The 72,089-nt window shown below is 37.7% G+C and overlaps 1 protein-coding gene and 1 non-coding gene across 2 annotated transcripts; one reads left to right on the forward strand and one right to left on the reverse strand.

The window, feature by feature from the left end:
- Positions 1 to 15,619: 15,619 nt before the first annotated feature.
- TRNAW-CCA (transfer RNA tryptophan (anticodon CCA)) lies at positions 15,620 to 15,692 on the reverse strand. Its single transcript has one exon. It is a non-coding gene; the product is annotated as a tRNA-Trp (tRNA).
- A 4,227-nt stretch (positions 15,693 to 19,919) lies between these two features.
- MAGEE2 (MAGE family member E2) lies at positions 19,920 to 22,052 on the forward strand. The gene has a single exon (XM_065916299.1). The coding sequence runs from the start codon at positions 20,056 to 20,058 to the stop codon at positions 21,625 to 21,627; it is 1,572 nt and encodes a 523-aa protein (XP_065772371.1). The 5' UTR covers positions 19,920 to 20,055; the 3' UTR covers positions 21,628 to 22,052.
- The last annotated feature ends 50,037 nt before the right edge of the window (positions 22,053 to 72,089 follow it).

The raw sequence follows: 72,089 nt of genomic DNA on the forward strand, positions 1-72,089 counted from the left end.
GAACCAGAAAAAGGAAGAAGAATACAATAGCATGGCAAAGGCTCAGAAAACTAAGTTATTAAAACTACAGTCCATAAACAAGGCCCAAACTTTATGCTAAACTACCTGAAGTTGGGCAAGAGGCATGGAACAGATTTTTTCTCACAGCCCTCAGAAGAAATTAATCCTGCCAATAATGTAATGTTGGTTATCTAGACACCAGGATGTCTGGCTCTAGGTGGGTGATCACACAATCGTGGTTATCTGGGTCATTAAGATCTTTTTTCTTCTGTGTATTCTTGCCATCTTTTCTTAATATCTTCTGCTTCTGTTAGATCCATACTATTTCTGTCCTTTATTGTGCCCATCTTACATGCAATGTTCCCTTGGTATCTCTAATTTTCTCGAAAAGATCCCTAGTCTTTCCCATTCTATTGTTTTCCTCTATTTCTTTGCATTGATCACTGAGGAAGACTTTCTTATCTCTCCTTGCTATTCTTTGGAATTCTGCATTCAAATGGGTATATCTTTCCTTTTCGCCTTTGCCTTTCATTTCTCTTCTTTTTATCAGGTATTTGTAAGGCATCCTCAGACAACCATTTTGCCTTTTTGTATTTCTTTTTCTTGAGGATGGTCTTGATCACTACCTCTTGTACAATGTCACGAACCTCTGTCCATAATTCTCCAGGCACTCTATCAGATCTTATCCCTTGAATCTATTTGAACTATACAAAAAATATCTTCATGATCCAGATAACCACGATGGAGTAATCACCCACGTAAAGCCAGACATCCTGGAATGCAAAGTCTAGAGGGCCTTAGGAAGCATCACTACGAACAAAGCTAGTGGACGTGATGGAATTCCAGTTGAGCTGTTTCCAATCCTAAAAGATGATGCTGTTAAAGTGTTGCACTCAATATGCCAGCAAATTTGAAAAACTCAGCAGTGGCCATAGGACTGGAAAACGTCAGTTTTCATTCGAATCATAAAGAGAGACAATGCCAAACAATGCTCAAACTACCTCACAATTGCACTCATCTCACAGGCTAGCAATGTAATGCTCAAAATTCTCTAAGTCAGGCTTTAAGAGTATGTGAACCATGAAATTTCAGATGTTCAAGCTGGATTTAGAAAAGGCAGAGGAACCAGAGATCAAATTGCCAACATCTGTCGGATCATTGAGAAAGCAAGAGTGTTTCAGAAAAGCATCTACTTCTGCTTTATTGACCATGCCAAAGCCTCTGACTGGTAGATCACAACAAACTGTGGAAAATTCTTAAAGAGATGGGAAAACCAGGCCACCTTACCTGCCTCCTGAGAAATCAGTATGCAGGTCAAGAAGCAACAGTTAGAACTGGACATGGAACAACAAACTGGTCCAAATCAGGAAAGGATCATGTCAAGGCTGTATATTGTCAGTCGACTTATTTAACTTATATGCAGAGTACATTATGCAAAATGCTGGACTGGATGAAGCACAAGCTGGAATCACGATTGCCGGGAGAAATACCCACAACCTCAGATACGCAGATGACACCACCCTTATGGCAGAAAGAGAAGAAGAACTAAAGAGCCTCTTGATGAAAGTGAAAGAAGAGAGTGAAAAATTTGGCTTCAAACTCAACATTCAGGAAACAAAGATTATGGCATCTGGTCCCATCACTGCATGGCAAATAGATGGGGAAACAATGGAAACAGTGAGAGACTTTACTTTGGGGGGCTCCAAAATCACTGCAGATAGTGATTATGCCATGAAATTAAAAGACACTTGCCCCTTGGAAGGAAAACCATGACCAACCTAGACAGCATATTAAAAAGCAGAGACATTACTTTGCCAACAAAGGTCCACCTAGTCAAAGCTATGGTCTTTCTAGTACTCATGTATGGATGTGAGAGTTGGACTATAAAGAAAGCCGAGTGCCGAAGAATTGATGCTTTTGAACTGTGGTGTTAGAGAAGACTCTTGAGAGTCCCTTCGACTGAAAGGAGATCCAACCAGTGCATCCTAAAGGAAATCAGTCCTGAATATTCTTTGGAAGGACTGATGCTGAAGCTGATGCTCCAATTCTTTGGCCACCTGATGCAAAGAACTGGCTCATTGGAAACGACCCTGATGCTGCGAAAGATTGAAGGCACGAAGAGAGGGGACGACAAAGAATAAAATGATTGGTTGGCACTCTCAACTCGATGGACATGAGTTTCAGCAAGCTCAAGGAGTTAGTAAAGAACAGGGAAGCCTGGCGTGCTGCAGTCCATGGGGTCACAAAGAGTCGGACATGACTGAACTGAACTGACAGATCTAGACACCAGAACTCTGAGATAATCAATTTCTTTTCCTTTAGCCACCCAATTCTGATACTTTATTATGGCAACCTTAAGAAACTAATTAACAACTTGAATGAGGAAAGATAACCAGCTCACTCCAATAACAGTATGTATCAGATATTTGAATGATCTGAGGATTTTTATAGACAGACTTATTGAGATATAATTCACATAACATACAATTCACCCATTTTAAGTTTGCAGTTTAATGTTTTTTAGTGTATTCATAGGATTGTGCAATCATAACCACAATCTAATTTTAGAACATTTCACACCCTACTAAAAGGAAGCCATATCTATGAGCAATCAACTGTCATCCCTATTCAACCTCAGACATAAGAATCCACGGATCAATTTTCTGTATTTATAAAGTTGCCTATTAGGACAGTTCATATCAATGAAATCATATACTATATCACTCTTTGTAATTGACTTCTTTAATTTAGCATGCATATAAGTGTCATTCATACTGTAGTGTGCATTAGTATTTTATTTCTTTTATTGATAAGCAATAGTACATTGCATGAATATGCTAATTTTTAATATATTCATCAGTTAGTGGACATTTGTTTTTTTCATTTGGGGGATATAAATAATTCCACTACATGTGCAAGTTTTTGCTAAAATGTATCCTTCTGTTTCATTTCAGTGTACACCTTAGAGTTGTGGGTCATTCAGTAATTTTATGTCTATCTTTTTGATAAACTTCTAAAATGTTTCCTGTAGTGGCCATATACATTTTCACATAAACCAGCAATGTATGAGGTTTCAAATGTTCTGAACAAGGTTTTTAAAGTAATCATCATAAATATGTTTCAATAATAAATTACAAATTCTCTAAAACAAATGAAAAGTTGGAAAGCATCATAAAAATGAAAACTATAACAGAAGACTGAATGTACATTCTAGAACAGATGAATAGAAAAAACAAAAGAACAATCTAATGATTGGCTTGATAGTAGAATGGTAATGACAGAGATGAAATCAGTAAACCTAAGGACAGAACAATAGAATTATTCAATCTGGAAAACAGAAAATTGACTGAAAAAAAAATGAACAGGCTTGCAATGCTCTGTGAGACATTAACAAAAGACCTAACATGTACATCATCAGGGTCTCAGATGAAGGGGGGAAAGTAGAGAAGTCTGAAAATGTATTAAAAAATAAATCATTCCAAATAAGGCAACTTACAGAGTAAAAAGGCTGCGTGAACCCTCAAAAGAGGTAAGCAAAAAGAAACCCATCAAAAGACATATAATAAACTTCTGAAAAGTAAATACCAAAAAAAAAAAAAAAAATCACAAAAGCAAGTAGAGAAACTATGCATTACCTGTAGGGGAAAATACCAAGGGAATAGTTCATGCAAAGATGGGCACAATAAACGACAGAAAAGGCAAGGACCTAACAGAAACATCAGAGATTAAGAAGAGGTGGCAAGAATACACAGAACTGTACAAAAAAGGTCTTAATGACCCAGATAACCACGATGATATGGTTACTCACCTAGAGCCAGAAATCCTGGAGTGTGATGTCAAGTTAGCCTTAGGAAGCATTACTACGATCAAAATTAGTGGTGATAGAATTCCAACTGAGTTATTTCAAATCCTACAAAATGATGCTGCTAAAGTGCTGCACTCAATATGCCAGCAAATTTGGAATACTCAGCAGTGGCCACAGTACTGGAAAAGGTCAGTTTTCATTCCAATCCCAAAGAAAGGCAATGCCAAAGAATGTTCAAACTATGGCAAAGTTGCACTCATTTCACATACTAGCAAGATTATGCTCAAAATCCTTCAGGCTAGGCTTCAATAGTACATTAACTGGGAACTTCCAGATGTACTAGCTGGATTTAGAAAAGGCAGAGGAACCAGAGATCAAATTGCCAACATCCACTGGATCACAGTGGAGAAGGCAATGGCAACCCACTCCAGTACTCTTGCCTGGAAAATCCCATGGATGACTCTGCTAAGAGTCAGACACGACTGAGCAATTTCACTTGAAGAATTTCCCATAGTTTATTGTGATCCACACAATGAAAAGCTTTAGTGTAGTCTAAGAAGCAGAACGAGATTATTTTTTGGAGGGTGAGGGGGTGCTTTTTCTATGATCCAGTTGCTGCTGCTGCTGCTGCTAAGTCACTTCAGTCATGTCTGACTCTGTGCGACCCCATAGACAGCAACCCACCAGGCTCCCCCATCCTTGGGATTCTCCAGGCAAGAACACTGGAGTGGGTTGCCATTTCCTTCTCCAATGCATGAAAGTGAAAAATGAAAGTGAAGTTGTACTTTATGGTGCAACTCTCACATCCATACATGAGAACTGGAGAAATCATAGCTTTGACTATATGGACATTTGTTGGCCAAGTAATGTGTCTGCTTTTTGATATGCTATCTAGGCTTGTCATTGATTTTCTTTCAAGGATCATGTGTCTTTTAATTTCATGGCCATAGTCACCATCCACAGTGATTTTGGTGCCAAGAAAATAAAATCTGTCACTGTTTCCACTTTTCCCCCATCTGTTTGCCATGAAGTGAAGGGACTGGATGCCATGATCTTCCTTTTTTGGATGCTGAGTTTCAAGCAAACTTTTTCACTCTCCTCTTTCATGTTCATCAAGTGAACACAAAATACTTAGGTGTGAATCTAACCTTTCCAAAGTACAAGACTTTGTTGCTGAAAATTGCACAATACTGATGAAAGAAATCAAAGAAGGCAAATAACATTAGAAATGTGTCATATTGCAGGATTGGAAGACTCACTATTGTATAAAGACATAGATTTTCCTCAAAATGATCTATGCTGCTGCTACTGCTAACTCACTTCAGTCGTGTCCGACTCTGTGCGACCCCTCTGTCCACCCACCAGGCTCCCTTGTCCCCAGGATTCTCCAGACAAAAACACTGGAGTGGGTTGCCATTTCCTTCTCCAATGCATGAAAGTGAAAAGTGAAAGTGAAGTTGCTCAGTCGTGTCTGACTCCTAGCGACCCCATGGACTGCATCTACCAGGCTCCTTCGTCCATGGGATTTTCCAGGTAAGAGTACCGGAGTGGGGTGCCATCGCCTTCTCCTGGATAGGTTAGTGCAATTTCAATCAAAATCTCAGTAAGTTTTTAGATAAGCTTATTTTAAAATCTTCACTATTTGCAGATTGCATGGTACATACATAGAAAACCCTAAAGATGCCACCAGAAAACCACTATGGTTCATCAATAAATTGGGTAAAGTTGTAGGATACAAAATTAATATACATAAATCTGTTGCATTTCTATACACTAACAATGAACTATCAGAATGATAAATTAAGGAAGCAATCTCATTTACCATCACATCAAAAATAATAAAATACCTAGGAATAAATGTACCAAAGGAGGTAAAGACCTGCTCTCAGAAAACTATAAGATACTGATTAAAGAAACTGAAGTCAACACAAAGAGATGGAAGGATATACAGTGTTCTTGGATTGGAAGAATTAATATTGTTAAAATGACATTTCTACCCAAGGCACTTTGCAGATTCAATGCAATCCCTATGAAAATAACAATGGCATTTTTCACAGAACTAGAACAAATAATTTAAAAATTTCTATGCAAACACAAAAGATCCCCAAATAGCCAAAACAATCTTGAGAAAGAGCAGAGTCAGAAGAATCATGCTTCCTGACTTCAGGCTATACAGGAAAACTACAGTAATCAAAACAGTATGGTACTGGCACAAAAATGGATAAATAATAGATCAGTGAAATAGAAGAGAGCCCAAAATAAACCCATGCACTTATGGTTAATTACTTTATGACAAGGGAGGCAAGGATATACAATGGAGAAAATTAGTCTCTTCAGTACATGGTAGTGGGAAAATTGAACAGCTACATACAAAAGAATGAAATTCAAACATTTTTCTAACACCGCATACAAAAATAAAAACAAAATGGATTAAAGACCTAAATGAAAGACTGGATGCTATAAAACCCTTAGAGGAAAACAGGCAAAACACTCTTTGACATAAATTATAGCAATCTTTTTGGATCCGTCTCTTAAGGCAAAGGAAATAAAAGCAAAAATAAACAAATGGGACCTAATTAAACTTGAAAGTTTTTGCACAGAAAAGGAAAACATAAACAAAATGAAAAGACAATATAATAAATGGGGGAAAATATTTGCAAACACTATGATCAATAAGGAATTAATATCCAAAATATATAATCAGCTCATACAACTCAACATAAAAAATATAACCCAATCAAAAAATGGGTAGAAGACCTGAATAGACATTTTCCCAAAGAGGTCAACAAGTAAATGAAAAGATGCTCAACATAGCTAATCACCAGGAAAATGCATAACAAAATCAATGATATAGCACCTCACACCTGTGAGAATGGCTATTATCAAAAATTGCACTATAATAAATGCTGGTGAGGATATGAAGAAAAAGGAACCTTCATACTCTATCAGTGGGAATGTAAATTGGTGTAGCCACTATGGAAAACAGTATGAATGCTCCTCAGAAAATTAAAAATTAAATTAAAAATAACCATATGATCCAGCAATTTCAGTCCTAGATATATATTCAAAAATAATGAAAACACTAATTTAAAAAGATACATGCACGCAAATGTTCATAGCAGCATTATTTACAATAGCCAAGACATGGAAGCAACCTTAGTGTCCATCAACAGATGAATGGATAAAGAAGATATGGTATATACATACAATGGAATAATAGTCAACCATAAAAAAGAATGAAATTTTGCCATTTGCAAAAACATGCATGGACTTAGAGGGTATTTTGGGCTTCCCTGGTGGCTCAGTGGTAAAGAATCTATCTACAAAACAGGAGACACAGGAGACATGGGCAGGATTCTTGGATCAGGAAGATCCCCTGAGGAGGGCATGGCAACCCACTCCAGTACTTTTGCCTGGAAAATCCCATGGACAGAAGAAACTGGCGGGCTACAGTTCATGGGGTCACAAAGAATCAGACATGACTATGCTTAGTGAAGTAAGTCCTACAGAGAAAGACACTGTATATCATTTATATGCAGAATCTAAAAACTAAAACAAACTAGTAAAAATAACAAAGAAGAAATAGACTCATGGATGTAGAGAACAAAGTAGTGGTTACCAGTGGGGTGAGGGAAGAAAGAGGAGCAATATAAGGGTAGGGAATTAAGAGGTACAAGCTATTATGTGTAAAAAAAATCTACAATCATATATTGTACAATACATGGAATACAACCAATACTTTATAATAACTATAAGTGGAATATAACCTTTAAAATTTGTGAATCACTCTATTGTACACCTTTAATGAATGCAATATTGAACATCAACTATTCAATTAAAAAATGTTTAAAATGCTAAATTTATGTCATATATATTTGACCACAATAAAAATATTGTTTTCAACTTTCAGTAGCACCAATAAGAGAATACACCATCTAAAAATAATATCTGTATATTTATTACATGCTGAAAGGATAATATTTTGGATATACTGTGCTAAATGAAATGTGTTATTAAAATTTTTTAGATAAATGAAAACAAATAAAATTCACATGTAAAACCAATTGGGAAAGTGATGTACAAATATTTATAAAAAATGAAAATACAAATGCTCTTTAACCCATAAATCCTACACTTGGAAACTTATCATATAAAAGTACCACTAAACAATAATATACATACATATATATGTGATGTTTATTAATGTGCTCGTTATAGTTGTAAAGTTTGTAAACAATCTATCAATTGAGAATTGAATCAACTGTATAATATCCATACTGTAGACTATTATGAAAATATATTTAACCATAACTTTTTAGGACAGGGAGAAATTAGTCATATCCACAGCACAAGAAGAGATATCAGCCTTTAACAAAAACAGGGACATGTCATCTTTTATAAAAGGAAAGCATATTGGTAAAGATGTCAGTAAGTTGGTAGCTTTGGGGGATGGAGGCAATGGACTTTGCATCCAATTGTGACTATTTTCTGAATGACAAGTGAAGCAAGTCATGAGTTTGCTGTGAGAGAGGGGAAAGGATGCAATAGTGGAGATTTGAGGTAGGAGAAGGATTTTGGCAATAGGAAAGCAAACAGTAGGGTAGCATATTAAGCTTATTGGGCAATGATATCTTCCCATCTGAGATTTTTTAAGTTCTTGTATATAAATGAGACCAATCACTAGGGATGTGTGGACATCTTCAGGCACAATACTAATGTTTGAGAAATTGAGAGTTTATTACGTTATAAGTTTGTGTGCACCTGTTTGTATCTATTTAAATCTTTATATTTCTCTTATGCATTAAAATCATTTTATGACCACCAACTAAAATCATCTCAAGGACCTCCATGCATTCCAAATAGAAAAACATTGCCTTAAAAAAGTTCCTACCATGTACAAATATCACCTGCTCTATGAAGCATTGCCAGACATCCAGAGACATGGTAAAGAACTCCTTCTCCTATGTCTCAGCAGAATCTTGCACTTAATCTTATTCAGCTCCTTAAAGACATGGACTGTGTCTTTAAAAAATGCATCCCCTCCTCCAACTAATAAAAAAAAATTTTTTTTAATAAATAAATAAAAAATGCATCCCCATGACCTTACAGGATCTGAAACCTGGAACATAGTGGAGCCTTGCTGATTGACTGATGGGAGAGAGCCAAGTGCTCGTCAAGGTTTTGAAACCTGAATTTTAAAAACTAAGCCTGGGTTGGGAAGATCCCCTGGAAAAGGGAAAATCTACCCACTCCAGTATTCTGGCCTGGAGAATTCCATGGACTGTATAGTCCACGGGGTCGCAAAGAGTCAGACATGACTGAGCAACTTTCACCCACTCAAGCCTCCCTTATAACATCCACCAAACACCTATCTGCAGCCATCTGAGAGACAGCTGGGCCACATTTGTCCTTAGAAAAAAAAATGTTCCCTAGAATATCACTGTGGACCTGAAATCCTTGCCTGAAGGGAATTAAAGAGATATGATTCTTTCCAGGAATACAGCAGCCATGTAATCTATTAATACCTAAACTTTAAATGTAGGAAGGCTTCATTCAATGTTGTTTTAAGTCCTTGCTTCTTCCCTTAATCTACACTTTGTTCCTGGGTGATCTTTCCTAACTTGATAGTTTTAAATGCAATCTCTAGCCCAGATATCTCCATATTCACAAGTCCCAAAGCTTACTTGACCCTGTTATTTGAATGAATAATAAGCCACATCAAATATGATATGGTCAAAATAGAACTCCTGATTTCCTCTAAGCAAACCTGTTCCTATCCCATTTGTCACTATCTTTGTAAAATTCATCCCTATATAAAGCAAATCACTTAAGCCAAAGCTTTAAAATTTACTCTGAATATTCCTCACATTTTCTTACTCCCTACATATAATACATCACCAAGTCTTAATTCTTCCTAAGAAATATTGAGAATGTACAAAATTTTCTCCTTCTCATACCACAATTAAAATCCAATCTACCATTATCGCTAACCCAGATTATTCCAATAGTCAGTAGTCTCTAATCTTGCTTTTTCTCTGTTCTACCATCCATTCACCAGAGAGTAGCCAAAATAATCTCTTCAAAACATTATGTCCAAACTATCCAAAGCCACGTATAGATTCAACACAATCCCCACCAAAATACCAATGTCATTCTTCACAGAAATAGAAAAAGCAAACCTAAAATTTACATGGAACATCAAAGAAGTCTGAATAAACAAAACAATCCTAAGGGAAAAGAACAAAGCTAGAGGTATCACACTTTCTGGTTTCAGACTCTATTACAAAGCTGTCATAATAGAAACAGTATGACACTGGCATAAAAACAGACACATGAACCAGTAGAACAGAATACAGAACCCAGAATTAAAATTCACATATATGGTCAACTAATATTTGACAATGGATCCAAGAATACCCAATAGCAAGAGAATAGTTTCTTCAACAGACGGTGTTGTAAAAACTGGGTAAACATATGCAGAACAATAAAATTGGGCCCTTGTATTACACCACTCACAAAAGTTAACTCTAAATGGATTAAATACTAATATAGGAAATGATACCATAAAACTCCTTGAAGAAAATGTAGGGAAAAAGTTCACTGACATTGGTTTTGGCAATAATTTTTTGTATGTGGCACCAAATCAAGCAACAAAACACAAAAGCAAAAATCAACAAGTGGGCTACACCAAATTTAAAAGACTCTATACAACAAAAGAAACAATTTAAAAAATTAAAAGACAACCTACAGAATGTACGAAAAAAGTTTGCAAAGCATGTATCAGCTAAGGGGTTAATATCGAAAGTATATAAAGAACTCATATAATTTAACAACAATAACAAAGAAAACTCTGTCTAATTTTTTTTTAATGGTCAAAAGAACTAAAAGGACATTTTTCCAAAGAGGACTTCAAATGTGCAGTAGGCACCTGAAAAGATGCTCAGCATCACTAATCATCAGGGAACTGGAAATCAAAATCACAAAAACCTCACACTTGTTGAAATGGCTATTAAGAAGAATACAAGAGATAACAAGTATTGGTGAGAATGTGGAGGAAAGGGAATGTAAATTAGTTCAACCACTATGAAAAACAATATGGAGGTTTCTCAAAAATCAAAAATAGATCTAACACACGATTAGCAATTCCAGTACTGAGCACATACAAAAAGGAAATGAAAACAAGATATTGAAGAAATAAAGGCACTTCCATGTTTATTACAGCATTATTCACAAGAGCAAAGGTATGGAAACAACCTAAGTGCCCATTGATGAATAAATGGATAAAGAGATATAGATAGGGAGTTCCCTGGCAGTCCCATGGTTAGGACTCAGTGCTCTCACTGTTGAGGCCCTGGGTTCAAGCCCTGGCCAGGAAACTAAAGTCCTGCAAGCTGTGCAATTGTGGACAAAAAACGATGTAGACCATCAACAGGAACATGAAAAAAAAAAAGTTCAACATCACTATCAGGGAAATACAAATCAAAATCACAGTGAGATATCACCTCATGCCCATTAGTATGACTATTATAAAGATTCAAGAAATAGCAAGCATTGGAGAGGATGTCTTAGTTTTGTTGATGGGAAGGTAAATTGGAGGAGCCACTTTGGAAAACAGTGTGACGATTTCTCAGAAACAATTTTTAAAAAGTACTACTATATGAATACAGCTAATCTACTTCTGGATATTTATCCAAAGAATATGAAAAAACTAATTCCAAAAGATATATGTACCCCTACGTTCATCTCAGTATTATTCACAATAGCAAAGAAATAGAAATAACTTAAGTGTCCATCAATGGATGAATGTTAAAGAAGATGTGAGATCCACACATACACACACACACACACACACACACACACACACACACACACACACACACACACACACACCCTGGAATACTACTACTCAGCCATTAAAAAAAGACTGAAATCCTTCCATTTGCCATAACATGGATGGACCTGGAAGGTATTATGCTAAATGAAGTCAGAGAGAGAAAAAACAAATCCCATGTAGCTTCACTCATATGTAGAATCTAACAAAAAGAAGAAAACCAATGAACAAACAAAATAAAACAAAAACAAACCCATAGATACAGAAAATGATGTAGTGGTTACCAGAAGAGAAGGGGGTTGGGGTTGGGAGAAATGGGTGAACAGGGTCAACTGTATGATAATGGACAGTGACTAAACTGGTGGTGGTGATCACTTTGTAGTGTATACAGATGCTGAAATACAATACTGTATACCTGAAACATATAATAAATAAATTCCAGATTATTTTTAGATTTAAAAATGAAAGTTAAACCATAAACAAATGGGACCTAATAAAATTTAAAAGCTTTTGCATAGCAAAGGGAACTATAAACAAGATGAAAAGACAGCCCTCAGAATGGTAGAAAATAATTGCAAATGAAACAAGTGACAAGGGATTAATCTCCAAATTACATAAGCAACTCATACAGCTGAATATCAGAAAAGTAAACAACCCAATCAAAAATTGAACAGAAGACCTAAAAAGACATTTCTCCATAGAATACATATAGATAGCCACTAAACACATGAAAATATGCTCAACATTGCTCATTATTGTGCTTAGATGTTCAGTCATGTCCTTTGTGACCTCATGGATTGTAGCCCTCCAGGTTTCTCTGTCCATGTGGTTCTCCAAGCAAGAATACTGGATTGGGGTGCCATTTCCTCCTCCTAGAGCATACTCCTGACCCAAGATTGAACCTGTGTCTCATGTCTCCTGCATTGGCAGGTACATTCTTTGTCACTAGTGCTACCTCATTATTAGAGAAATACAAATCAAAACTACAATGAGGTATCACCTCACACCAGTCAGAATGGCCATAATCATAAAATCTACAAACAATAAATGCTGAAGAGGATATGGAGAAAAGGGAACTCTTCTGCACTTTTGGTGGTAATGTAAACTGATACAACCATTATGGAAAACAGTATGAAGATTCCTTTAAAAACTAGGAATAACTCTATCATATACCCCAGCAATCCCACTACTGGGTATGTACCCTGAGAAAACAACAATTCTAAAAGACATATGTATCCCAAGTTTATTGCAGAAATATTTACAATAACCAGGACATGGAAGCAACCTAGTGTCTGTTGACAGATGAATGGATAGAGAAGATGTGGTACATATATACAATAGAATATTACTCAGCCATAAAAAGTAACAAATTTGAATCAGTTGTAGCAAGGTGGATGAACTTAGAGCCTCTTATACAGAGTGAAATAAGACAGAAAAAGAAAATTAAGTATCATATATTAATGGATATATATGGAATCTAGAAAAATGGTACTGATGAACCTAGTAGAGAATGGACTTGTGGCCACAGCAGGAAAAGGTGAGTGCGAGATGAATTGAGAAACTGGCTTTGACATAAATACACTCTCACACGTAAAACAGATAGTGAGAAGTTGCTATATAACACAGGGAACCCAGCCTGGTGCTCTGTGATGACCTAGAGGGGTGGGATGGGGAAGGGGAGGGAGACTCAAGAGGGAGGGATATACATATAATTATGACTGATTTGTGTTGTAAGGCAGAAACCAACACAATATTGTAAAGCAAATTTCCATCAATTAAAAAAATTAATCTTTTAAGCATAGAAAAATCTCACTGTGAACTTGGAGTAGGCAAAAATTTCTTAAATAGCACTAACCAGAAAGGATATTAATTGATAAATTGAACTGTATAATAACTACTAACTCCTGCTCATTGAATGAGAACATTAAGATAGTGAAAAGGCAACCTATATATTAGAGAAGATATTTGCAATATGCATATTTTACAATAAACTTGTATATATAAAATATAAAATATCTATAAAAAGACTGAGAACCTAGTAGAATGGGCAAAGCACTTGAACAGTTCATTACAAAGAAGATATACAAATGGCTAATCAATATGTGAAACGGAGCTCAATTTCCTTTGTCATCAGTGAAAAGTATATCAAAGTCACAATGCCATATCACTGCACCACCCACCAAAATATTAATAGTTATAATGGAAAAGAAAGAATGTACCAAATGTCAGTGAAGATGTGGAGAAACCAGAACACTTGTTCCTTGCTCGTGGCAGTATAAATTGGTATAGCCACTTCAGGAAACTCTTTGTCAGAAGCTGAACATATGTATAACCTGTGATCCAGCAATGGCATTCTTAGATGCTCAGTGTAAATGCATGCAAAAGTTCATTAAAAAACATATACTAGAATATTCATAACAGCACTAATTATTCTCAAAACTGGAAATAACTCAAATGCTCATCAACACTAGAATGGATTTTGAAGTTCTGATATGTTCACAAAATAAAATAATATACAGCAATGAAAATGAATGATTGACAGTTACAAGCAATAATATGAGAGAATTTCACAAATATATTGAATGAAAGAAGTTGATGTTGCTGCTGCTAAGTCACTTCAGTCATGTCTGACTCTGTGTGACCCCACAGACAGCAGCCCACCAGGCTCTGCCATCCCTGGGATTCTCCAGGCAAGAACACTGGAGTGGTTTGCCATTTCCTTCTCCAATGCATGAAAGTGAAAAGTGAAAGTGAAGTCGCTCAGTCGTGTCCGACTCTTCGCAACCCCATGGACTGCAGCCTACCAGGCTCCTCCATCCATGGGATTTTCCAGGCAAGAGTACTGGAGTGGGGTGCCATTGCATTCTCTGATGAAAGAAGCTAGACACACACAAGATTCCAATTACATAGAGTTAAAAAATAGGAAGAATGAATCTATGATGTTAATATTTAGGTGTTTACCCTTGGGGCAGAGGGTGTTGTAATGAGTGGAGCAAGGTGCAAGAGTGGGCTTCTGATTGGTTATAATATTCTGTTTGTTAACTGGTTGTTAGTTACACAAATACATCCAATTTGTGAAAATTAATTGATTTGTTTACTTTTATTTTATGAACTTTTCTATAGAGATGTTATATTTCAATAAAAAGTAGGGGGAAAAGAGAAGACTAGGAATGACATAGGCGAATCAGTTCTAATGAGATGGATGAGATGGATGAAACTTACAGAGTGAAGTAAGCCAAAAAGATAAAGAACATTACAGCATACTAACACATATATATGGAATTTAGAAAGATGGTAACAATAACCCTATATGCAAAACAGAAAAAGAGACACAGAAGTACAGAACAGACTTTTGAACTCTGTGGGAGAAGGTGAGGGTGGAATGTTTCGAAAGAACAGCATGTATATTATCTATGGTGAAACAGATCACCAGCCCAGGTGGGATACATGAGACAAGTGCTCGGGCCTGGTACACTAGGAAGACCCAAAGGAATCGGGTGGAGAGGGAGGTGGGAGGGGGATCGGGATGGGGAATACGTGTAACTCTATGGCTGATTCATATCAATGTATGACAAAACCCACTGAAATGTTATGAAGTAATTAGCCTCCAACTAATTTTAAAAAAATAAAATAAAATAAAATAAATAGGAATGACATAGGCCAAAATGCTAGCAATAAATATCTCTGGTTGGTGAAAACATGAATAATTTTTGAAAAAAATTTTATGTTTTTATATCTTCCAACTTAATAACAATAATCAGATCTTGTTATTTGACTCAATAAAAAATACAATTGTTTAAAAAATAAAGTGAGTGATCATTGCAGTTTTAGATATAAAAGAATGCATATTATTAAAAAATTAGGGTATAATTAACACAATGTTATATCCATAGAGCAATATCCAGGAATGGGATTTTTTTTCTTTTAATTTTTTTTTAACTTACTTATTTTTTGGCTGTGCTGTGCAGCATATGAGATCTTGGTTCCCTGACCAGGGATTGAACCTGGGCCCCCTACACTGGAAGCACAGAGTCTTAACCGCTAGACCACCAGGGAAGTCCCCCCTTTTAATTTTTAACTGAAGTATAGTTAGCATACAATATTATATTACTTTCAAGTGTACAACATAGTGATTCAACATTTATATACATAGCAAAGAGAGCACCACTGTGATTCTAGTTACCATCTGTCACCAGACAAATGTATTACAATATTATTGACTAAATTTGCTATGCTGTACATTACATACCTGTAACTTATTTATTTTATAGCTGGAAGTTTGTAGTTCTTAATCCCTTACACCTATTTCACTCATTCTCCTGACTCCCTTCCCCTCTGGCGAACACCAATTTGTCATGAATGAGATTTTACATATGTGAATTTTCTATATAATTATATTATTTCATTCAGGACTAGCACTTTTTAAATGTAATATATTTTCTGGGTTAATAACTCTGTAATATATATTTATTTTTTTCATAAACAGAAGTTAACTTCTCTTGATAAAGATAGGTCTTTAATAATTATAATATGCAATTAAAATTTTGAGGACAATTAGTACCTTGAGGATTTCTTGTCCTTGCACTGAGTACCCAAACAGAGTAGTATTTATGTTCTAAATTCAATTTTGAATAGTGCTTCTATATCTCTTTCCCTTTGAGTGTCTACCAACTATCACTTCTTGCTGCTGTCTTCTGACTAACTTCTAGCATCTCCTGTTTTCTTAACTTTCTGCTTTTAATGTCCATTAACCTGAGAAAACAAATGACAACTCTTGTCTGAAAAGCAGTTTTTTAAAAAAACTCAATATGAGTGAAGAGAAAAAAAACCCAAATGATAGACCATAGCACACCCACTAGAATGCCCATAGACAAGAATATAGAGCAATAAGAACTCTCATACAGTACCAGTCGAAGTGTAAATTGGTGTAACAATTTCAAAAACTCTCTGGAAATATCTGTGTGAACTGAAATCACACACATTTATCGTACAGTAATTCCTTTCATAGATTTATTTCCAATGTAAATGAATCTGTGAATCAAAAGACAGGTATAAAAAGGTTCATAGCAGCATTTTTGGTAAGAACCACAAACTGAAAAAAAGATAATGTCCACCAGCAATTGACAGGATAGATTGTGGTACAATCATTCAATGTTAAAGTATATAATAATCCAAATGAACAAATATTGTTATACAAGGATAAGATATAGTGGGATTTTATTGTTAAAAAAGAAAGAGAGAGAGAGAGAGAGCTACAAATGAGTACATGTTGTATAATTCCATTGATATACCAAACTCAGAAACCAGCAAAACTAATCTGTGATGATAGAAGTCAGAATAGGGGTTTCCTCTTGGGACAAGTATGAGGGAAGAGATGGGAGGGGTGCCATTGGAGGTTCTGAAACGCTGGTAATGTTTTGTTTCTTGATTGGTCTAATGATCATAAGGTGTGTTAAATCTGTCATAATTTATCAAACTCTGCATTCATAATTAGTATACTTTTCTCTGCATATGTTATATCTCAGTAAAGCACATAATTATAAAGTTAAAATATTGTATTAAAATTATGTGTAAGACAAATGATTGCATGGAAAGATATTCACACATTTTTTAAATGCAATAAAGATCAGAAAATATCAAAAGAATTTCAGAATGGAGAGTATAATCCCACCTTTTTACATTCACATTTAGAATGGAAAACATAGCATAGGTCACAGTCACAGGCACAGCTCCTTCATTTTTCATTTAGCAAGAACTAGAACTATTTGGAGACAGGTAAAGTAGAAATGGCTGAGACCAGGAGTGTAGTTTTGTGTGGCTAAGGAACAGATTTCATGGAAGGATGTGCTAGAGGGAATAAAGATGAAAATGGAGAGACAGGTAGGAACCAATTGGTGAAGAATTTGAATGCTGTAGAATGGGATCAGCATGTCATTTCACAGGTTAGATACTGTCACTCAATGCTATTTTTGCCTATTAGATACAGAGGTAGTAGAGAATTCAACTCACAAAAAAAAAAAAATGTGAGCTGGATTTCAGGGGGAAATTCCATTTTATTTAATGACTGCAGAATTTAAAACCCTCTCTGAACTTACCCCTGGACAGTACCTGTCTAGACAAGGAGCTTGGAGTCCTTCTGGGAAAGGGGAAAGACTAGGATGAGGGATTTCATCAGATATGACCTCAATTACACCTTTGCAACAGTTCAAAAGATGCTGCAGCTATCCACAAGATTCTCCGAATATACGATTAGCACAGAAACTGAACATTTCTACCTGGTAGAACATGCACATTCACGTCTATAAAAATTTATGTCTTTAGTCCAGCTCGCTCCTGAGCTACCTGCTTTGCTACTTTAAGAAAGCATCTGGAATGTAGAAAATGTCAGGTTTAAGTGTCTGGCCCCTCCTGTGAAGGTAGCGCCCTCTGAAGGAATTTCAGGGCACAAGATAACTGAATTCAACATTACTATCAAGAATTTTAGGAAGGATTTCAATTGTGGCTGCAGAAAAACGCAAATTTTTCTCCTTCTCAATATTCTACTGCATGCCCTGATGGTTGAGAGCTAGGATTTAGCTCAATTACTTTGGTAGCAGTTCCAGAATATAAAACAGCTGACCACTCTTCCTAGTCAAAATGTTTGAATTATGCCTCCCTAACACATGACCGGGAGAAGGCAATGGCACCCCACTCCAGCACTATTGCCTGGAAAATCCCATGGACAGAGGAGCCTGGTAGGCTGCAGTCCATGGGGTCGGACACGACTGAGCGACTTCACTTTCACACATTGGAGAAGGAAATGGCAACCCACTCCAGTGTTCTTGCCTGGAGAATCCCAGGAACAGCGGAGCCTGGTGGGCTGCCGTCTATGGTCGCACAGAGTCGGACAAGACTGAAGCGACTTAGCAGCAGCAACAGCAGCAAACACATGACCAAACACCTGAATAATCAGGTCCTATTCTGGAGTTGCTGTTCTCACCTCATGGAGCCCCAACTTCTGAATGAAGAAACAGAAAATCCAATCAGTTCTGTCTTATCACCTTCATCCTCATCTCCCTCCCCTCCTAGTGCACTTTGGCTCTAGCCACCCTGAATGACCAGTGTTATGCAAACTTATTTTGTACTTTCATACCTCTGAGCCTTTTCTGATGCTGATCCCTCAGCCTAGAAAGCCCTTATAAATCCTTCTCATCCTATTCATCACTTGGAGCTCAGTTCGTTCTTGAGGCACGGGTCCCCAATCCAAGACACTTCAGACTAAGCTGTAATTCATTGCTTGTTTCTTCTTCTGTGTTTGTACTCTATATTAACTGCCCCTCCATCAGAGCATATATTTTCAACTACTTTAATTACGAGTGCCTTAAATAAACAGGATTAATCATCTGTGACAGAGAAGGCACAGGCAACCCACTCCAGTACTCTTGCCTAGAAAATCCCATGGACGGAGGAGCCTGGTAGGCTACAGTCCATGGGGTTGCTAAGAGTCGGACACAACTGATGCGACTTAGCAGCAGCAGTCATCTGTGATGGGCAGATGGTATGAGAGAAAGTACTTTTATTGAGACTCTGGCAAACAGGTTCAAATCCTGATCTCTTCCACTTGTTTTTGCCTGACTTTGGACAGGTAAATGCACCTCTCTGACTCAGTTTCCTTGTCTGTAAAATGAGAACCATTAAGAGTAGCTACCTCATAGTTAAGATTAAGTGATTCAAAGAGATAAGTGAAAACACCAGAAATAGTCTCTGGCACACAGCAAGTGCTCCACTATTATTACCATTGTTTGATCCTACTCCAGAATGTAAGCTCTACACAGAAAGGGATAATCATTATGTTTGTACTCTGGTGTACCCCTAGTACCCAGTACTGTGCCTAGAATGTGACACATACTCAAGAAATATATGCTGAATGAGTGGATGGATTAATGAATCTGTGAAATTATTCTCATCTTCAGTATCCTCCCCTCAAAATCCTCTACTGCCTATTAGCCCTACACCTCACAGAAAAACTTTGTGGTGCTTCATTGAACATCCTTTGTCCCTTACCCTTTTGCTTTACCTCTGTTTATTACCCCCTTTCATGAATTCTCTCTAACAAGTTTGACTGTAGCAGGAACCACTCCAACAGCAGCTTGGGCCAGGCAGAAGTAGGGGGCGGGAGTGGGGGACTTAGAGCGGGGCGTGGCCAAGACATCGCAGAACCAGACTGCGCCTGCGTAGGCTGCGGCAAAACCTAGCTCTGTGAGGTTTGCGGTCATTGCTGGCTGGTGTTTGTGTAGGAAGACAGCTCCTCTCACCAGCTGTCACTTCTGACCCGCCCAGCTCCCGGGCCTCTGGCTTTGGCTTTGTGCTGAGGCGCCAACACACCTACCATCCTCTCTCTGACGGATCGCAGACCTCCCCGTTCCTGTCTCTTGGAACCATGTCTCTGGTAAGCAAGAATGCGTGCCACCGCAGCGCAGAGACCACTGCAGATTACAGCGACTTCCAAGGTGAGATGCAGGCTACTGATGTCTCTGGGCTCCCCGCCTCCATGATAGTTCCTGATGCCCCCCAGGGCCCTCAGGCGCCAGTCGACCCTCAGGTTGCCAGCGCTTCCCAGGCTGCGCAGGACCTGAAAGACCTCGATATGCTGATTGATGAGCAGTCCCGACGTTTGGGGGCGCTCAGGGTGCACGATCCTCTGGAAGACAGGTCGATTGCTTTGGTGAATTTCATGCGCATGAAAAGCCAAATTGAGGGGTCTATTCAGCAGACAGAGATGCTGGAGTTCCTCAGAGAATACTCAGATCAGTTCCCTGAGATCCTCAGACGAGCCTCAGCCCATCTGGATCGGGTCTTTGGGTTGAATCTGAGGGTTCTTGATCCCCAAGCTGGCACCTACAACCTAATCAGCAAACGGGGTCTCCAGACCAATGATCGAATAGCAGAATCCCTGGACATGCCAAAGGCAGGTCTCCTGGCCTTGGTCCTAGGTCACATTCTCCTAAATGGTAACCGAGCAAGAGAGACCTCCATTTGGGATCTGTTGCTAAAGGTTGATGTGTTAGGTGAGCCCCAGAGGATCAACATCCCCTTTGGGAACACAAGGACCCTCCTAACTACTGACTTTGTACGTATGCGATTCTTGGAGTACTGGCCAGTTTATGGGACTAATCCTCTCGAATTTGAGTTCTTGTGGGGTTCTAGAGCCCACAAAGAAATCACAAAGATGGAAGCCCTGAAGTTTGTGGCAGAGGCCCATGATGAAGAACCCTGGAGCTGGCCAGAAGTATATAATAAGGCCCTAGAAGCTGACAAGGCCAAAGAAAGAAGCCAGGCTGCTGGTTTAGAGTTCTGGTCAGAAGACATTATGAATGATAAGGCAAATGATTTGGTCCAGTTGGCCATTAATGTCACAGAGGAGTTGCTACCTATACATCAGGATGAACTATTGGCTCACACTGGCAAAGAATTTGAGGATGTGTTTCCAAATATCCTCAGTCGAGCTACTCTAATACTTGATCTGTTCTATGGGTTCTCTCTGATTGAGGTTGATACCAGTGAACACATTTACCTCCTTGTCCAGCAACCAGAATCAGAAGAAGAGCAAATGATGCTAGAGAGCCTGGGGAGACCCACTCAAGAATATGTGATGCCAATCCTGGGTTTGATCTTCCTAATGGGCAACCGTGTCAAAGAGGCCAACGTCTGGAATTTGCTTCGGAGATTTGGTGTGGATGTAGGGAGAAAGCATGCCATCACCTGCAAACTTATGAGACAGCGCTACTTGGAATGCAGGCCACTCTCCTATTCTAATCCAGTTGAATATGAGCTTCTATGGGGTCCTCGAGCTCACCTTGAAACCACCAAAATGAAAGCCCTGGAGTACATGGCCAGGCTCTACAGAAAGCAGCCACAGGACTGGCCAGAGCAATATAGGGAGGCTGCTGAAGATGAAGAAGCCAGAGCCAGATCTGAGGCAACTGCTATGTTCTTCTTTGGCCCCATGTGAAGTCTGAGGGAAGTGTGTCACTTCAGTTAGGTGGCATCAATTAAAGGGGCCTGGGGAAATGGGTACTGGGCCCACAAATCAGAAATTGGGCAGGGTTGGGGTGAAAAGTACACTTTGTGCTTGCTATTTGTGTTCCATTTCTAATAGTATTTTCTTCCTTTTAATTTACCCTGAATTAGATTCATGATCAGTGTTTAAAAATAGAATTGCTCATTTGTCATTCCTGTCTTGTTTCATTATAAAAGTTCATATGGCTGCATAAAATGTATTGGTAATACTTACATCTTTCTATGATGTGGAAGAAAATATATAGCTTTTCTTTAGCCATTTGAAATAATGAAATGGTCTCATACAGGAGTTAAGTAACAACAGTGATAATATACACACAAGAAAAACAAACACAAAATCATTGGTCTGTTGATGTTCTCCCATTGTGTCTACTGTTTTATTTTTTAAAAATTACTGGCATTTACCTGTATTTGCTTTGTGGTTCCAGAGTGTAGTGAAAAATAAAAGTTTAATGAATTAGGCTCCATGCTTAAATACTATTTTATTCAACAAACATTTATTAAGTATCTGTCATGCTGTAAGCACAGTGCTTTATGCTGGAAATATAAGGCTGAGGAAGACCCAGTTGAGCCCCAGGGCTTAAGGGGGAGGGTCTGTGAAAGTAAACCAACAATTACATTATTGCTGTGGCAAGTGGTATAATAGGGGTAAGCTCAGAGATCTATGAGAGTTTGCAGGAGTAACTCCCAACTAAACTGCAAGTTGTGGGAGAGGACAGTGAAGGGACAGGGGTGTCATACAAATGGAGGAGTGGTCAGAGGTGGTGGCAGGGGAGGATGAGGTGGTATGCAGGACTAGAGACAAGTTAAACTTTAGTGACTTCTATTGTAAGACCTGAGGTTGGGAAGAGGGAGGGAAGGAGGGCTAGTCCATAAAGTCAGGGGCAGTATGTAAAATTGCTTCGTGGGATTTACATGAAGCTCAGGAAAACAATGTTGAATTCAAGTTAAGAGCAGAGTGAAAGAGATAAGCCTATGGCAGAGATAACAAAGATTCATATTCTCAGAGAGTGGGTCTTAGAAATCAACAATGTTTCTCCTGAAGGCAGCTAGTCTTGGATTTCCGTCAGACCTAACAGTCCACGTGGAGGAACTCTGAATGGCAACCTCTGCTACGCTGTTTATTTCTGCACTCAAGCCGTTAAGGTGAGTGTTAATATTGTAGTTCTCTTCATCCAGATCCGGGATCTCGCAGCTTCTAACCCTGCTCACAGCTCTTCCCTAGAGAGCTGGCAGCAGCAGCTAACAATTCCTGTAAGGGAGCCCTGGCTTAGTAGTATATTGTACCTAAAGTCACCTCTAACGCAAGGTTGCGAGGGAAGAAGGGGACTGCCTATCAGTGGTGTAGGTTTTATGCTTCGTCTCCTCCTGGCACCCATAAGCTTTCTGCCCTTTTATCCATTTAATCACTAGAGGAGATCCTCAACTGCCACCTCCTATCAGATGGAAGAGAGGACTTTCCACACATTTTAGTCAGTCTCAAGAAGAGAACAACACAATCGTCTAACGGGGGAGAGGGGACAGGAAGAGGGGAGTTACACTCTTTCAGCCCCAAGTCCAGCAGCAGTGCAGAAGGCAAACTGGAGCTGCCTGCTTGGGGAAGTCACTGCGCAGGCTCACTCCGCGGTTGCCTGGACAATAGCGCCCCAACTAGTCTCAGAGATCTCCCCTATCGTTGCATTCCCAGGGAAACTAAAGGCTAAGCGCGGAATTTCCAGTGACAAGAAAATGTGTAACTGGAGAACTAAAGGGGTTCTTTAAAATAGGATGGAGGTGGAGTTGTGAGGCAGGAGAATATTCAATTAAAAATCTGGGACCCTGAAATAGTGTACAACTTCCAAGCTAAACTGAGAGCCCCTCATTCTTCAGCCTCCTCGGACCCTTAATTTGTACATACTTGTGGGGTGGGGGAAGGGGGCAAGCTGATAAGCCCCAAGCTTTTCTTGCTCTGATTTTTTTGGAAATTGTTAAACTCCTGGATCCTCAAAGTACATCAGTTCTTCTGGGGGCACCAGTAGAGAGAAACCTGCCAAGGGGAAGGTGTAGAATCTGGACCAACCATAATGTAAAGCTGCCAACTTTTTTAATACTAAATTTATGCCAGGCATTGTGCTGGGTTCTTCATCTCCTTTAGCTCCAATCTCACCACCAGTTCTCCAATAAGCGTTTTAATAGTCCCATTTGATACCATGGGAAACTGAGGCTTAGGTGATGTGCCCAAGGTCACACAGTCAGTCAATGAGAGCTGGGATTAGAGGCTGCCTTTGACTACAACGCATACTGTTTACAGTGCATAGCATCACAAGCCTTTGCTATGTCCTTATTCAAATTTATTGACTCTCAAAAATACAAGGAATGGCCAAATGCCAGGCTGGGAGGGGCTTAAGACAACAGCTCTCCAAAGGAGGATGAAAGTGAGGCTGAAATTTCTCCAGGCTCTTCTTTGTTCCATCACTCAGGCTCCATGAGAGCTGTAGGGGTAGAATTTGCATTTCTGTCCAGTCTCCCTACTCTGTCCTATTAGTCTTCCCCACTTCATTCTCTTCTGCAAGCTTCCAGCCTTATCTGCTGGCTTTTACCTAGAGAGCATCAAACATCACCATTTCTGAGCCTCCAGAAGTGTTGGCATTTCTTTTTTTTTTTTTTTTTTTTGGTAACCCTGAAACAACAGTGATCTGATAGAGCTCCTACCTTGCTCAGGGGAGCTAGGGATGCAAAAACAGAAGTGAAAAATAGCTTCTGTGTCACAGATGCCACATGTAGTCTCCCAGAAGTAACAAAGGTGAGGCTTGTACAGAACACATGACAATGATAAGGGAAAAGTTATAGTATCTTATTAACTACAGCCATTCCTTTGAAGGTCATGAAAGGCCTGGATATTCTCCTTTATTCAAGTAACAAATTAGAATTAGCACCCCTTAGGGGACACACTTAAAGGTAGAAATGAGTGTCAGGCAAATAATATTTACAAAAGATGTTTAAATTACTCTGAAGTATTAAACACAATCACCAAACCTTTAGAACACTGGACCAAATACCCTTCTTATCTCTGTAAATTAATTTATAAAATGGTACTGTCTGAGTTCATTTGCAGACTCTTTGGGCTATTGATACCCACCAGGTATTGAAGTTTTGGCCAAGGTGGGGCTTGCAGAATGGGTGTTGGTTAGATATGGACTCAGTATCCTATATGTACAATGCAATCCAGAGTTCCCTTTGATCCGTGATTGGGATTTGTGCTGGGGAAAAAGCATTGAGAACATATGCATGTTCAGGATTTCCTTGGTGGCTGGTAAAGAATCCACTTGGGATGCAAGAGACTACCAGCAATGCAGGAAACACAGATTCAATCCCTGGGTTGGGAAGATCCCCTGGAGAAGGAAATGGCAACCCACTCCAGTATTCTTGCCTGGGAAATCCCATGGACAGAAGAGCCTGGCAGGGTCCATAGGGTCTCAAGGAGTCAAACAGGACTGAGGGATTGAGCACACAGGAGCACCCTCTTATGGAGAGAATGGGCAGTTATGGAAGCCTTTTCCTGCCCTTGTCTTCATCAGTTTCAGTAAACTTATCACAAATAAGCATTACAATCCAAGGAAATATTGAGCTGGACTGACAAATGTGGACTTCAAGGCAATTCTCCTAGCCCCAGGATTACTGTCCCTAAACTCTCCAATACCAACAATCTATACCAACGTGAAAGTACCCTTCACATTTAGACAAGGACCCCACAGTCTTGTCCTCCCTTCTTAGAGGGTATCTCCATGCAGGGAGATTTCTCATTCAACAGTTTCTCCTCCCCTTCCATGAGTACTCAAAAATGTCTTAAGGAATTTTCTGCAGGCAGGGTTTGAGGCTAGTTGCAAATAAAGTTGGAAAAGAATTATCAGAGTAGGTCCTGCTCCCTGAGATACTTTGTTCTAGTCCCCATATGAACATTCTAAGCATAAGGAGGTGAGAGTATATCAGAATGGCTATGAACTCTGGATCTGGACAATGCTGGCTCTGTCACTTCCTAGCCATATGACCTATGCAAGTTATTCAACATCTCTTTCTAAACCATTCAAAGGTGTTTTCAAGAAATTGATAGAAAAGCACAGGTTCACACATTTATTATTTGATGACATCTGAACTATAACCCAGGTCAATTATATCTTAGTCTAGCAGTATTTACATCCTACATCAGTGATTTTAAGACTGCTAATTATCAATACCTTGGTAGTTGAGTTCAAATGAATACTCAGTTCTTAGACTTACTAGTGTTTGTTTACTTTAGTAAATATTTCAGGTGAATATTAGCCCTGGATAGTTGTGAATTACTGAGGTCTAGTTGCATTGGTAATATACTCTTTATGGGTTGGGCAGATCCCCTGGAGAAGGAAATGGCAGCCCACTCCAGTATTCTTGCCTGGAAAATTCCATGGACTGAGGATCCTTTAAGCTACATTTCATGGGGTCGCAAAGAGTCAGACATGACTGAGCGACTGCACTTCACTTCATCCATAAGACACTTTTTAGGAGCTCATGTGTAGTCTCTTTAAGTAGGCCTCAGTGACCTACAGACAATCATCTGCTTTATATACCACTCCAGGAGGCCCAAATAGTGAGGATGACTTCTCATATAAAGTGGCAGGGTTAGAAAGGGATTTGGGAGCTGAAGCCTAAAGTCTGAACAGCTTATCCCAAGCTGCCTTTCTCCTGAAAGCACTTGCTTTGGCATGGGTTGGCCAGGGTAGGGCATCTGTTCTCTGAGTGTCCACTTCCTTGAAATATAGAAGAAAATGAGAATGTAGAAAGGGAGGACACAAGAATATCATTGCTTCTGAAGCTGTCCTCTGTTTTCAAGCCTCAGCCACACCTCAGAAAAGCTTCCTTGCTGGTAAGGGCTGAAGGCTACAAGGTACCCTGGAATGGGCCCAATCTGGATTGCTCTCCTTCTGTAATACAAAGAGGATTGCTGTCCTAGAAGAAGATGTTCATTATTCCAGGGAAGCAGACCACCCTAAGATCCAGTTGTGGAGGCCAGGTATGGAAAACTGGATGCACACAGGACTGCTCTCCTTTCTCTGGATTGGAGGCAGGGTGGGGGAGAGTATAAGGACTAGGATGGAGGAAGTAAATAGGGGGAGTTTTGGCACAACTGTTAACCATTTATATGATGTTTCTTCACACATATATGGCCGTGGACATCCTCATAGTTCCTAACAGGGACATGCTGAGTGAAGACAAGTTGATCAGTAGATCTGACAGGGAACAAACTGGCCCCTGAGGTCAATGGCAGCACCAAAGTATCTTGTATAGATGAACTTCATTGCTAATCCCGGAGAAGGCAATGGCAACCCACTCCAGTACTCTTGCCTGGAAAATCCCAGGGACGGGGGAGCCTGGTGGGCTGCTGTCTATGGGGTTGCACAGAGTCGGACACGACTGAAGCGACTTAGCAGCAGCAGCAGCAGCAGCATTGCTAATCCTACCAACAAGGAGTCAAACCCAGCTCAGCTCAATCTTCAGGTACTTCCACTTAAGACTGTCTTGGTCCCTGAGACTCACCTATACTGGAGGAGCACCTGGCTTGTCCAAAACTCACCCACCTGTTTCAGTTTAACAAGAAATTGCTGAATGCCTGATATATGTGTAACATATACTGGCCTTGTTGTATTGAGACACAGGGATGATTCAGATAAGGCCCCTACCTTATCTGTGTTCCAACTATATGATCAATCTAATAAGATTTTTATTTCAATGTGTACCGTTTTCATCTCTAGAATTTCTAATTGCTCTTTCTCAAATATATCTTAAATTTTAAATTAAATTTTAAAAATTAATTCCAGTCCTCTTTTCATCTCTTTAAACATTTTAAGCAGTCTTATTTTTTTTTCAGTTCTTTGTCTATTATTGCTTATTTCTTTAGTTGTAAATTCTGCCTTTTGGGGGTTCTGCTCAGTATATAATGGCGAGTTTTTGTATGGGCATTATAGCTTGTATCTGTATGCTAATCTTTAGCTGACATTATCTTCTGAGAAGCTCTCTAAGGCTGGCTCTGCTGCCAATTTCTCCCTCCTGGGGAGGAAAGATGGAGCTATGTGCTGTCTGGTGCAGCTGTTCTACCCCTAGTCCTTCCAGCACAGACACAAAAATCTTTCTGTGCTTGTAGGCTCTCTAGAGCTCCCCTAGAGAGAATACTTCCTGCCCCATAGAAGCCTTCTCCCGTACATATATCTTTGAGATATTTATTCAAATCTCTGCTGCCCTTTATGACTCAGTGCTCTTGCAGTTTATTTCTTTTATGAATCATTAGTGTCATTTAAATGGGATTTTGGAAAGATGAGGGAAAAAACAATATAATCCCATGTTGTGACCAGAACACAATTTTTATTTTAATACATAAAAGTTGGAGTCACTGCAAGTATTTTGTTTTTTATTTATTACAGCATACTAACACATATATATGGAATTTAGAAAGATGGTAACGATAACCCTCATATGCAAAACAGAAAAAGAGACATAGAAGTACAGAACAGACTTTTGAACTCTGTGGGAGAAGGTGAGGGTGGGATGTTTCAAAAGTATTTTGGTTATACTTGTTAATATAATTAGAGTCCCTCCATTCATTGAAATGGTATAAAATATTTGGAACTGATGGAGTAGAGACTATTATTAAAGAATATAAAATTATGCTTAATATATATTGTTAAATACAAAATGCAAGTTGTGAAACAATAGAGTCAATATTATCTTGTAAAAATGTATATTTAAATAATGAAAATATATTTCTTTTCAAATTGATGAATAGTGGTGTGGTAGACAAAATAATACCTGCTCAAAGATGTCCACATCCTGATCCCTGAAACCTGTGAATACATTACTTTACATGGCAAAAGGGACTTTTCAGATTGATTGAATTAAAGATATTGAGTTAGGGAAATTATCTTGGCTTATTCAATGGACCCAAGGTTAGGACAAGAGTCTTTATAAGAGGTTGGCAGGAGAATTAGTTAGTAGTAGGGGATGTGACAAATGAAGCAAGGGTTTGAAGTAATGTGAGAAAGGGATCCTGAACCAAGAAACACTGACAGCCTCTGGAAACTGAAAAAGCAAGGAAATAGAGCCTCCCTTCAAAGCTTCAAGAAAGAACTTGTCCTACTGACATTTTGACTTGAGTCCGATGAGACTGATTATGAACTTTTGAACTTCAAAATTGTAAAATAATAAATTTTTCTTGTTTTAAGCCTCTAAATTTGTAATAATTTGTTACAGCAACAATAGGAAACTAATACAAATGCTTACTTGAAGGCAGAAAATTTTAGTGTCTACTTTTGCTTGAAAAGAAATTAACATTCAGATAAATAAGGCAAATAAAATACAGTGCTTAAAGCAGCTGAATCTGTCCATAACAATTAGACTCTGGTGTCAGCTTATGACTGTAAAAAAATTTAAATGTTGCAATACCCATATAGGAGAATACAGAAGGAAAAGTGGAAGTACTTACATGTCTCACAGAAATATAAATTGATAGTAGGTTGTATAGGACTACATCAATTACTTCAAAAATTTTAAGGAAATGCTTGTGTCCTGTACACTGCAGTTTCATTTCTAAGAATGGATTTTGAGAAAACATTCTTGGATGTGAGCTTACATTTGGTTTGAAAGTATCATCCCAGGCTTAATTTAAATGAGGGAAAACACCAACTAAAACCAACTAAAAACACCAACTAAACTTTTAATAATATTTTATTGATAAGGAAAATAAAGATTGTCTTATGCAATAGGATGACATACAGACATCAGAAGTTATGATGTTCAGGTTCTTCTCTGATGGTCCAGTTACTAAGACTTCACGCTTTCACTGCAGGGGACACAGGTTCAATTTCTGGTCAGGGAACTAAGATACTGCATGTCACATGGCACAGCCAAAAAAAAGTTGATGTTCAATAATGGTTAATAGAAAAAAAGTCTGTTTAGGAAACAATGCCAACAGTGTGACTCAATTTCTATGGAATAAAAGAGAACTATTTCTCTAGCTACATTATAATCTTATTTATCACTGGTTAGTTGATTTATAGGTGCTTTCTATTTTTTAAAAATATATTCTAATATTCATTTTCTTAATTTTTCACAGTGGAATTACATTTCTTCTAACAAACTGAAGAAAACATCAGAGGCACACTGTGATAACCTCTTTCTTTCGAAAAGTGAAGAATTCAAATATTTTGAATGAGGGTTGGGTTGAGGAGACAATCTCTGATGCTGTGGGTGGGAGCATACACATGAACAGCCCCTTTGTGAAGTGTCTTTTGGCAACAAATAACACTTTTGAAGATTTTCTCAGGAAATAATCCAGCAGAGAAACATAGATCTAGCTATATGGATAACATAGAAATATTGATGGTTCATGATAAAATTTGAAATGATTTTAAAACCAAAAATTAGTTACAGAAAATAGGATTTGTTAATTAATTTGAATGAAATTCTGTCACTGAATAGGAAATATCAGAAAAATATTTAAAGGCACATAAATTCTAAAGATTTATCATTTTGTAATAAAAAGCAAATATTTGGCATGATTATATTTCTGTAGAAATAAACATATGTACACAAAATGTATACAATGGAAAGGAATGTTCTCAAATTAAACTTTGATCACATCTCCGTGTTGCATGTAATTCTGGTGATTTTCTAACCTTCTTATCCTGATTTTTATTTGTCTACACAAAGTACTATCTCTTGTGTAATAATATTTTTAAAGTCTGTATAAAACAGTAAGGATCAGGTCATTTTAATTAATGAAATGAGCACAGACTCAATGTAATTAATGATGCCCAATGGAAGCATTCACTTGAACACTGTATCACATTACCCATGAGACCCTATATTGGAGCAACATCAATGAAAGCCACTTGGCAGCATTTCATTCAAAGCTCTGAAAGACAGAGGCACTTTCAAAGTGCCATTTAACCTTGAGAAATCTTTGCTCATAAGTAATTCTGAATATCAGCACAAATGTAAATACAAAGATGTTCTACTCACTACCACCTATTCAAATTGGGAAACCTTGAAAACTCAACAGCATTGGAGAGGGTTGAGAAAGTATGAATCAGTCATGGGAATTTAAGGTATTACAAACACTGCAAATTATGTCATGGAAGAATTTTTAAGACATGGAAAATTGAAAACTAGGGTTTTAAAACATTTTAAAATAATTACTGAAACATAGAAAGTTGCAAAGTTGGTACAGATTCTGTATACTTTTCACCCAATATTTCCCACTGATTATTACTTAAATATATATAATATAATATCAAAATCAGGAAACTGACATGGATATAAATGTTTAGTTCTATATCATTTTATCACATGTAACCATCACCACACACAAGATATAAAACTATTCCATCCAAACAAACATTTCCTTCTTGCTACCCCTTTATATTCAATACCCAGACTGATTTTTCACCAGAAACCCTGCAGGCCAGAAGGAATAACAAGATTTAAAGTGATGAAAGGGAAAAATCTAAAACCAAGATTACTCTAACAAGCAAGGATCTCATTCAGATTTGAAGGAGAAATCAAAGGTTTTACAGACAAGCAAAAGTTAAGATGATTCAGCACGACCTAACTACCTCTACAACAAATGCTAAAGGAACTTCTCTAGACAGGAAATACAAAAAGAAAAGGCCTACGAAAACAAACCCAAAATAATAAAGTGCATGCTAACAGGACCATACATATTAATAATTACCTTAAATGTAAATGTATTAAATGCTTCAATGAAAAGACACAGATTGACTGAATGGATATAAAAACAATACCCCTATACATGCTGTCTTGAAGAGACCAACTTCAGACCTAGGAACACAGATAGACAAAGTGAGGGGCTGGAAAAAGATATTCCTTGCAAATGGAAGCAAAAAGAAAGCAGTAGCAGCAATACTCATAGCAGATGAACTAGACCTTAAAATAAAGAGTTAAAGAAGACAAAGAAGGACACTACATAATGACCAAGGGATTAATCCAAGAGGAAGATATAGCAATTATAAATATATATGCACCCAGTGAAAGAACACCTCAATACATTAGGCAAATGCTAACAACTTTTAAAGGGGAAATCAACAGCAACACAATAATAGTGGGGATTCTAATAGCACACTGACACCAAAAGATAGACTATCCAGACAGAAAATCAATAAGGAAACAATACCTGTAAAAGGTGCATTGGACCAGTGGACCTAACTGATATCTAAAGGACATTTCATCCAAAAACAATAGATTTCATTTTTTTCTCAGGTTTACATGGAACATTCACCAGGATAGATCACATCTTGGGCCACAAATCAAGACTTGGTAAATTTTTTAAAAATGAAAATATTTCAAGCATTGTTTCTGACCACAAGGCTACAAGATTAGATATCAACTACAGGACAAAGAGTATAAAAATCTCAAAAACATGGAAGTTAAATGATACATTTCAGAATAACCAATATATTTCTAAATGTCAAAAAGGAAATAAAATGTGCCTAGAAATAAATAAAAATGAAAACAGAACAACTCAAAACCTTTGGGAAGTAGTAAAACCAGTGCTGAGAAGTTTATAAAAATACAAGTTTACATCAAGAAACAAGAGAGATATCAAATAAACAACGTATTTTACACCTAAATCAACTAGATAAAGAAGAATAACAACAACAACAACTACCAAAAGAAAAAAACCCAAAGGTAATAGAAGGAAAGAAAGCATGAATTTGAGAGCAGAATTAAATGAAAAAGAATGAAGATGACAATAGCCAACATACGTTGGATCATAGAAAAAGCAAGAGGATTCCAGAAAAACATCTTCTTCTGCTTCATTGACTACACTAAAGTCTTTGTGTGAATAACAACAAATTGTGGAAAATTCTTAAAGATATGGGAGTAAAGGAACACCTTACATGCCTCCAGGGAAACCTGTATGCAAGTCAAGAAGCAACAGTTAGAATTGGACATGGAAAAATGGACTGGTTCAAAACTGGGAAAGGAGTACATCAAGGCTGTATATTGTCACCTTGCTTATTTAAATTATATGCAGATTACATCCTGCAAAATGCTAGACTGGTTGAAGCACAAGCTGGAATCAAGACTGCCAGGAGAAATATAAATATCTTTATATCAAAATATCTCAGATATGCAGATGACTCTACCCTTATGGAAGAAAGTGAAGAAGAACTAAAGAGCCTCTTGATGAAGGTGAAAGAGGAAAGTGATAAAGCTGGCTTAAAAATCAATATTCAAACAACTAAGATTATGGCATCTGGTCCCACTACATCATGGAAAAATAGATGGGAAAACAATGGAAGCAGTGACAGACTTTGCTTTCTTAATCTCAAATATCACTAATGATATTAACTGCAGCCATGAAGTTAAAAGACACTTATTCCTTGGAAGAAAAAATTTATGACAAACCTAGACAGCATATTAAAAAGCAGAGACATTATTTTGCTGAAAAATGTCCGTATAGACAAAGCTACGGCTTTTCTAGTAGCCATGTATGGATGTGAGATTTGGATCATAAAGAAGGGTGAGCACTTAAGAATTGATGCTTTTGAACTGTGCTGTTGGAGAAGATTCTTGAGAGTCCCTTGGACAGAAAGGAGATCAAACCAGTCTATCCTAAAGGAGATCAGTCCTGAATATTCATTAGAAGGACTGATGCTAAAGCTCCAATACTTTGGCCACCTGATGTGAAGAGCTGACTCATTGGACAGGACCCTGATGCTGGGAAAGATTGAAGGCAGGAGGAGAAGAGAATGATAGAGGATGAGATGGTTGGATGGCATCACTGACTCAGTTGACATGAGTTTGAGCAAGTTCCAGAAGATGGTGAAGGACAGGGAAGCCTGGTGTGCTGCAGTCGATGGAGTCACAAAGAGTTGGACATTAGTCTCTGAGAGACTAATCAACAACAGCAATCATAAAAATTCTCCAGAAAGTAGGCACAGAAGGAAGATAACTCAACATAATAAAGGCCATATATAGCAAACCCACAGCAAACATTATCCTCAACGGTGTAAAACTGAATGCATTTCCCCTGAGAACAGAAACAAGAAAAGGGTGCCCACTCTTGCCAGTTTTATTCAACATAGCTTTCAAAGTTCCAGTCACAGTAATCACAGAAGAAAAACAAATAAAAGGAATCCAGATTGGAAAAGAAATAAGCCTCTCACTGTTTGAAGATGACATGATCTCCTACACAGAAAACCCAAAAGATGCCAGGAGAAAATTACTAGCACTGATCAATGAATATAGTGAAGTCTCAGGAGACAAAATTAATAATAATTATAAATAACAATAAATAAATAATAATTATAAATAAATAATAAATCCCTTGCATTCCTATACACTAATGATGAAAAATCAGAAAGAGAAATTAAGGAAACAATCCCATTCACCATTGCAACAAGAAGAACAAAATACTTTAACTAAAGGAAAAAAAAAGACACATATAGAAAGCTATAAAACACTGATGAAAATCAATGATGACAATAGGTGAAAAACATGCCATGTTCTTGAAATGGAAGAATCAATACAGTGAAAATGAGTATACTACACAAAGCAATCTATAGATTCAATGCAATCCCTATCAAACTACCAATGGTATTTTTCACAGAATTAGAACAAACAATTTTACAATTTATATAGAAACACAAAAGGCCCTAAATATCCAAAGCAATCTTGAGAAAGAAGAATGGAACTTAAGGAATCAACTTTTGGGACTTCAGACTATACTGCAAAGCTACAGCCATCAAGACAGTATGGTACTGGCACAAAGACAGAAATATAAATCAGTGGAACAACATAGAAAGCCCAAATACAATTCCAGGCATCTATGGAGACCTTTTCTTTGGACAAGGAAGCAAAAATATACAAGGGAGTAAAGACAGTCTCTCCAACAAGTGGTGCTGGGAAAACTGGTCAGTTACATGTAAAAGAATGAAACTGGAACACTTTCTAACACCATACACAAAATAAACTCAAAATGGATTAAAGATCTAAATGTAAGACCGGAAACTATAAAACCCTTAGAGGAAAACATAGGCAGAACACTTTCAGACATAAATCACAGCAAGATCCTCTATGACCCACCTCCCAGAGTAATGGAAATAAAAACAAAAATAGACAAATGGGACCTATTAAACTTAAAATCTTTTGCACCATGAAGGAAACTATAAGCAAGGTGAAAAGACAGTCCTCAGGATGGAGAAAGAACAATAGCAAACAAAGAAACTGACAAAGAATTAATCTCCAAAATATACAAGCAGCTCAAGTGCTCAATACCAGAAAAACGAACAACCCAATCAAAAAGTGGGCAGAAGACCTAAACAGACATTTCACCAAAGAATGTATCCAGATGGCTAATAAACACAGGAAAAGATGCTCAACATCACTCTTTATTGGAGAAATGCAAATCAAACTACAATGAGGTGTCTTCTCACATGGATCAGAATGGCCACCATCAAAAAGTCTACAAACAATAAATGCTGGGGAGGTGTGGAGAAAAGGGAACACTTTAATACTCTTGGTGGGAATGCAAATTTGTACAGCCACTGTGGAGAACAGTGTGGAGATTCCTTTTAAAAAAACTTGAATAGAACTGTCATGTGACTCATCAATCTCACTGCTGGGCATATACCCTGAGGAAACCAGAATTGAAAGAGACACATGTACCCCAATGTTCATTGCAGCACTGTTTACAATAGCTGAGACATGGAAGCAACCTATATTGTCTATCACCAGATGAATGGATAAGGAAGTAGTGGTACATAAACACAATGGAATATTATTCAGCTACAAAAAGGAATGCATTTGAGTCAGTTCTAATGAGGTGGATGAACCTACAGCCTATTATACAGAGTGAAGAAAGTCAGAAAGAGAAAGACAAATACTGTATATTAACACATTCAGTTCAGTTCAGTCGCTCAGGCATGTCCGACTCTTTGCAACCCCATGGACTGCAGCACACCAGGCCTCTCTGTCCATCACCAACTCCTGGAGTTTACCCAAACTCATGTCCATCAGAGATACCATGCAACCATCTCATCCATCCAACCGTCTCATCCTCTGTCGTCCCCTTCTCCTCCTGCCTTCAATCCTTCCCAGCATCACGGTCTTTTCAAATGAGTCAGCTTTTCACAACAGGTGGCCAAAGTACTGTAGTTTCAGCTTCAACATCGGTCCTTCCAATGAACACTCAACTGATCTCCTTTAGGATGGACTGGTTGGATCTCCTTGCAGTCCAACGGACTCTCAAGATTCTTCTCCAACACCACAGTTCAAAAGCATCAATTCTTCAGCGCTCAGCTTTCTTTATAGTCCAACTCTCTCATCCATACATGACTACCAGAAAAACTATAGCCTTGACTAGACGGACCTTTCTTGGCAAAGTAATGGAATTTAGAAAGATGGTACTGATGATCCTACATGCAGGGCAGCAAAAGAGACACAGACATAAAGAACGGACTTTTGGACTTAGTGGGAGAAGGTGTGGGTGGAATGATTTGACAGAATAGCATTGGAACGTATAAATGACCATATGTAAAATAGATGACAAGTGCGAGTTAGATGCATAAAGCAGGGCACCCAAAGTTGGTGCTCTGGGACAATCCAGAGGGATAGGATGAGGAGGGAGGACGGAGAGGGCTTCAGGATGGCAGAACTACATATTTATACCTGTGGCCGACTCATGTTGATATATGGCAAAAACCATCACAATATTGTAAAGTAATTATCCTCCAATTAAAATAAATTAATAACTTTTTTAAAAAAATCAAAAAATAAAAATGAAATAAAAAGTATCTGAATTGGAAAGAAAGAATTAATGCTATTTACTATTGCAGATGACACGATCCTATATGTAAAAGTTAGAAATTCTAAAGATTTTCCATATAAGAAAAACTATTATGACTAATAAATTCAGTAAAACCACAGGATGAAAAAATCAACATACAAAAATCATTAGTATTTTTATATCCTAACAATGAACAATCTGAAAAGGAAGATAAGAAAAGTGTTTGATTTGGAGTAGCATCAAAAATAATAAAATAGGGGCTGTGGTTCAAGATGGTGATATATTAAGATTCTGAACTCATCTCTTCCCACAGTAACACCAAATGAACAGCTATTATATGGAACAATTTCATCTGGGAAAAAAAAAGACTAGAACATAGTGAAGGAAATGGCAACCCACTCCAGTATTTCTGCCTGGAGAAGCCCATGGACAGAGGAGCCTGACAGGCTACAGTCCATGGGGTCACAAGAGTCAGACACGATTTAGCAACTAAAACACAATACATGCAAATGTTCTGTATCTTGATTACTATAGTAATGATGTAAATTCATGTGTTTTCCACACTAGTAGGATTATACACTAAAAAGAAGTTTTACTGTATGTAAATTATACTGGGGAGGGAGGCGGGAGGGGGGATCGGAATGGGGAACACATGTAAATCCATGGCTGATTCATGTCAATGTATGGCAAAAACCACCACAATACTGAAAAGTAATTAGCCTCCAACTAATAAAAATAAACGAAGAAAAAAAAAAAAGACTAGAACAAACTTCGAAGTCTCACATTTCCTGATTTCACAACTTACTACAAAGCCACTATCATCAAAATAGTGTGGTATAGACAGACATATAACCCCATAAAATATTATAGAGGGCCTATGAAATATTATAGAGAGCTCAGAAATAAGCCCTTTCATGAATGGTCAATAATTTTCAACAAATGCCAAAACGATTCAATTGTTTCTCCATTTAAACAAATAATGTTAGGAAAACTGGATATCCACATATAAAAGAATAAAATAGACCCTTACCACATATAAAATGTATACCATCTACAAAAATAACTCAAAATGAATCCAAAATTTAAACATAATTTCTAAAGTTATGAAACTTTTGTAATAAAACATAAGAATAAATCTACACAGGCCATGGTTTCTTTGATATGATACCAAATGCTCAGAAAACATTTTAAAAAATGAGCATCATTAAAATTAAAATGATTCTACTTCAAAGTAAACCAACAATTTGAAAATACATCCCCTAGAACTGGATAAATTTTTTGCAATCCATTTATCTTATAAGAGATTTGAATGTAGAATGCATGAAGAACTCTTACAATCCAATACTAAAATATCAAATATCCAATTAATAAATGAACAAAGGATCTGAACAGATATTTCCCTAAGGAAGATAAGCAAATGGCCAATAAGCACATGAAAGGACTCTGTATATTATTTTCCATTAAGGAAACACAAATCAAAACCACAATGAGATACCACTTAACATTTACTAGAATGTTAAAAATATTACACTATGTGAAAGAAACCAGTCACAAAAAAGTCACATATCGTATGATTTCATTTACATGAAATGTCTGGAATAAGCAAATTATTAAGTAGTAAATGTATATTAGTGTTTTCTTATGCCTGAATGAATTAAGAGAAAATGAGCAGTGACTGCTAAAAGATATATGGCTTTTTATTGAAGTGATAAAATATTCTATTGTTATGATGGTTGTACAATTCTGTGAATCATTGAATTGTGCATTTTAAACAGGTGATTTCTATGGTATGTGAATTATACTTCTCTCTATTCCCACTTAAAGGAATTGTATGAAGCTGCTACACATGGATGAGAGAAATTAAAACTTCATCTTGTATTTGCATTCCAGTTAACTCTACCCACATAATATCAAGTTAGGCACAAAAAAGATCAGAAACAGTAAAGACTTAACAGAAGCAGAAGAGATTAAGAATAGGTGGCAAGAATACACAGAACTGTACAAAAAAAATGTCTTAATGATCCAGAAAATTGCAATGGTGTGCAATTGCAATTGCAATTGCAATCTAGAGCCAGACATCCTGGAGTGTGAAGTCAAGTAGGCCATAGAAAACATTAGTATGAACAAAGCTAGTGGATGTAATGGGATTCCAGCTGATCTACTTAAAATCCTAAAAGATGATGTTGGCAAAGTGTTGCACTCAATATGTCAGCAAATTTGGAAAACTCAAAAGGACTGGAAAAGCTCAGTTTTCATTCCAATTCCAAAGAAGGGCAATGCCAAAGAATGTCTAAACTACCACACAAATACACTCAATTCACATGCTAGCAAAGTAATGCTCAAAATCATTCAAGCTAGGCTTCAACAGCTTGTGAACCAAGAACTTCCAGATATACAACCTGGATATTGAAGAGGCAGAGGAACCAGACATCAAATTTTAAGTATTCATTGAATCATGGAGAAAGCAAAGGAGTTCCCAAAAATACACATCTACTTCTGCTTCATTGACTACGTTAAAGCCTTTGACTATGTAGATCACAACAAGCTGTGGAAAAATTCTTTAAAAGATGGGAATGCCAGACCACCTTACCTGTCTCCTAAGAAATCTGTATGTAGGTCAAGAAGCAACAGTTAAAACTGGACATAGAACAACTGACTGGTTCCAAATCAGGAAAGGAGTACCTCAGGGCTGTATATTGTCACCCTGCTTATTTAACTTACATGCAGAGTGCATCATGTGAAACCCTGGGCTGCATGAATCACAAGCTGGATTCACACTTGCTGAGAGAAGTATCAACAATCTCAGATATGCAGATGATACCATTGTAATCGCAAAAAGTGAAGAGGAACTAAAGAATCTCTTGAGGAAAGTGAAAGAGGAAAGAGCTGACTTGAAATTCAACATTTAAAAAAGCTAAGATCATGGCATCCAGTCCCATTACTTCATGGCAAATAGAAGGGGGAAATGTGGGAATAGTGACAGATTTTATTTTGGGGGGCTCCAAAATCACTCCGTGGACAAAGACTCTAGACATGAAATTCAAAGATGCTTGCTCCTTGGAAGGAAATTAATGACAAACCTAGACAGAGTATTAAAAAGCTATGGTTTTTCCAATAGTCATGTACGGATGTAAAAGTTGGACCATAAAGAAGGCTGAGTGCCAAATAATTGATGTTTTTCAACCATGGTGCAAGGAGATCAAACCAGTCAATGCTAAAGGAAATCCACTCTGCATATTCATTGCAAAGACTGACACTGAACCTGAAGCTCCAATGCTTTAACCACCTGATGCAAAGAGCTGACTTATTGGACAAAACCTGATGCTGGAAAAAAATTGAAGGCAAATAGACAAGGGGAAGGCAGAGAATGAGATGGTTAGATAGCATCACTGACTCAATGGACATGCATTTGAGCAAACTCTGGGGTATAGTGGAGGAGCCAGTCTATGAGGTGGCAAAGAGTTGGACACGACTTAGCTACAACCCAATATCATATTTCTATAGTCTCCTAGTTTCACTCACTTATCCTAAATTGTTTAACTTAATTAGGGCCCAGCATTTTGTCAAAAAATATGGATTTTGGCGAGTTAAAAAGGACCATGAGAGAGCGTGGTCTTCATTTACAGGATCTTAGAATCTTAGGCTATTCAGTCAGGACTGTAAAGGTTTTACATTGTAAATAACAGGAAATTAAATCATAGGGTGGGTAAAACCAAGTCTTAGATCATAAGCTTTGTTACCGATAGAGTTATGAGTCAATCTCAGGGTTCAGTTGATTATATCAGGCTCCATCTAGTAGGATTGCCAGTCAGCAGTTACGAGCACTTACTGTGAGTCAGACATTTCTCTAGGCACTGGGCATGCGTGCCTCCATGCTCAGTCATTCAGTCGTGTCTGACTCTTTTCGACCCTATGGACTGCAACCCACCAGGTTTCTCCGTCCATGGGATTCTCCAGTCAAGCATACTGGAGTGTGTTGCCATGCCCTCCTTCAGGGGATCTTCCCCACCCAGGGATGGAACCCTCATTTCCTGCATCTCCTGCATTGCAGACCGATTCTTTTACCCACTGTTCAGTTCAGGTTCAGTTCAGTTACTCAGTCGTGTCTGACTCTTTGCAACCCCATGGACTGCAGCACACCAGGCTTCCCTGTCCATCACCAACTCCCAGAGCTTACTCAAACTCGTATCCATCGAGTCGGTGATGCCATCCAACCATCTCATCCTCTGTCGGCCCCTTCTTCTCATGCCTTCAATCTTTCTCAGCATCAGGGTCTTTTCCAATGAGTCACTTCTTCACATCAGGTGGCCAGGGTATTGGAGTTTCAGCTTCAGCATCAGTCCTTCCAATGAATATTCAGGACTAATTTCCTTTACGATGGATTATTTGGATCTCCTTGCAGTCCAAGGGACTCTCAAGAGTCTTCTCCAAAACCACAGTTCAAAAGCATCAATTCTTTGGCCCTCGGCTTTCTTTATAGTCCAACTCTCACATCCATACATGACTACTGGAAAAACGATAGCTTTGACTAGGTGGACCTTTGTTGGCAAAGTAATGTCTCTGCTTTTTAATATGCTGTCTAAGTTGGTCATAGCTTTTCTTCCAAGGAGCAAGTGTCTTTTAATTTCATGGCTGCAATCACCATCTGCAGTGATTTTGGAGCCCAAGAAAATAAATTCTCTCTCTGTTTCCATTGTTTCCCCATCTATTTGCCATGAAGTGATGGGACCAGGTGCAGGATCTTAGTTTTCTGAATGTTGAGTTTTAAGCCACATTTTTCACTCTCTTTTTTCACTTTCATCAAAAGGTTCTTTAGTTCTTCGCTTTCTGCCACAAGGGTGGTGTCATCTGTATATCTGAGGTTATCAATATTCCTCCCAGAAATCTTGATTTCACCTTGTGCTTCATTCAACCTGGCATTTCTCATGATGTAATACACATATAAGTTAAATAAGTAGGGTGACAATATACAGCCTTGATGTACTCCTTTTCCTATTTGGAACCAGTCTGTTGTCCCATGTCCAGTTCTAACTGTTGCTTCTTGACTTGCATACAGATTTCTCAGGAGGCAGGTTAAGCGGTCTGGTATTCCCATCTTTTTAAGAATTTTCCACAGTTTGTTGTGAACCACATAGTCAAAGACTTTGGTGCAGTCAATAAAGCAGAAGTAGATGTTTTTCTGGAACTCTCTTGCTTCTTCAATGATCCAGCAAATGTTGGCAATTTGATTTTTGGTTCCTCTGCCTTTTATAAATCCAGTTTGAACATCTGGAAGTTCATGGTTCACATACTTTTGAAGCCTGGCTTGGAGAATTTTGAGCATTACTTTGCAGTGTGTGAGATGAGTGTGATTGTGTGGTAGTCTGAACATTCTTTGGCATTGCTTTTCTTTGGAACTGGAATGAAAACTGACATTTTCCAGTCCTGTGGCCACTGCTGAGTTTTCCAAATTTGCTGGCATATTGAACATAGCACTTTCACAGCATCATCTTTTAAGATTTGAAATAGCTCAACTTTAATTCCATCACCTCCACTAGCTTTGCTCATAGTGATGCTTCCTAAGGCCCATTTGACTTTTCATTCCAGGATGCCTGGCTCTAGGTGAGTGACCATGCCATCATGGTTATCTGAGTCACTAAGATCTTTTTTGTATTGTTCTTCTGTGTATTCTTGCCACCTCTTCTTAATATCTTCTGCTTCGGTTAGGTCCATATCGTTTCTGTCCTTTATTGTGCCCATCTTTGTATGAAATGTTCCCTTGGTATCTCTAATTTTCTTGAAGAGATCTCTAGTCTTTCCCATTCTATTGTTTTCCTCTATTTTTTTTTTTTTTTTTTTTTTTTTGCATTGATCACTGAGGAAGGCTTTCTTATCTCTCCTTGCTATTCTTTGGAACTCTGCATTCAGATTTACCCACTGAGCCATCTGGAAATCCAGGCACTGTCCATACAGTTCTGGAAATAAGCCATTGAGAAAATATGCTCACACCTGTGTGTGAGAAGGGTAGATGGGAGAGAGGTGACCACCCCCTCCCCCACCACTGCACTTTCTTTCCCCTCCCTCTGGCCTGGCTGTTCAGGGCACATTATATGTTGTCTACAAACAAGCTGATGGATCCCATGGACTGGATGTGGGAAATGGTTTGTAGCCCCCAGCTACTCAGCTGCTTCACATCTCTCCAATTGAGTCCTACTGTCTTTTCTTTCCTGTCAGCTTCTGTCCTCCATCCAATATTCTGGGCTCTATAATCAACTCAGGTGTTTAATGACACAATTATAGCTTAATTGGCCCTTGCTGCTGGTTGCTATGGTGATGCAGCCAGACATTCTGCTCACTAAATTAAAATACGAGGGAATCTGATGTGGGAAGGGGCAACATGGAAAGATTGAGGAAGCTGAAATAATACTTTAATAATTTCTCTTGATTAAAAGTCTGTTTTAAATTTCTGTTCCCTAGTCTGTCTCTGGGAAAATAGAGACTTAATTGGGGTAAAAGCCTTTTAAAAAAATTCATTGGGGGTATAGTTGCTTTACAATGTTGTGTTAGTTTCTGCTATACATCAAAGTGAATCAGTTATACATATATCCACTCTTTCTCAGATTCGTTTCCCATTTAGATCACCACAGAGCACTGAGTAGAGTTCCTTGTGCTATACAGTAGGTTCTCATTAGTTGCAAATTTTATATAAGTAGTGTACATGTCAGGGGAAAAAAAAAGCCTTTTAATAGAGATATTTCCAAGGTAAGGACAAAGCTTCATATACTCAAGACCAATAATAACTGCAGGAAATGACTTTGGAAAAAATATCAGTAGGGATGGAAAGATCCTTATTTATAGGGTCTTAGTTTCAGACATGTCAGTCCAGACTTCAGTGGCACCTTCCAATGTACTTTTTACATATTTTATTTTTCTCTCTTTTTTGGATAAACCTTATTTATAGATCAGGTTTTTAAAAACTGAAGTATAGTTGATTTACAATATTAGTTTCAGGTGTGCAAAAAAAGTGATTCGATATTTTTATAGATTATATTCCATTTAAAGTTACAACAGATAATGGCTATATTTTCATTGTACACTATATCCTTGTTGCTTATCTATTTTATACATAGTAGTTTATAACTCTTAATCTTTTTTTTAAATTTTATTTTATTAGTTGGAGGCTAATTACTTCACAACATTTCAGTGGGTTTTGTCATACATTGACATGAATCAGCCATAGAGTGTAACTCTTAATCTTATACCCCTATCTTGCCCCTCCTCACTTCCCTCTCTTCATTGGTAACCACTTGTTTTTTTCTCTGTGTCTGTGAGTCTAAGTAATATCATACAGTATTTGTCTTTCTCTAACTTATTTCACTAAGCATAATATTCCTATGCAGATCCACATTGTTGTAAATGGGAGAATTTCTTTTTCTAGCTCAGTAATATTCCATTGTATATATATATCGTTGCTTTATCCTTTCATCTGTTGATGGACACTTAGGTTGCTTCTATATTTTGACTCTTGTAAATAATCCTGCTATGAACATTTTGGGGTGCATGTGTCTTCAAATTAGTATTTTCCTTGTCTTTGAATACATACCCAAGGGTAGAATTGTTGGATCACGTGGTAGTTTGATTTTTAATTTTTTGAGGAGCATCCATACTGTTTTCCATAGTGGCTGCACTAATATACATTCTCACCGAGAGTGTAAAAGGGTTCCACTATCTTCCTGTTTTTGTTAACATTTGTTATTTGAGATCTTTTTTACATTCTGACAGATGTAAGGTGATATCTCATTTCAACTTTGATTTGCATTTCTCTGATGAGTAGTGATGTTGAGCATCTTTTCTTGTGCCTGTTGGTTATTTCAGTGTCTTCTTTGGGAAAATATCTGTTCAGGTCCTCTGCTCATTTTTTTAATCAGGTTGTTTGGGTTTTTATGTTGAGTTATATGAATTTTTTGTATATTTTCATATTAACCTCTTGTCAGGTGTGTTGCTTACATAGGTATTATCCCATTTAGCAGTGGACTTTTAGCTTCTTTTGATAGTTTCTTTCACTGTGCTAAAGCTATTTAGTTCGATTAGTCCCATTTGCTTACTCTTGCTTTTTTGGAGCTTTGCTGGAGCTCCTCCTTTGCTGGAGGAGACATCAAAAAACATTGCTGAGATAAATGGCAAAGACCATACTGCTGTTTTTTGTTTGTTTTGTTTTTCTTCTAATTTTATAGTTTCCATTTATGTCTTTAATTGATTTTGAGTTTGTTTTTTGTGTATGTTGTTAGAGAATGTTCTAATTTTATTCTTTCCAATGTAGCTGTGCAGTTTTCCCAGAACCACTTATTGAAGAGACTGTCTTTTCTCTATCATATATTCTTTCCCCCTTTGTTGTAGATCAATTGTACCTATAAGGATGGGTTCGTTTCTGGGTTCTCTATTCCATTCCATTTATATGTGTCTCTCTATTTTTCTTTTATTCCCACATGGCATTATGATTTATTTTACTTTTTTCATCTTTCATTCTCAGAATCTTTTATCTATTTATGATGTAATTAAAGGTTTCTCAGGTGGCTCAGTCATAAAGAATCTGCTTGCCAATGTGGGATAAGCAGGAGACCCGGGTTTGATCCCTAGGTCGGGAAGATTCCCTAGAGGAGGAAATAGCAACCCACTTCAGTATTTTTGTTTGGAAAAATTCCATGAAAAGAGGAGTCTGGCCAGCTGCAGTCCATGGGGTCACAAAGAGTTGGATAGGACTAAGCACCCATGCTATGGCAATCACTATGATATAATTGACATTGAACATTATGTACATTTAAGGTATACAATGTGTTGATTGAATACATTTATATATTGCAACATGATTACTACCCCAGTGTTAGCTAACACCTCTATCACATAATCACTGTTTCTTTTTTTTGTGGTGAGGACTTTTAAGATCTAGTCTCTTAGCAAGTGTGAAGCATATAACACAGTATCATTGACTACAACCACAATGCTGTGCACTACAAGCTTGTAGTTAGAAGATGAATAAGTTCTGGAGAGCAAATAAGATGTTTTGATTCCACACAACTAGTAAGGAACCAGTTGAGACTTGAATACCATTCTCTGAACTTTTCATCTCACTCTTTCCCTTGCCTAAGACTCTGGCCACAATGACCTACATTTCTCCTTCACCTCTCCAAACTATCTTCATGTGTTAGCACTTTCGTACTTGCCCAAGTTCTGCCTGGTCTCTGGGCTCCCAAATCTTCCACTGATTGCCTTTATTTTGCCATATGACCTCTCCTAAATGTTGTCTCTTGAGAGGCATGCTATCTTAAGTACACCTTCACCCCAGCTTTCCCCATCCCTCTTACTCCTAGTTATATTTTATTCCTCATAACATTTACTACTACTGAAAAATTTGTCACCTGCTTAAATGTTTTCTCCCTGTTTTTCTCATTTAGAATATAAACTCCATGAAAATTGGACTGTTGTTCATTTTATTTACCACCAAATCCCTTGCCTTGAACATATTATGATTTATTTTTATTTTTTACAAATTTTATAGTTATTACAAAATATTGGCTATATGCCCCATGTTGTACAACACATCATTGTAACCTATCTTAAAACCAATAGTTTGTACCTCTCACTCTCTACCACCTCTACATTGTCCCTCCCCACCTCCTCACTGGTAACCAGTAGTTTGTTGTCTATATCTGTGTGTCTGCTTCTTTTTTGTTATATATTTTAGTTTGTTGTGTATTTTTGATTCCATATATAAATGGGTATTCATCTGTCTCAGTCTGACTTACTTCACATAGCATAATGCCTTCCAAGTCCATCCATGTTGCAGCAAATGGTAAAATTTCATTCTGTTTTATGGCTGATTAGTATTCAATTGTATATGTGTGTATGTGTATATAATATATATCACATCTTCTTTAGCCTGTCAACTGTTGATAGACACATAGGTTATTTCCATATGTTGGCAACTGTAAGTAGTGCTGCAACATTGAGTTGCATGTATCTTTTTGAATTACTGTCTATTTTTTTTTTCAGATATTTACCCAGGCATGGGATTGCTGAGTCATATGGTAATTATGTTTTTATCTTTTTGAGAAACCCCATACTATTTTCCACAGTGGCTGCACTGACTTATATTCCCACCAACACTGTAACAGAGTTCCCTTTTCTCGACATCCTTGCTAATATTTGTTACTTGTGTTCTTTTTGATGATAGCTGTTTGGACAGGTATGAGGTGATATCTAATTGTGGTTTAGATTTGCATTTCCCTGATGACTAGTTATTTTGAGCATCTTTTCATGTACCTATTGGCCATCTGCACTTCCTCTTTAGAAAAATGTCTATCCAGTTCTTCTGCCTATTTTTCATTAAATTGCTTGTTTGATGTTGAATTTTATGGATGTTTATATATGTTGGATATTAATTCCTTATTGGTCATATCATTTGCAAATATTTTCTTTCATTCAGTATGCTGTCTGTTTTGTTGATGATTTCCTTTGCTGTGGAAAAGCTTGTAAGTTTAATTAGACCCCACTTGTTTATTTTTCTTTTTATTTATTTTAGGAGATGAATCAAAAAAATGTTACTAGGATTTATGTCAAAGAGTGTTATGCCTGTGTTTTCCTCTAGGAGTTTTATAGTATCCAATCTTATATTTAAGTTTTCAATTCATTTTGAGTTTATTTTTGTATATGGTGTTAGAGAATGTTCTGATTTTATTCTTTAATATACAGCTTTCCAGTTTTCTCTGCACCACTTACTGAAGAGACTGTCTTTCCTCCATTGTATATTCTTGCCTCCTTTGTTGTAGATTAATTGAACATAATCGCATGAGTTTATTTCTGGGCTTTCTATCCTGTTGCATTGACTTGTGTGTCTGTTTTTGTACCAGTACAATACTGTTCGACCATAAACAAGGCTGAGAGCCAAAGAATTGATGCTTTTGAACTGTGGTATTGGAGAAGACTCTTGAGAGACCCTTGAACAGCAAGGAAACCAAATCAGTTGATCGTAAAGAAAATCAACCCTGAATATTCATTGGAAGGACTGATGCTGAAGCTGAAACTCCAATTCTTTGGCCACCCAATGTGAAGAGCTGACTCACTGGAAAAGACCCTGATGCTGGAAAATATTTAGTGCAGGAGGAGAAGGGGGTGATAGAGGATGAGATGGTTGGATGGCATCACTGACTCAATGGACATGAGTTTGAGCAAACTTCAGGAGGGAAAAAAGGACAAAGAAGCCTGGTGTGCTGCAGTCCACGGGGTCCCAAAGAGTCAGACATGACTTAGCAACCAAATAATAACAACAACAACCATACTGTTTTTATTATTGTAGCTTTGTAGTATAGTCTGAGCTCAGGGAGCATGATTCCTCCAGCTTTTGTCTTCTTTTTCAAGATTTTTTGGCTCTTTGAGGTCTTTTGTGTTTCCATACAAATTTTAGAATTATTTATTCTGATTCTATGGGAAATGCCCTTGATATTTTGATAGAGATTTTGATAGAGATTGCACTGAATCTCTATATTACCTTGAGTAATAAAGTCATTTTAACAATATTTATTTTTCTAATCCAAGAACATGGTATATCTTTCCATCTGTTTTGCCATCTTCTGTTTCTTTCATCAGTGTCTTATAGTTTTTGGAGTACAAGTCTTTAATCTCATTAGTTAGATTTGTTCCTGGGTATGTTACTGTTTTCGATGAGACTGTAAATGGGACTGTTTTTGTAATTTTTCTTTCTGATAGCAGTTTTCTTTTAAACTACTCAAGTAAAATCCTGGAAGTATGGGTAGTTAGATAAGAAATCAGAAAAAGGTATTGGTCATTATTGGTCCCTATTGGCATGTTTGGTGATGGTGATGGTGGTGGAGGCACTAAGTCATGTACAGCTCTTGTGACCCCATGGACTGTAGCCCACCAGGTTCCTCTGTCCATGGAACAGAGGCAGGAAGGAATACTGGTGTGGGACGCCATTTTCTTCTCCAGAGGATCTTCTGGACCCAGGGATTGAACCTGGGTCTCCTCCACTGCAGGCAGTCTCCTGCCATTGCAGGTGAATTCTTTACTGAATGAGCCACCAGGGAAGCGTGCATATGATCTAAATGTCATTAAACCTTTCAGGTAAAAAAAGCAAATCTGGATTTAGATTAGAAGAGACTTTATTCCAATGGGTTTGAGGAAGAGAGGGGGGAAGGGATTATTTCAATGGGGGGAAATTCTGCCCATGAAATCTATAAGTATTTCAAAGGTTAGGCATAAAACAGATTTTCTTTTATAGGAGAAAGAGACCAAAGCTAGAAAGAATTGGGCTTGGGGAGGGGGGATGAAAGAGTAGCCAGATTAAACAGTTGATCATGAAATGTTTTTACCTGAGGTCAATTGATGCCATTAAGGGGCCATGAAGAATGCTCAGACTGAGAGTAAGTCAAAGTCAAAAGACCTGAAGGAAGGAGAGACATTTAACTAAAGTTTGATCAAGTCAAGGTACCATTTATATTGTCAAGATTGGTCAGCGGTTTCAATCAGTTAATTATTTATGAGGCAAAGAATAAATATTTGGAGGGTCTTTGTTTAGCTTTGTTATATAGGTTAAAAAAAAGGTATGTATCATATGTCTTATCTAAGTTATACGAAAAAGAGTGGTTCTCTGTAGTAAGCTGTTTCTTGGAGCACAAAAGAGTGGATCATTTCTCAATTTTATCTGTTTTCTAAAAGCACAGGGCTCAGGTAAAATTCAACATCATCAATCCCTACTTTTGTTCAAGATGAATGATGTTTGTCACTAAGCAACTGAGAGGTGGTTATAAAATTCCTGAGTGGTAAGAAGCAGGTTCTCTGAGTATTTCACAAGACTCCCCTGGTGATCCAGACAACAGATTCTCCAGGGATAAATCCAGCTCATGTATGATCCGCCACAGTGATAAGTCCTTCAGGTATATTTCAAGTTGCAGGTAAGAAGATGGTGTGAAAGAATTAGACTTGACATAAAAAGATTGATTAAGGAGACTGGTTTAATAATATGGATGGAAATAATAAGAATAGCTTACTTTACTTAACACTTACTTTGTACCAGGCACAATTCTAAGCACATACCATCACTACTGCAACCTGTTCCTCTAATCATTAAGTGTAACTTCTGGATATGGGGATATTTGTAAGCAAGATCAAGAGTGTGAAGTTGATCATTAGAGAAGCTGCCTGAACCACTGAAAGTCTTTCCAGAATCTCTAAGACTGCTCTGTGAATCATGAGGTTAATTTTACTGATAGATATCCTTGGTATCACTGCTGCTCTCAGAACTGGATCCTTCTTTAACTTTTTTGAACAGTACAGAATGCTTTTAAAAAATATTTTCTTAAACATCTTTATTTATTTTTAACAGATTTAGTGAAGTGTAACTTACATATCATCAAATTCACCCACTTTGAGTGTACAATACAATAACTTTTAGCTTTGTAACTGCTGTCAAGTTTTAGAACATTTCCACTGTCCCAGAAGAATTCCTAGTGCTCATTTTCAGCCATTCCATGTTTCCATTCTCAGCCCCAAGTAAACTACTTTGTGTTTCTACTATGTCTCTGTAGATTTGCCTTTTAGGAACATCTATAATGTAAAGTGGCTTCCCTGGTGGCTCAATGGTAAAGAATCCTTCTGCCAATGCAGGATATATGGGTTTGATCCCTGGGTTGAAAAGATCCCCTGGAGGAAGAAATGGCAACCCACTCCAGTATTCTTTCCTGGGAAATCCCACAGACAGAAGAATTTGACAACGTACAGTCCACGGGGTCACAAAAGAGTCAGTCACAACTGAGTGATTAAACAAGAGCAACAACATAATGTAATAATATAACATATGGTCTTTTGTGTCTGGCTTACCAGTTGCCTTTTTGATTTAGAGCTACATCTTTCCCATTACTCACCCTCAGCATCCCAATCTTTTTCCAATTACCTACTACATATCATAAATCCCATAAAATAGTCTTCAGATAAAACATAAAAGGGAAAGGGACTTTATTCAACTTGTATTAGTCTCTGTGTGTTCTTTCCCACATATAGCCTATGAATATTCAAATATATACATAAGGGTGCATTAACCTCTCCCCTTTATTAAATGAATAGTAGAACACAAAGATCTATACATTTTCTCACTTAAAATTTATTTCCTAATATTTTATACTTTTAAAAGTCTGCAATAAATGAATTGGACACATCATTTTGAGATATATATATGGAATAAATTCCTATGAATGAAAATGATCATTAAAGAATATGTGCATTTATAATTTTGAAATGAATTGACAAATTGTCCTTCAGAGGTTATGCTAAGGTTTATCAGCAGCATAGGATGTGACCAATAATTCACAAAGGAGGAAATCACATTAATAATAAACTTGAAAAAAATCTACTAATAAATTTTAAATTAAAATTAATACAATATTAGGGTACCATTTTTTCACCTTAAAAAAGAGTAAATAGAACAAAAACAATCGTGTCCATTACTCAAGGAAAGAGCCACTTACATAAATGTAAACTACAGCGGTATTTTATAAAATGATCATAACAATTTACTCAGTAATCCACTCCTTGTGCTCTTTAATAAAAATCAGAAATGCAGATTTTTGCACTCAAAAATCTATTACAGTATATTTTCTAACAGTAGGGATATTTTAAATGTTCTATGGCAGTAGAATATTAAAGTGATTAAACAGCTGATTTAATATACAGACACTAAAATAACATTTTTAAAAAGTTTTAGTGGCATGTAATATATAGAATGAAATAATACTTATGTAAAACTGTACATTAATGAAAACTGTATATAAGCATACGATCTCAATGGAATGAAAACGTGTAACACTTGCATAGAAAAATGGTTGAGAAAATACACCAAAAGTTTAACAATAATTATCTCCAGTATGAGAGATTTTATATGATTTTTCTCATTAATTTTTTACCAAGTTTTCAACAGTGCTCAAGAATTGCTTTTTTAAATTATAAACAAGGCTTTTTAAAAAACACTTTTGCAAGAATTATTAATGTTATGGGGAATGGTCACTAAATACTTACATGAAAAAAACAGGATATAAAGCAAAATGAGGGGCTTCCCTGGTAGCTCAGTGGTAAAGAATCCCCCTGTCAAACCAGAGAGTTCAATCTCTGGTCTGGGAAGAGTCCACTTGCCCCAGGACAACTAAGCCCATGCGCCATAACTACTGATCCAATGCTCTAGAGCCCAGGAGCCACAATTACTGAAACCCACACACCCTAGAGTCCATGAACTGCAACAAGAGAAGCCATTGCAATGAGAAGCCCTCACATTATAACTAAAGAGTAGCCCCCACTCGCTGCAACTAGAGAAAAAGCCTGTGCATCAATGAACACCCAGCACAGCCAAACATAAACAAAAATAAACAAAGATAAAATAAATTAATTTTTTTAAATTAAAATGTTTAAAAAAGCAAAGTGATGTTAAATATGAAAATACAAATAACTACACAGATGGGGAAAAGCTAGTAAAAATGTATCTAAACATTAAAATTGTTGTTTCTCGTGGTGTGAAAATATGGGTGATCAGTTGCACACATCATTATTTTTCCATAGAAAAATGATTGGGAAAATACAGCAACCATTGAGAAAAATAGCAGCTATAAAACAATATCTCAATGTAAGTTTATGGTAAAAGATATGAATATCATTCAAAAAAGAAAAATTAGAAATGCTGTGAAACATAGCAATATGTTTAGCTTTCCTATTTATCAAAGAAATGCATATTAAAACAATTATGAGGTGCAAATTTTCACTTATCACATTGAGAAACAATTATTTTAAAGATTATAATCAATGGAAGCAACAATGCATAAAAGCATATCTACTTTGCTCCAAGTTTGGAGTAAGGGGAAGGGGGCAAGGGCAGAGAGGAAGTATGTAAAGTTTTATTTTATAGAGTTCTGCTGCCATCTTCAGGAGGCTAACAAAATTAATAATATCTTTTTATCAGTTGACTTCACTCACAGATTAAAAAAACCTTTGTAAAGATGTTTAACCTGATGACTGAACGTGCTGTAATTCAGGTATACTCAGGAAGAACTGGATTTTTGTTAAGTCAAGGAGATGGAGAGACCTCACTGTACAAAAGTTGAGCATGTAGAGTAATGGAGCTGAGTAGTGAAAAACGGCAGATGTGCTATGTGCTCATAAAAACTCCAAGGTAATACAGAACCACACTCACCTGGGGCAGTAGATTATGGGTAGAGAAATACAATAAACTAAATCCTGAAAGTATAAATGACGCTTATTTGTGGATGTGTCTGGTTCCCCGATAGTTCGGTTGGCAAAGAATCTGCCTGCAATGTGGGAGACCAGGGTTCGATCCCTGGGTTGGGAAGATTCCATGGACAAGGGAACAGCTACCCACTCCAGTATTCTGACCTGGAGAATTCCATGGACTGTATAGTCCATGGGGTCACAAAGAGTCAGACATGACTGAGCGACTTTCACTTTTACTTTACTTTCACTGGTGGCGAAACTAAAGTCCAATGCTCTAAAGAATAACACTGCAGAAGAACTTGGAATGTTGGGTCCATGAATCAAGGTAAATTGGACATAGTCAAGCAGGAAATGGCAAGACTGAACATCAACATCTTGCTGCTGCTACTGCTAAGTCGCTTCAGTCGTGTCCGAATCTTTGTGACCTCGTGGACTGCAGCCTACCAGGCTTCTCCGTCCACGGAATTTTCCAGGCAAGAGTACTAGAATGGGTTGCCATTGCCTTCTCTTATCAACATCTTAGGAATCAATGAAGTAAAATAGACAGAAACGGACAAATTTAATTGAGATGATGATTATATCTACTATTGTGGGAAAGAATCTCTTAGAAGAAATGGAGTAGTCCTCCTAATCACGAAAAGACTCTGAAATGCAGGATTTGGGTGCACTCTCAAAAACGACACAATGAACTCAGTTCATTTCCAAGGAAAACCATTCAACATCACACTAATCCAAATCTATGCACCAACCACTGATGCTAAAGAAGTTGAAGTTGACAGATTCTATGAAGACCTACAAGAACTTCTAGAACTAGCACCAAAAAAAAAAAAAAAAGATGTCCTTTTCATCACAGAGGACTGGAATGCAAAAGTAGAAAGTCAATAGATACCTGGAGTAACAGGCAAGTTTGACCTTGGAGGACAAAATGAAGCAGGGCAAAGGCTAACAGAGTTTTGTCAAGAGAACATGCTGGTCATAGCAAACTCAATTTCCCCAAAACCCAAGAGACTACTCTACACATAGACATCACCGGATGGTCAATACCAAAATCAGATTATGTTCTTTGCAGGCAAAGATGGAGATGCTCTATACAGTCAGTAAAAGCAAGACCTGGAGCTGACTGTGGCTCAGATCACAAGATCCTTATTGCAAAGTTCAGTTCAGTTCAGTTGCTCAATCGTGTCCCACTCTTTGAGACTCTATGGACTGCAGCATGCCAGGCCTCCCTGTCCATCACCAATTCCAGGAGTTTACTCAAAATCATGTCCGTTGTTTTTTCCTTATTGCAAAACTCAGGCTTAAATCAAAGAAAGTAAGGAAAACCACTAGATCATTCAGGTATGACCTAAATCAAATTACTTATGATTATACAATAGAGATGATAAATAGATACAAGGGACTGGATCTGGTAGACAGAGTGCCTTAAGTACTATGGATGGAGGTTCATAATGTTTTACAGGAGGCAGTGACCAAAACCATTCAAAAAGTAAGAAATGTAAAAAGGAAAATTGGTTGTCTGAGGAGGCTTAAATAGCTGAGGAAAGAAGAGAAGAGAAAAGCAAGGGGGAAAGGGAAAGATATACCTAACTGAATGTAGAGTTCCAGAGAATAGCAAGAAGAGATAAGAGGTCTTCATAAATGAGCAACACAAAGAAATAGAAGAAAATAATAGAATGGGAAAGACTAGAGATCTCTACAAGAAAATTGGAGATATCAAGGGAATGTTTCGCACAAGGATGGGCACAATAAAGAACAGATATGGTTAAGGACCTAACAGAAGCAGAAGAGATTAAGAAAACATGGCAAGAATATACAGAAGAACCACACAAGAAAAGTCTTAATGACCGAGACAACCACGATGGTGTGGTCACTCACCTAGAGCCAGATATCCTGGAGTGTGAAGACAAGTGGGCCTTAGGAAGCATTACTATGAACAAAACATTACAATGGACATGACAGAATTCCTGACTTTTTTAAAATGCTAGAAGATGATGCTGTGAAAGTGCTGCACTCAATATGTCAGCAAATTTGGAAAACTCAGCAATGGCTACAGGACAGGAAAAGGTGGTCAGTTTTCATTCCAATCCCAAAGAATATTCAAACTGCTGCACAGTTGTGCTCATTTCACATTTAGCAAGGTTATGTTCAAAATCCTTCAAGAGTTGAAACATGTATATTATCTAGGGTGAAACAGATCACCAGCCCAGGCTGGATGCATGAGACAAGTGCTCGGGCCTGGTGCACTGGGAAGACCCAGAGGAATCAGGTGGAGAGGGAGGTGGGAGGGGGGATCGGGATGGGGAATACATGTAAATCCATGGCTGATTCATGTCAATGTATGACAAAAACCACTACAATATTGTAAAGTAATTAGCCTCCAATTAATAAAAATAAATGAAAAAGAAAATCCTTCAAGCGAGGCTTCAACAGTACATGAACCAAGAACTTCCAGATGTACAACCTGGGTTTTTGAGGAGGCAGAGGACCCAGATATCAAATTGCTAACATTTGTTGAATCATGGAGAAAGCAAGGGAGTTCCAGAAAAACACCTACTTCTGCTTCATTGACTACATTAAAGCCTTTGACTATGTGAATCACAACAATTGTGGAAAATTCTTAGAGATGGGAATACCAGATTGCCTTATCTGTCTCCTAAGAAATCTGCATGTAGGTCAAGAAGCAACAGTTAGAACTGGACATAGAATAACTGACTGATTCCAAATTAGGAAAGGAGTACCATAAGGCTGTATATTATCACCCTGCTTATTTAACTTACATGCAGAGTGCATCATGTGAAATCCTGGGCTGCATGAATCACAAGCTGGATTTAAAATTGCTGGAAGAAATATCAACAATCTCAGATATGCAGATGGTACCACTGTAATGGCAGAAAGTGGAGAGGAACTAAAGAACCTCCTGATGAAAGTGAAAGAGGAGAGTGAAAGAACTGGCTTGAAACTCAACATTAAAAATCTAAGATCATGGCATCCAGTCACATTACTCATGGCAAATAGAAGGGGGGAAAGTGGGAATAGTGACATATTTTATTTTCTTAGGCTCAAATATCACTTCAGACGAGGACTATAGACATGAAATTCAAAGATGCTTGCTCCTTGGAAAGAAAGAAATGACAAACATAGAGAGCATATTAAAAAGCAGAGACATCACTTTGCCAACAAAGGTCTGTATAGTCAAAGCTATGGTTTTCCTAATAGTCATGTATGGATGTGAAAGTTGGAACATAAAGAAGGCTGGGCACCAAAGATTTGATGCTTTTGAACTGTGGTGCTGGAGAAGACTCTTGAGAATGTTGGATCTTGAGATCGCCTTGGACTGCAAGGCGATGCTAAGCGGAAAGACAAGGCTAAAGGAAATCAACACCGAATAGTCATTGGAAGGACTAATGCTGAAGCTGAGCTTCAGTGCTTTGATCAACTGATGCAAAGAGCTGACTCTTTGGACAAGACCCCGATGCTGAGAAAAACAGAAGGCAAAAGAGGAAGGGGGTAGTAGTGGATGAGATGTTTAGATAGCATCATTGCCTCAATGGACATGCATTTAAATAAACTCTAGGATATAGTGGAGGACAGAGGAGCCTGGTGTGCTTCAGGTCCATGAGGGTGCAAAGAGTCAAACATGACTTTAGCAACTGAATAACAACACAGCCTGAAAGAAAAGTTAAAGTGAAACTCTTTGCAAAATTAGGACACTCAAAAGCAACCATATATATGTAGGCATTTAGAAAGTCACATGCAGGGCACATGCTCAGAAATGAACTTAGAAAACTTTATTTTTTGCTTGGACTGAACACTTGGCTCTGAGAAAGCCCAGCTACATCTTGAAGGAGTGCTCAAGCAAGGAACCAATCTGCAACAACTTGATGAGCTCCTGGAATTCAGAAAATCTCTGTCAAGTACATTCAAAATAAAGCCCTGGGGGGAGGGGACTTTCAAAATGGTGGAGGAATAAGATGGGGAGAGCACACGGCCCACAAATACATGAAAACTTCACGTGCATGTGGAACAACTCCTACAGAACACCTTCTGAATGCTGGCAGAAGACCCCAGACTTCCAAAAAAAGCAAGCCAATCTCCTCAGAATGATGAAGGACAAAAGGTAGTTTTTAAAAAGAGAGACAAAGGATTTCAGGACAGGGAAGTGTACCCAGGGGAGGGACTCATGAAGGAGGAAAAGTTTCCACACACTCAGAAGCCTCTCACAGGCACAATCAGGTGAGAACTTCAGAACCTCAGAGGGGAACATAGCAACAGGGCTTGGAAGGAAAAGCAGAGAGAATTCACCACAAGATCATTGCTAAACAGCACTTCCCAGCCAAGAATTAGTTTACATACCCACCATTGTGAGTGGATACTGGGTGCTCAGGCTCAGGCTTTGGAGGTCAAACCTCAGGGAGAGGACTGGGGTTGGCTGCCATGAGGATACTCAGAGGGGGCTAGTACAATGCAGCTGAGGGAGTCCACAGAAAAGCCTGGGCCTGTCACAGAGGCAAGAGATCATTGCTATGAGAACGCTCCAACTCCAAGCACTCCCAGAATGCAGGACCCTGCCTTCCTGAGTGCTATAGTTGGCACAAGCTGACTGCGGACTGTGACTCCAGAGGTAGAAAAGCTGGTGAAAATGCCAAAGGCAAAACTGGATGCAATTGCAGTTTGGGATACATAACCACTTGATTGCTGCCAGGGTTGGTGTGGGTATCAGAGGTGGAGGACAGGAGGCTACTATGGTCTCAATGCTAGGAGTCACAGCTACCACCAAGCTGTGAGCGGGCACAGGTCACTGCCCACACCTTCCTGAGAGCCTGAGCAGCTTGACTCTGCTGAGGGACCAACAATCCAAGGCCAACTACTCTGGGGAAGCACACGACCTGCCTCAGACTGTCACAACTTCCCAAAAGGCTCTGCTGCAGCAGATACTCCCCACACACTCCAACTGTGGCTGCCATACCTCTCCCTCTCCCCAGCTCAACTCAGTAAGTGAGCCTCAATAAGCTGCTACTTTCACCACCTCTTATCTGGGCAGAGAACAGACACAAGAGGGAGGCCTACAAGTAGAGGCAGGGTCAAAACCAAAGCAGATCAACAGTGGGGCTGTGTGAGCAAAGGAGAGGAGGGGATATCACTTCTGCAGCCTCAAGTAGTGGAATAAGTCCTTGGAATTAGCCTGAGATTGTGAATTTATGGGCAAGTGTGGACTTTGGGAACAAGTACAAACTGGAGTAAGGCCAGATCAAAGTCTGAGCTGACCCCATACTACCCACAACAGGTCCAGAGACCTTCCTAGAAATATTGGAGAAATTTCTGAGTAGGTAGATTGACTGGAGCACATGGTGTGGAGAGGTAAATGAAGGAATTACAAATTGCAACACTGTGGACTGAAGCCCACCAGGCTACTCTGTCCATGGAATTCTCCAGGCAAGAATACTAGAGTGAGTAGCCATTACGTTCTCCAGGGAATCTTCCCGACCCAGGCATTGAACCCAGATCTCCTGCATTGCAGGCAGATTCTTTACCCTCTGAGCCACCAGGGAAGCCAATTCTTCTTACTATCACTCTCTCTATATATTTCTCTTTTTTTCCTTTTATTCTTTTTCAAATTGTTCTAACCTTTTTTCTTTATTATTCCTTTAATTTTTTATAACCTAATTTTTTCTTTTTTAAACTATCTTATTTTTAAATAAATTTATTTTCCTAGTTTTACAGTATACATTCATTATATTACATTTTCCCTTATGTTTGTGATTATGCATTTTTTCTAGTCTAGTTTTTAGTATCCATTTTCACTTACCAGTTTGTCTGTTAGCTTGATTACACTCCTCTTTTTTGACTCTTGTTTTTATTCTTTTTTTTCTGGTTTTTTTTTCTCTTCATTTCTCTTTGTGAGTCAGTTTCTTTGGCTGTTCTGGGCTGTTGAGTGTTGATTTCACCATTAGTCTTGGGGTTTTTTTCTTCTATGCTGTATGACCTGTGAAGGTTTTGTGTTACAGTAAAGGGTCAAGCTTGAACCCCTAAGGTGGGAGACCCAAGTCCAGGACTTTGAACCACCAGAGAACTCCCAACTCCATGAAATATTAATCGATAAGAGCTCTCCCAAAGGTCTCTATCTGAACAAAAAGACCAAGCTCCACTCAAAGGTTGGCAAAATCCAGTGCTGGAGGCCTCAAACCAAACCTTTAGCACAACAAGAACACAACCCAGTCAATTAGCAGACTGTCTGTCCAAAGCAATACCAAGCCTATTGACACCCCAAAACAAATTACTGGACATGGCATTGCCCTTCAGAGAGACACAATCCAACTCCATCCACAAGAACACAGGCATAAGTCCTCCCAACCAGGAAACCTTCACAAGGCACAGATACAACCCCACCCATGGTGAGCAGGCTCCACAATTAAGAGGAACTAAGACCTTCCAACCTGCAGAAAGGAGACTCCAGACCCCACCCATGGTGAGCAGGCTCCACAATTAAGAGGAACTAAGACCTTCCAACCTGCAGAAAGGAGACTCCAAATACAGTAAATTAAACAAAATGAAAAGAGAGAGAAACATACAGCAGTTGAAGGAACATGGTAAAAACCCACAAGACCAAACAAATGAAGAGGAAATAGACAGTTTGCCTGAAAAAAGAATTCAAAGTAATAATAGTAATGATGATCCAAAAGCTTGAAAATAAAACGGAGGCACAGATAGACAGGAGGCACAGATTGAGAAGATACAAGAAATGTTTAACAAGGACCTAAAAGAAGTAAAGAATTGAAAATCATCAATGAACAGCAAAATAATTGAGATTAAAAATACATTAGAGGGAAACAATAGTAGAATAGCTGAGGTAGAGCTGCAAGATAGAATGGTGAAAATAACTGAAGCAGAGCAGAATAAAGAGAGTAAAAGGAAATGAGGACAGCCTCAGAGACCTCTAGAACAACATTAAGTGCAACAACATTTGAACTATAGGGGTCAATAGTTCAATTCTTGAGTTGAGAAGATCCACTGGAAGAAGTATAGGCTACCCACTGGAAGAGGGATAGTCTACCCACTCCAGAATTTTTGGGTTTCCATGGTGGCTCATCTGGTAAAGAATCCACCTGCAATGTGGGAGACCTGGATTTGATCCCTGGGTTGGGAAGATCCCCTGAAGAAGGGAGCAGCTACCCTGAATACTCCAGTATTCTGGCCTGGAGAAATCTATAGGCAGTATAGTCTATTGGGTTACAAAGAGTTGGACATGATTAAGTGACTTCAACTTCACTAAACCAGCTTTACAACAAATACTAAAGGAATTTCTAGACAGGAAACACAAGAGAAAGAAAAGCCCTACAAAAACAAACCCAAAACGATAAAGTAAATGATAACAGAATCATCAGTTCAGTTCATTTGCTCAGTAGTGTCTGACTCTTTGCGACCCCATGAATCGCAGCACACCAGGCCTCACTGTCCATCACCAACTCCCGGAGTTTACTCAAATTCATGTCCATCGAGTCGGTGATGCCATCCAGCCATCTGATCCTCTGTTGTCCCCTTCTCCTCCTGCCCCCAATAGAATCATATATATCAATACTTATCTTAAATGCAAGTGGATTAACTGCTCCAACACAAAGATACAGATTGGCTGAATGGATACAAAAACAAGAACCCTATATATGCTGTCTACAAGAGACCCATCCCAGACCTACGGACACATACAGACTGAAAGTGAGGGGCTGGAAAAAAGTATTGCATGCAATTGGAACTCAAAATATAGCGAGAGTAGCAATACTCATATCAGAAAAAAAAAATAGACTTTAAAATAAGGAACATTACAAGAGACAACGTAGGACACTACATAATGGTGAATCCAAGATGGATAGATAACAATTAAAAATATATATGCACCCAACAAAGGAGCACCTCAAGGCAAATGCTAACAACTATTAAAGGAGAAGTCAACAGTAAGACAATAATAGTAGGGGACATTAAACCCCCCCCCACACCAATGGACAGGCCATCCAGAGAGAAAATTAATAAGGAAACACAAGTTTTAAATGACACATTGGAATAGTTGAGCTATCTACAGGGCATTTCATCCCAAAACAGTAGATTTCACTTTTTTCTCAAGTGTACATGGAACATTCTCCAGGGAAGATAATATCTGGAGTCATAAATCAAGCCTTAGTAAATTTTTAAAAGTTGCAGTCACTTCAAGCATCTTTTCTGACAACAGTGCTATAAGATTAGATATCAACTACAGGTAAAAGCAAAATATGAAAAAACACAAACACATGGAAACTAAACAATATGATTCTAAATAACCAGGAGGTCACAAGAAATTAAAAAGGAAATTAAAAAATATCTAGAAACAAGTGACAAAGGAAAAATGATAACTCAAAACCTATAAGATCAGTAAGGCCAGTGCTGAGAAGTTTGTAGCAATACAATCTTACCGCAGGAAACAAGAAAAATCTTTTTTTTCCATTTATTTTTATTAGTTGGAGGCTAATTACTTTACAATATTGTAGTGGTTTTTGTCATACATTGACATGAATCAGCCATGGATTTACATGTATTCCCCATCCCGATCCCCCCTCCCACCTCCCTCTCCACCTGATTCCTCTGGGTCTTCCCAGTGCACCAGGCCCGAGCACTTGTCTCATGCATCCAGCCTGGGCTGTTGATCTGTTTCACCCTAGATAATATACATGTTTCGACGCTGTTCTCTCAAAACATCCCACCCTCGCCTTCTCCCACAGAGCCCAAAAGTCTGTTCTGTACAGCTGTGTCTCGTTTTCTGTTTTGCATATAGGGTTATTGTTACCATCTTTCTAAATTCCATATTTAGTATACTGTATTGGTCTTTATCGTTCTGGCTTACTTCACTCTGTATAAATGGGCTCCAGTTTCATCCATCTCATTAGAACTGATTCAGATCAATTCTTTATAATGGCTGATTAATATTCCATGATGTATATGTACCACAGCTTCCTTATCCATTCATCTGCTGATGGGCATCTAGGTTGCTTCCATGTCCTGGCTATTATAAACAGTGCTGCGAAGAACATTGGGGTGCATGTGTCTCTTTCAGATCTGGTTTCCTTGGTGTGTATGCCCAGGAGTGGGATTGATGGGTCATATGGCAGTTCTAATTCCAGTTTTTAAAGAAATCTCCACACTGTTCTCCATAGCAGCTGTACTAGTTTGCATTCCCACCAACAGTGTAAGAGGGTTCCCTTTTCTCCACACCCTCTCCAGCATTTATTGCTTGTAGACTTCTGGATAGCAGCCATACTGACTGGCATGTAATGGTACCTCATTGTAGTTTTGATTTGCATTTCTCTGATAATGAGTGATGTTGAGCATATTTTCATGTGTTTGTTAGTCATCTGTATGTCTTCTTTGGAGAAATGTTTGTCTAGTTCTTTGGCCCACTTTTTGATTGGGTCATTTATTTCTCTGGAATTGAGTTGCAGGAGTTGCTTGTATATTTTTGAGATTAATCCTTTGTCTGTTGTTTCATTTGCTATTATTTTCTCCCAATCTGAGGGCTATATTTTCAGCTTGCTTATAGTTTCCTTCGTTGTGCAAAAGCTTTTAAATTTCATTAGGTCCCATTTGTTTATTTTTGCTTTTATTTCCAATATTCTTGGAGGTGGGTCATAGAGGATCCTGCTGTGATTTATGTCAGAGAGTGTTTTGCCTGTGTTCTCCTCTAGGAGTTTTGTAGTTTCTGGTCTTGCATTTAGATCTTTAATCCATTTTGAGTTTATTTTTGTGTATGGTGTTAGAAAGTGTTCCAGTTTCATTCTTTTACAAGTGGTTGACCAGTTTTCCCTTCACCACTTGTTAAAGAGGTTGTCTTTTTTCCATTGTATATCCTTGCCTCCTTTGTCAATGATAAGGTGTCCATAGGTTTGTGGACTTATCTCTGGGCTTTCTATTCTGTTCCATTGATCTATATTTCTGTCTTTGTGCCAGTACCATACTGTCTTGATGACTGTGGCTCTGTAGTATAGTCTGAAGTCAAGCAGGTTGATTCCTCCAGTTCCATTCTTCTTTTTCAAGATTACTTTGGCTATTCGAGGTTTTTTGTATTTCCATACAAATTGTGAAATTATTTGTTCTAGTTCTGTGAAAAATACCGTTGGTAGCTTGATAGGGATTGCAGTAAATCTATAGATTGCTTTGGGTAGTAGAGCCATTTTGACAATATTGATTCTTCCAATCCATGAACATGATATATTTCTCCATCTATTTGTGTCCTCTTTGATTTCTTTCATCAGTGTTTTATAGTTTTCTATGTATAGGTCTTTTGTTTCTTTAGGTAGATATACTCCTAACTAAGTATTTTATTCTTTTTGTTGCATTGGTGAATGGTATTGTTTCCTTAATTTCTCTTTCTATTTTCTCATTGTTAGTGTATAGGAATGCAAGGGATTTCTGTGAGTTAATTTTATGTCTTGCAAATTTACTATATTCGTTGATTAGCTCTAGCAATATTCTGGTAGACTCTTTAGGGTTTTCTATGTAGAGGATCATGTCATCTGCAAGCAGGGAGAGTTTCACTGCTTCTTTTCCTATCTGGGTTCCTTTTACTTCTTTTTCTGCTCTGATTGCTGTGGCCAAAACTTCCAAAACTATGTTGAATAGTAGTGGTGAGAGTGGGCACCCTTGTCTTGTTCCTGATTTCAGGGGAAATGCTTTCCATTTTTCACCATTGAGGGTGATGCTTGCTGTGGGTTTGTCATATATAGCTTTTATTATGTTGAGGTATGTTCCTTCTATTCCTGCTTTCTGGAGAGTTTTAATCATAAATGAGTGTTGAATTTTGTCAAAGGCTTTTTCTGCATCTATTGAGATAATCATATGGTTTTTATCTTTCAATTTGTTAGTGTGGTGTATTACATTGATTGATTTGTGGATATTAAAGAATCCTTGCATTCCTGGGATAAAGCCCACTTGGTCATGGTGTATGATCTTTTTAATATGTTGTTGGATTCTGCTTGCTAGAATTTTGTTAAGGATTTCTGCATCTATGTTCATCAATGATATTGGCCTGTAGTTTTCTTTTTTTGTGGCATCTTTGTCTGGTTTTGGAATTAGGGTGTTGGTGGTCTCATAGAATGAGTTTGGAAGTTTGCCTTCTTCTGCAATTTTCTGGAAGACTTTGAGTAATATAGGTGTTAGCTCTTCTCTAAATTTTTGGTAGAATTCAGCTGTGAATCCATCTGGTCCTGGGATTTTGTTTCCTGGACGATTTCTGATTACAGTTTCAATTTCCTTGCTTGTGATGGGTCTGTTAAGATCTTCTATTTCTTTCTGGCTCAGTTTTGGAAAGTTATACTTTTCTAAGAATTTTTCCATTTCTTCTAAGTTGTCCATTTTATTGGCATAGAGGTGCTGGTAGTAGTCTCTTATGATCCTTTGTATTTCAGTGTTGTCTGTCGTGATCTCCCCATTTTCATTTCTAATTTTGTTAATTTGGTTCTTCTTCCTTTGTTTCTTAATGAGTCTTGCTAATGGTTTGTCAATTTTTTTTTTTTTTTGGAAAAAAAAAAAACACGTTTTCAGCTTTGTTCATTTTTGCTATGGTCTCTTTAATTTCTTTTGCATTTATGTCTGCCCTAATTTTTAAGATTTCTTTCCTTCTACTAACCCTGTGGTTCTTCATTTCTTCCTTCTCTAGTTGCTTTAGGTGTAGAGTTATGTTATTTATTTGACTTTAGGAAACAAGAAAAATCTTAAACAACCTAACATTACACCTAAAGAACTAGGAAAAGAAGAACAAAAATTGCCAACGTTAGTATAAGGAAAGAAATGATAAATATCAGGGCAGAAGGAAGTGAGAAAGAAATAAATGAAAAAATAGCAAAGATCAATACAACTAATAGTTGGCTCTTTCACAAAATAAACAATTGACAAACAATTAGACTCATTCAGAAAAAAAGGGAGAAAACTCAAATCAATCAAATTTAAAATGAAAAAGAAGTTACAACAGACAATACAGAAATGCAAAGGATCATGAGCTTACTATGAGCAACTATCTGCTAATAAAATAGACAACTTGGAAGAAATGGAGAAATTCTTAGAAAAGTATAACTTTCCAAAACTGAACCAAGAAGAAATAGAAAAAATGAACAGACCAATCATAAGTCTGGAAATTGAAACTGTAATAAAAAATATTTCAACAAATGAAAGACCAGGACCAGATGGCTACACAGATGAATTCTACCAGAAGTTTAAAGAATAGCTAACACCTCTCCTGCTCAAACTCTTCCAGAAAATTTCACAGGAAGGAAAACTCCAAAACTCATTCTGAGTTCACCATCACCCTGATACCAAAACCAGACAAAGATGTTACAAAAAAAGAAAATACCAGGCTAATATCACTTATAAACATAGATGCAAAAATCACCAACAAAATTCTAGCAAACAGAATCAACAACATATTTTAAAAGATCATACATCCTGATCAAATGGGCTTTATCCCAGGGATGCAAGGATTCTTCAATATACCCAAATCAATCAAGGTGATACACCACATTCATAAACTGAAGGATAAAAGCCACCTGATCTTCTAAATAGATGCAGAGAAAGCTTTTGACAAAATTTAACATCCATTTATGATAAAACAACTCTCCAGAAAGTTGCTTCCACTATTATTCAACATAGTTTCGGAAGTCCAAGGCATAGCAATCAGAGAAGAAAAAGAAATAACATGAATCCAGATGGGAAAAGAAGTAAAGCTTTCACTGTTTGCAGATGACATTATTCTTTACATAGAAAACTCTAAAGATGCCACCAGAAAATTACTAGAGCTAATCGATGAATATAGTAAAGTCACAGGATATAAAATTAATACAGAGAAATCCCCTGAATTCCTATATATTAACAAAGAAAAATCAGAAAGAGAAATTAAGGAAAGTACCTCATTCACCATTGCAACAAAAAGAATAAAATACCTTGGGATAAATCTTCCTAAAGAAACAAAAGATCTGTATGCAGAAAATGATAAGATACTGATGAGAGAAATCAAAGACAACACAAGCAGATGGAGAGATATACCATGTTCTTGGTTTGGAAGAATCAATATTGTAAAAATGACTATCGTACCCAAAGCAATCTACAGATTCAATGTAATCCCTATCAAACTGCCAATCATATTTTTCACAGAACTAAAATAAGCAATTTCACAATTTTTCTGAAATTACCAAAGACCCTGAATAGGCAAAACAATCTTGAGAAAGAAAAATGGAGCTAGAGAAATCAATCTTCCTAACTTCAGACTGTACTACAAAGTTGCAGTCACCAAGACAGTATGGTACTGGTACAAAACCGTAAATATAGACCAATGGAACAAGATAGAAAGCCCAGGGATAAACACACATACCTATGAGCACCTTATCTTTGACAAAAGAGGCAAGAATATGCAATGGAGAAAAGACAGTCTCTTCAGACAGCTGGGAAAACTGGACAGTTGCATGTAAAAGAATGAAACTAGAACACTTCCTAAAACCATACACAAAAATAAACTCGAAATGAATTAAAGAATTAAATGTAAGGCCAAAAACTATCAAGCTCTTAGAAGAAAACATAAGCAGCACACCCCTTGACATAAATCACAGCAAGATCCTCTATGATCCACCTCCTAGGTTAATGGAAATAAAAACAAAAATAAACAAATGATACCTATCGAAACTTAAAAGCTTTTGCATATCAAAAGAAACTATAAACAAGGTGAAAGACACTCTCAGAATGGAAGAAAGTAGTAGGAATGAAATAACTGACAAAGGATTAATCTCCAAAATATACAAGCAGCCATACAGCTTAGCACCAGAAACACAAACAACCCAATCAAAAAGTGGGCAGAAAATGCAAACAGACATTTTTCCAAAGAAAACATATAGATGGCTAATAAATACATGAAAAGATGCTCAGCATTGCACATTATTAGAGAAATGCAAATTAAAACTACAATGAGGTATCACCTCAGTTTGGTCAGAATGGCCATTACTAAAATATCTATAAACAATAAATGCTGGAGAGGGTGTGAGTAAAATGGAACCCTCTTGTATTGTTGGTGGGAATGTAATTTGATACAGCTACTATGGAGAGCAGCATGGAGATTCCTTAAAACTCTAGGAATAAAGCTACCATATTTCCCAGCAATCCCACTACTGGACATATACCCTGAGGAAACCATAACTGAAAAAGACACATATAACTCAGTGTTCATTGCAACACTATTTACAATAGCTGGGACATGGAAAGATGAATGGGTAAAGAAGTTGTGGTACATATACACAATTTATTTTTACTCAGTGATTAAAAGGTTCACATTTGACCCATTTCTAATGAGGTGGATGAAACTAGAGCTTATTATATACAATGAAGTAAGTCAAAAAGAGAAAAAAACAAATATCATATATTAACACAAATATATGGAATCTAGAAAGATGGTACTGATGAACCTATTTGCAGGGCAGCAATGGAGACGCAGACATAGAGAACAGACTTGTGGATGCAATGGGGGAAGGAAAGTTGGGAAGAATGAGTGAGTAGCATTGGAACTTATGCATTACCACATGTAAAATAGATAGCCAGTGGGAATTTGCTCTATGATCCCAGGAGCTCAAACCTGGTGCTTTGTGACTACCTAGAGTCTAGAATGGGGTGGGAGGTGAAAAGGAGGTTCAAGATGGAAGATATATATGTATGCCTATGGTTGATTTGTGTTGATGCATGGCAGAAACCAACACAATATTGTAAAGCAATCATCCTCCTATTAAAAATAAGTAAATAAGTTTCTGGATCTCTCTCTTTTCTAGGGCAGTCCTTCATATTCAGGAGAAAATTTGCTCTCAATGCATCACCCTGTGGAGGATTGGAGCATGGGAGACCAGTGTGGTGAAGACTGCCCTGTGAATAAATAAAGTCTGCTCTTTGGCCTCCAGTCCAAGACAGAGGACTAGAAGGACATGTGCTCATCTCCTCCTATGACAGCACCAAAGTTGCAACTAGCTGTTGAACAACTATCTACAGGAGAATGCTGGAACTGACCAAAAAAAGGTACCACATGTCCAAAGGCAAAGAAGTCACAGCAAGATGGTAGGAGGGGCACAATCACAATAAAATCAAATCCCATACCTGATGGGTGGGTGATCCACAAACTGGAGAACAATAATACCAAAGAAGTTCTCCTATTGTTGTGAAGATTCTGAACCCCATGTCAGGCTTCCCAGCCTGGGGATCTGACAAAGAGACTTGGAATTCCCAGGGAATCTGACCTTGAAGGCCAGAAGGATTTAATCAAAGGAATTCCACAGGCCTGGGGGAAACATAGACTCCCAGTCTTGGAGGACAAAAACAAAATCTTGTGTGCACAAAGACCCAGAGGAAAGCAGCAGTGACTCCAAAGGAAACTGAGCCAAAACTACCTACTAGTGTTGGAGTGTCTCCAGCAGAGGCATGGGTCAGCAGGGGCTCACCACAGGGTTAGGGGCACTGACAGCAGCAATCCTGAAAGGTCCTCCTTGGCATAAGCCCTCTTGGAGATTGCCATTAAACCTACTGTAGAACCAAGAGCTGGGTCACCTCAAGTCAAACAAGGGAGGGAGCCCATCCTTACCCATCAGCAGATAATTGAATTAAAGCTTTACTGAGCAAGGCCCTGCCCACCAGAGCAAGACCCAGTTTTCCCCACAGCCAGTCCCTCCCATCAGGAAGCTTGCACAAGCCTTTTAACCTTCTTAATCAGAGGGCAGACAGAAGAAGCAAGAAGAAAAACAACTCACAGTGGCTAGAATGAAAACCACACTACCGAACATTAATCAGAATGAAAGAGCAGAGGGTCATGTCCCAAATAAAGGGACAAGACAAAACCTCAGAAAAACAACTAAATGAAGTGGATATAGGCAACCTTCCAGAAAAAGAATTCAGAAAAATGATAGTAAAAATGATCCAGGATCTTGGGGAAACAATGGAGAAGATGCAAGAAATATTTCCCAAAGTCCTACAAGAACTAAAGAACAAACAGAGATGCATAATACACTAAAAGAAATCAATAGCAGAATAACTGAGGCAGAAGAATGGATAAATAACCTTGAGGACAGAATGGTGGAGATAACTGCTGTGAAACAGAATATAGAAAAAAAAATGAAAAAATGAACACAGCCTAAGAGACCTCTGAGACAACATTAAATACATCAACATTCACATTATAGGGGTCCTAGAAAGAGAAGAGAGAGAGAAAGGACCTTAGAAAATATTTGAAGAGATAATAGCTGAAAAGTTCCCTAACATGGGAAAGGAAATAGTCAACCAAGTCTAGGAAGCACAGAGTCCAAGGCAGGATAAACCCAAGGAGGAACACACTGAGACACACAGTAAACAAACTGACAAAAATTAAAGACAAAGACAAAATATTAAAAGCAACAAGGGAAAGACAAGTAATAACATATAAGGTAACTCCCATCAGGTTATCAGCTGATTTCTCAAAAGAAACTCTACAAGCCAGAACCAAATGGCATAATATATTTGAAGTGATAAAAGGGAAGAACCTACAACCAAGAATATTTTACCAGCAAAACTCTTATTCAGAGTTGATGGAGAAATCAAAAGCTTTCCAGACAAGCAAAATTTAAGAGAATTTAGCACCACCAAACCAGTTTTACAACAAATGCTAAAGGAACTTCTCTAGGAAGGAAACACAAGACAAGGAAAAGACCTACACAAAATAAACCCAAAATAATTAAGAAAATGGTAATAGGATCATACATATCAATAATTACCTTAAAAGTAAGTGGATTAAATGCACCAACCAAAAGATATAAGTTGGCTGGGTGGATGAAAACATGTGTATGTCCACTTACCACATCACTCTTTTACCCTCCAAATTGTATGCAATTATTTTATACTGTTAGATTAATCATATTCCCAATATAGTTTGCAACTGTAATTATCTTTTGTCTGGCTATTGATTGTGAAAACTTATAAATATCTTTCACTATTGTGATTATGTAACTATTACTCCATGAAGTTAAAAGATGCTTGCTCTTTGAAAGAAAAGCTATGACAAACCTAGACAGTGTATTAAAAAGTAGAGACATTACTTTGCCGAAAAAGGTCCATATAGTCAAAGCTATGGTTTTTCCAATAGTCATGTATGGATGTGAGAGTTAGACCATAAAGAAAGCTGAGCACTGAAGAATTGATGCTTTTGAACTGTGGTTTTGGAGAAGAGTCTTATGAGTCCCTTGGACAGCAAGGAGATCCAACCAGTCAATTGTAAAGGAAATTTGTCCTGAACATTCATTAGAAGGACTGATGCTGAAGCTGAAGCTCCAATACTTTGTCCATCTGATGTGAAGAATTGACTCATTAGAAAAGACCCTGATGCTGGGCAAGACTGGAGACAGCAAGAGAAGGGGATGACAGAGGATGAGATGGTTGGATGGCATCACTGACTTGATGGACATGCATTTGAGCAAGCTCTGGGAATTGGTGATGGACAGGGAAGCCTAGCATGCTGCTGTCCATAGGGTCGCAAAGAGTCGGACATGACTGAGTGACTAAACTGAACTATTATTCACTTAATACCATTGTATCAAGATTGATCAACAGAAAATAATAGAATTCTATATCACTAATAGTACAACTTAATATAAAAACCTGTAATCCCTTTTTAAAATCCAGATGCATATCAGAATTATCTTGCAATTTTTTGAAAAAATACAAACGCCCAGGTATTGCCTTTCTTCTCCAAACTCCAGATATGCTTCTAATGAGCAGTGATGTTTAAAAACAACTTTACTATATGATGACCTTTTAATTTTATCTAGTTCGTTTCACTTGTTCCATTTCATATTCACTGCTCCTACTTCATTTAGTTTATGCTTTCCAATTTTTCCATCTATTCTTTTTTCTTTGATATTCTTTCTCAAGCTTTTATCAAGCATAGTAGAAACACTTCTGTATACATATATATAAATTGTATAATATATACAGTTCAGAAAACTTACAAACTTTTGCCTAACTAAATATTTATGACATTTTGATTCCATTTGTTTAACTTAGTATGAATAGTGAAAGTCACTCAGTGGTGTCCAACTGTCTGCAACCCCATGGACTAAAGCCTGCCAGGATCCTCTGACCATGCAATTCTCCACTGAAGTGAGTAGCCATTCCCTTTTCCAGGGGATCTTCCCAACCCAGGGATCAAACTCAGGTCTCCCATATTGCAAGTGGATTCTTTACTATCTGAGTCAACAGGGAAGCTCTTAGTATGAATAGAATGTTAGATTTCTAATTTAATAAAATACACATGCAATAAGCAACAAAGGTTTACTGTATAGCACTGGGAACTTTAGTCAATATCTTATAATAACCTATAATGAAAAATAATCTGAAAAATAATATATGTTTATGTGTATAACTGCATCACATTGCTTTGTGCATGGAACATTGTAAGCCAACTATACTTCAATAATATATATATATATATATATTAAGAAAAAAATTCTCATCAAAACATTAATGGAACATGAACTAACAGAAAAAAGACTACAGTGGTGATATATGACAATGAATAGTCTTTACCAAAATAGTTTGAAACTCTCAAAACAGACAACTGCAACCTTAAACAATAATAGTAACGAAAGCTCTAAGGAAGAGAGAAAATTTGATTTGCAAATACCCAACTTTCAACTGAAAAATCAAAGCGCACACAGAGAAACAGAAGAACATGGCCTATTCAAAGGGACAAAATGAACTGACAAAACCATTCCTGAGGAAGCCCAGATATAGGACATACTAGACAGATTTTTTTTTTTTACCAAATTTGCTAAGATATAACTGACATATAACACTGTGAAAGATTATGGTGTACAGGTGATGATTTGATACCATATGTATTGCAAAATGATTACTGTGATTAAGTTGGTTAATATCTATCTCCTCACATAATTACTGTATTCTTTTGTGGTGAAAGTATTTAAGATCTTCTCTCCTCACAACTTTCAAGTATATAACAGAATTGTCATAGTCATCACACTACATATTAGATTCCCAACAAATTCATTTTAACTGAAAATTTGTACTTTTTATTCAACATGTCTCCTTTTTCCCCAGTTTCCATTCTGTGGCAACCATCATTCATTCACTCTGTTTTTATGAGTTTTACTTTTCTAAAAAAAAAATTCCCCATACAAGTGAGAGTAAACAGTATTTGTCTTCCTCTGTATGACTTATTTCACTTATCATAATGCCTTCAAGGTCCATCCATGTTGTCACAAATGGTAATGTTCCTGGTGAATTTGAGGTTTTTG

Source organism: Muntiacus reevesi, chromosome X, assembly GCF_963930625.1.
Source record: "Muntiacus reevesi chromosome X, mMunRee1.1, whole genome shotgun sequence".
NCBI classification, from domain to species: domain Eukaryota; kingdom Metazoa; phylum Chordata; class Mammalia; order Artiodactyla; family Cervidae; genus Muntiacus; species Muntiacus reevesi.

Excerpts from the sequence above, each read along its gene's own strand:
- MAGEE2 (XM_065916299.1), top strand. The coding sequence starts at position 20,056 with ATGTCTCTGGTAAGCAAGAATGCGTGCCACCGCAGCGCAGAGACCACT.